This window comes from Durio zibethinus, chromosome 17 (assembly GCF_047325235.1).
Source record: "Durio zibethinus cultivar Kanyao isolate XHJ-2024 chromosome 17, ASM4732523v1, whole genome shotgun sequence".
NCBI classification, from domain to species: domain Eukaryota; kingdom Viridiplantae; phylum Streptophyta; class Magnoliopsida; order Malvales; family Malvaceae; genus Durio; species Durio zibethinus.
The window spans coordinates 18,268,407-18,329,354 of NC_143178.1; the positions used below are offsets into that span (position 1 = coordinate 18,268,407).

A 60,948-nucleotide genomic window follows, 5' to 3' on the forward strand; every position below is an offset into this window, starting at 1 on the left:
AGAATCTTAGTTTTGTTAATTTAAACTAGAACTAATTCTTTTTAGGGACCTTTAGCTTAGGTTTAGGATAACTTTAAAAATGATAGATTCACAAAGGTGACCAATCACACCTAGGAAAAAAAGATTGGTGGCAACTCCATATTTTGTGTATAATGGGTAGGTTCTCCCAACCTAAACGTTATGACAACTATCATTCCAACGATACAGTTCAATGCCATTCATCTTACAATGTTTAGGCTTTCAATTACTACACCATAAAGATAGTTCATCAGCAATCAAAATACATAATCAAAATCCCAAAGCAAAATACACAATAGTTTTCCCTTTGCCAAAGTCTTTGCATCTTAATAAGCATAGAACACTTTATAGTTTAATACCATTTGTCCTGTAATGTTTAGTCTTTCAATTACTACACTATCTACTTTATCAACAATCTCAATACACAACCAACATCACAAAGCAAAATAAGCAATATTTTCACCTTTCACAAATTTGATCTCATCGTAATATACTATAAAGATTGTTCATCAACAATCATAATACACAACCAAAATCACAAAGCAAAATACGCAATAGTTTACACTTTCACAATGTCATTGCATCTTAATAAGCATAAAACACTATATAGTTCAAAATCATTCATCTTGCAACGTTTAGTATTTCAATTACTACATTATCTACTTTATCAATAATCAAAATACATAACCAGAATCACAAAGCAAATACACAATAGTTTTCACCTTCACAAAAGTCATTGCATCTCAATAAGCACAAAATAATATATAGTTTAATATCATTTGTCCTGCAATATTTAATGATAGCACCCTAAAATATAGTGCTTTTACATGCTAAAATTGGAGCTAAATTTTAAAATTTCGATTGATTATTTAGTACTTTTCATGTTATTTTCATGATTTTAGGGTTTTAAGCTTGTGGACTTCATTTTCATACATGCAAGGAGCACATTCGACCTTATATTGGAAACTTATGGCTAAACCTTAATGCCTTTTATCATTCATCCGTGTAGCGAAACAAGATAATTTAAAGTGTTTCAATTACATTGGGACTTGACATGCACTTAAAGGAAGAAGTTGTGTTTATGAAAGACTCCAACATATTCGACCAAAGCAAAAATTCAAGGAGGTTGCAAGCAATTTCAAGCTTACTTGGACACTACCTTGTTTGGCCAAAGATATTTTATCCAAGAATGACTTTTTTGCTTAGCCATAAAGGAATTTAAATGGACAATGACTCATATCTCATATCTCCCATTTAGCTAAGACAAAACCTAAGAGGATCTCATGCAGCTTTAACCTAGCATGGAGATTATATACACTCGACTAAAGATGTTTGTAATGCATAAGAACTCTTTTGCTTTCTCTTTAAAGAGTCATGATAAAATGATGACTCTTGCCATTTGAAATGAAAAGGCTTGGATGAAATTCAAATGTAGTATCTTATAATCCAAGAGTTAGCCAAACCTACCTAGAAAAATAGATCAAGATGGAAGTTACAAAGATCAAAGGGCTAAGATTAAATCCTAAGAAACCACTCACCCAAAACCACTCCACCATGAAAAGTCTTATTTGACCATGATGATTTAGAGATCAAGATTGAGCTCTATCATATGGTATTTGAATTTAAACATAATTCTTATAATCCTATCCCCTTTGGCCGAACCTCTCACTATAAATAGGAAGCCCATTCACCTTATTTCATTATCCATCATCTTATTCTTCCTTTCTCTTCTCTCTTTTCTTAGTTCTTTTTTTAGTTTGTTGTTTAGCTTAGTTATTAGCTTGGGTGATAGATTTGCAAATAACAAAAGCTTTGTTCTTTAAATTATTTTCTTTCAATTAAAGAAGTATTTTTCCAAAATCTCTTTTTCATTACTTTTAATTTCAAATCTTGTTTTTACTCTCTTTTTTTTAGCATGCATTCTTTATTTCTCAAGTTAGATTCAAGAATTTCTTCTTTAGTTGTTTACAAGTTTTGGCCATTACTTTTTTGGGTGATTTACAACTTTATTTTTATACAAACATTGTTTCAAGTTCTTTTCAAGCATTCGGCCATCTCAAGTTCTCTTTATTTTTATTCTTATTCTTTTAGATCTAACTTTTGTCTACTTTCCTTTACTTCCTAAATGATAGTTGGTGAAGTTAAGATCTAAGCCTACAAACTTACTTTTCTTTATTTTGCAACCAAACCCAAGTTTTCATCTATTTAGATATGGGATTTTAAGATCTTGCCATTGGTACTTGAAGAGTAACCGAACATTTATAATTTATAATCCTTTGGGAGATAATACTGGAATACTTCTATTTTATTACTTCATCTGTGCACTTGTTGGCTATCTAAAAAGTTGTAATCAAGTTTTTGGCACCATTATTAGGGACTATAGCAGTGTTTTCAATATCAATAAGGATTTTTTAAACTTTTATAATCTAAACTTTTTTTAATTACTTTTATTTTTCTTTTCTTTGATTTTTTCTTGTTTGCATGCACAAATCCAAAAGTGTTAATTTAGTTCCAATTGATTAAAAAATTGAAAAAACATTCATAAAAAGAAGAAAAGAGCAACCAACATAACCTGCACCAACACCAATGGCTAATGCAAACAATAAGGCTAAAAAAACCTTAAAGGATTATATAGTTCTTAACTTTAATGGTTTTCAAGCATCCATTAGAAGGTTAACTATTCAAGCCAACAAATTTGAGATCAAACCTTCAATAATACAAATGGTCTAAACTTCTATGCAATTCGGAAGACTACCAAATGATGATCTTAACCTTCGTCTTTCTAATTTTCTTGAATTATGTGATACTTTTTACTATAATAGTGTTTTTGATAATGCAATTAGACTAAGACTTTTTTCCTTTTTCTCTTAGGGATAAGGCAAAAAATTGTTTGACAATCATTACCACTTGTTTTTATCACCACATAGGATAACTTGGTACAAAAGTTCTTGGTAAAGTTTTTTTCGCTAACAAAAATAGCTAAATTAAGAAATGAGATCACCATATTTATGCAAGTAGTTAGTGAAACATTATATGATACATGGGAAAGATTCAAAGATTTGCTAAGTGCCTACATCATGGTTTACCCTAATGGCTGCAAATCTAAATTTTTTACGATGGTCTCACACCACCCACGAAAACCATTTTAAACTTAGCTATTTGAGGGGCAATTATGAATAAGACTCTTAAGGAAGCCAATGAACTAATTGAATTAACAACTACCAATAAGGCATGAAAAAGAAGGTAAGTAAAACAATCTGTTGGTTTATTTAATATAGATGCTATTACCTCCATCAATTACTAGTAAGTCACCCTAACCAAAAAGATATAAGCCCTAGAAGCCTAATGCCAACATCCAAAGCCATGTTGCTTTAATTAAGAACCTTGAAAACCAAATAGGTCAACTAGCCCAAGCTATAACCAACCACCCTATAGGTACCTTACCTAGCAAATACTGAATGCAACCCCAAAAGACATGGTAAATAAAGATGTAATGCTATCTATTCTTTGGGAGATGTTGGAATAGAGGATTTTGAGGAAGAGGATGATTTTATAAATGAACCTATAATGGTAAACCTTTCATTTTCGTAAAATAACCTGAGGTAGATTTCATGGGAAAAAAATATATTAGAAGATGAAGAACTCTTAAGACTTGGAAGAAAAATTCTATAGGGTTTTGACCTTATGGCAATAGAGGCCCCTGAAAACATTAAACCTTATAAGGAAAACCCTAAAAAAGAAAATGCTGAGATGAAATATAAATATTTTAAAGAATACATTAAAAGGTTTATTGAAGAAAGGCAATTGCTATTAGAAGTAAGAAAAACACTATTGAAAACATTCAACCTGAACTTAAGGAAATAGTTCAAGATGGGGTAATCCAAAAAGTAAGTCAAAAGGAAGAAATAGAAGAGAAAGTGCAAACAAGGCCATGGATGACTGCAAAAATGTATATAAGTGTTGCAACATAGCACCATCTTCCCCAAGACCTATTCAAAAGTAGTTATTTCAGGAATTGAAAGAAGCCACATTTTTTAAATATTATAGCCCTGAACTTTAACAACTCTTACCCATAAAGTAAAAAGAACCAAGGTGTTTTACTCTTCTTTGCAAAGTTAGACATTTAAAATTTAATGATGTTATTTATGATCTTACCTCTAGCATAAACCTAATGCCTTTAATATTTTTGTGCAATTAAGGTGTGGAGAGTTGAAGGCTATAAAGTTCAACCATAAATTTGTTGACCAGTTTGCCAAGTTACCATAAGAGATGTTGAAAAATGCACATGTGAAAGTTAGTAAGTATGATTTCCCAGTGGATTTTGTTATTTTAGACATGGAGGATGACTAAGCTCCATTACTATTATAGAGATCATTTTTATTGATTGCCAAAGCATTAATTGATGTCTACAACTCTAGCTTTATCTTTAGATTTAAAAATAAGAAACTATAGTTTGTAATTAAAGGTAAAGTATGCTTAGAGATAAAAATGATATTAATATAGTCAAGGTAAAAGAAAACCTTAGGGATTCTAACCTAGTAGATAAACCTCTTAATCTTATGATTCAAAACCATTTGACAACCCCTAGCTCCAATAATGTCAACCCCATGAAGAAATGAAGCTCTGTGTATGTTATTCCTGCTAAGAGAACTAGTACACCTCCTAAGACTAATTCTATTTATGTCATTCCTCAGAAAAAGAGACAACAAGGTAAACTCCCTTCTAAAGGGATAAGATGATTCCATAGGTTAGGGGATGGTCAAGCTTGACCAAAACTGACACTGTTTGGGAGGTAACCTAAATTTTATTTTTTTGGTTTATGTTTTATTTATTTTTATTAGGACAGATATGTTTTAATGTTTTTGTTTGAATTGTTTTTATAGGGATGAAGTGAAAAGGATGCCTCATACCAATGAAGATTCAAGTTTAATTAAATTTAAGGAATATTTCTTTTTCATTTGATTTCTATTTCGATACATTATTCAATGTAAGTGTGGGGGAGAAAGAATGCTTTATAAATTTAAATGATTTTTAATAATTGTAATCCTATTTTTGCTTTCAAACTAAATGGACATACTAGAGCTCCTTGATATGCACACTTAGTTGAATTTATAAAATTTTTCTAAGATTGACTAAAGTATGATATGAAGTTTGATTATAAGTATGGTGGAACTTGAAAGGAATTCTTAAGCATGATTCTCTTTAGATATGATTTTTATACATATGCTTTGATTCTTTTTTAAAGAATTACTTTGATTCTTATGGAAATTTTGTGAAATATGGACTTACATGGAAATTTGAGGATATGAACAAGTACACTAAAATTCAACTACTTAACCCTTAAAGTGAAATCCTATATTGTATTTGACTCAAGAAGTGATCTAGACAATTCTTTGGACCATTTAAGCTTTTTTCAAACCACCCTATTATGATGCATCCCTAGCAACTTTATTTTGAGCATATTATATTATTCTCTTTTTTTTGTTTATTTAGCCACATAATAAGCCAATAAGCCAATAAGCCTATTCTTTTATTATTATCCCGTCTTTTATGTTATGATAGTTTTGGGACCGCTAGACATTTACAATTTTAAAATTGAGGAAAAATAGGACGGAGTCACCACCAATCTTTTTTAAGGTATAATTGGTCACCCAAAAATTTATATTTTAAATAACTATAAAAACAAGTTTAAAGTTTATTAAAAGACAAATTTTGGTCTACAAAAACAGATTTTGATTTCGAGAGTTGGTTACGTGTGGGAAAAGATTAACACCCTCACAGCGCCCATAAATAGGTATAAATTAATCATGCACTATTTTTGGTGTTGGATGAAATGGTTTTGATTTGAAATTTGATACCAACTACTTTCATTTTTTAATTTTTATTTTTTTTAAAAAGAAAGTAATTTTATTAAAGTTCTCTATTTAACAATATCGAAGAAATCTCTAAGTTAAAGAATTCACTTAAAATTCTCTAACATCTAGGCAGAACTTTAAATATAACTCTTTTGACTAATAATCACCACAATATTCCTTAAAAATGAAAATAACATTATTTAGAGAAGATAATTGTTGGTGGCTCTCCAACATCTAGGTAGAGTACCAAGGATTATTTCCTTTAAAATGTTATTTTTGTTTTTTATATGTTTTTAAATTAAACACATTTTTTTTTCAAAAATGCCAACGAAGGTATTATTAGATAACAAATGATAACCAAAGGCATAAGCATGCGAATTGAGTGCAATCAATAATAAAAAGATGCATTAATAAATGTTATGCGTAATGATGAAATGTAATTTTGAAATTGGGTTCTTAAATATAATGAGACTACCTTGACTCCCTACCATCTAGGTAGAGTTTAGGTGTGACTATTTATATTTAAGATCCCATTATATCTATTCCTTTGTTTGTTTAATCCATTTAGTAAAATGAATTAAGGACTCACTTGAAAAACTTAATGAAATAAAGTTTCTTAAATATCCCATCATCTAGGTGGCATTCGAGAACAAATTATTTCAAGTGTGATTTTCACACATATCCTTAGAATTTTAGAATGGTTTTAAGTACGAGTTTAGGTTGGAGCTTTAAGTGTTGGTGATGATTTGGGGTTGCTTATTAATTTTAAAGTTTAGGTTAGATTTAGGGCCTTGATGGATTTTTAGGGTTTTGAGGTTTTGAGGTTTCGGGGTTTTAATGTCTAGGTTTTTTTAGAAGTTTTGAGATTTTAGTGTTTGAATGATTTTTAGGTTTTGAATTTTAGGGTTTGGGATTTTGGATTTTAAGGTTTTGGATTTTAGGGTTTTTAGGGTCTATAATTTTAAGGTTAAGGTTTCAAGGTTTAGGGTTTCGATGTTTAGGGCTTCGATGTTTTAAGGCTTTGAAATTTAAGGTTTAGGTTGAATTTCAGTGTTTAAAGGGTTTAAGATTTCGAATTTTAGAGCTTTAAGAGTAGAACTTTTTAGAGTTTTGGATTTCAGGGTTTTAAGGGTTTAGAAATTTAGGGTTTCAAGTGGTTGGGGTTTTGATTTTAGAGTTTAGATGTTTAGGGTTTATATTTTTGAATTTTAAATGTGAACATTTCTACAAATTCTCAACATCTAAACAGACTTTTGAAGCAAGTTCGATTTTTATGATTTTTGAAAATTAATTTTTCATATATATATTTTTTATTAAAATTTATTATTATTATTGTTATTATTAATTATTATTTATTAGTTTTTTATTAACTTTTAATTTTACTATTATTACTATTTAATAATTCCTTAATATTGAAGCAGAATTTTTTTTAAAAAAAGTGATTTTTATTCCCTCCATCATCTAGGCAGAGAAAAAAATCTTTTTTATCGCTTTATTCTTACTATCATTTTTTAGCATTTTTTTGTTATTATTCTCTTTTATTTATTTATTATTTTTTAAAATTTTTTTTCAAAAGTTTGAACTCATTTTTATTTTTTATTATTATCAAAATTAACTTTAGTTATTTATATCATATTATTTTATAAGGTTTATCATAAATTTTAATAAAATTATAAAAAATATTAACTGTAATTTTCATTGTTTATTTTTATTTATTAGTTATTATAAATTTTATATCTATTATTTTTTTTGTCATTATTATATTTGCTTTACATATCCTAAATTAAAATATAAACAATAACACACCAAATAATAATAATAATAATAATATTAATAAATACCAATTTTGTGCTAGTCAATGGTAAGTCAATGACGGTCAACATTGGTTAGCGTCGGTCAATGGTGCTCAATGCCCAATGATCCAATAATGGTCCAAAACCTGTTCGATTGATTGCTCAGCAGAGGAGCTGGTTAACGAGTCAGACGCGAACCTCGGGTCGGATCCAGGTCAACGTGCGAATCCTTTTTCACTTGAAATGGTGTTATTTTGATTTTTTTGATTTTTATTTTTTTACTATATATATCAAAATTTTTTTATTTCATTTCAAACCCTTCTTTAAAACAAAAACTCTTCTTTTTAAAAAAAACCAAAACAACTCTCCCAACCACCCAATTTTTTGTGGGAAAACCGTCGTTTTGTCGCCAGTGTTGCCATTGACCAATCTCATTTCTAGCCTAAAATTTGCCCCAAACTTCTTTTCCACCTTTTCTTCACAGATCCAAGTTCATTTTTTTGACTAAAATGCCTCAAAAACACCAGATCTGAACAAAGCTAAAAATTTCAAATCACCAAAACTTCCTTCTCTACTATTGGATCTTTTTTATTTTTTAGTATGTTGTTCTACTATTTTTCTCTCTTTTTCCAACATCATGGATCGCCCAAAAAAAGTCACCAGTACTACCATTCCTTTTTTTTTCTTTTTTTTTTGTACAACCAAATTTGACTTTCTATTTTTGTAGGGTGTTGCGTGGCGTTGGGTTCCTCACCGATTCTGGTAAGGACTATGATGTTTTTGTATGGTTTTAATTTTTTTTGTTGTGACTGATTGAAATGGGAGATTTTACAACTTGGGGATAGGTTTTTGTTTTTTTTGTTAAGGGCTTTTGGTGTGGTGGTGCTGTTAGGTTAAAGGGCTATGGTGCATGGCTAGTTCAAGAGAGGATATGGGTGTGTGTGCTTAGTCGAGGGGGTCTCATGAGGTCCGTGGAGGCTAGGACTTTAAGGGTTGAAAGCATGCGAGGAGTCAGGTTGTTTAGGTTCGTCGAACATGGGTGTAAGTGATTGGTAAGGGCGAGAGTGTGGGTTGCATGCTAAATGTGTCGAGGGGCTCATGGTGTGTGAGAGGTATGTGCTAGGCTGGGAATGGGCAAGGGCCAATATAAGGCATGGAAGGGTTACGAGCAAAAGGGTTGAAGGCGTGTGAGGAGTTAGGTTGTTTAGGCATGGGAGCTTAGGTGTTGGTGTATGCTTGGATCTAGTTATGAGTGCAGAGGGCTTGGATGAGGTGATTGGTGAGAGATCCCGAGGGTCCTTTCGATTGGGAGTTCAAACTGGTTTTGTAAAGATATGTGATTGTCAAGGTATGGTGCTGGGGTAGTTAAAACTAGTTCTTTGGATGTGGAATTAACGGGTATGGTGCTTGGGGTAGTTGGGGCATGGGTTCAGTGGTGCCATGCACAGCACCATTATCTCCCTTTTTTTTTAATTTCAAATTAATGTACTTAATTATTAATTTTAATTGAACAAAATAAAAAAAAAGGGTTTCATTTGATAGACCCAAACAAAATTCGGTGTTTATTTTTTTTTTTTACCTAACTCAATTGTGCTTACTTGTGTATTGTAGACATTATTTTGTATTTGGAAGGAAGGGACACGCAAGGAATGAAAAGGAAAGAAAATGACAAAAACAAAAGCCAAGCCCAATAAAGCCAAAAATAGTCAAATTTTTCCAAAAGAAAAAAGATGTCATGAATAAAGAATAAAATAATGCCTTAAGAGTCAAAATTTCAAAAAAGCTTTCTATTTTTGAAAGTCCTAAAAAATTAAAAGAAAGTAAGCTTAGGGATTTAAGCCTAAATTTTCTTTTTCCTACTTTAGCCTAAGCCTTGCATTACAAGCTTAAAAGACTTTTTTGATCTTCAGTCAAGTACATAAGTCTAACATTAGTGGAGAGGGAAAGAGAAAGAGAACATATGAAGTCTATTCTATCTTTGAATTGAAATGCGATGAAATGTTTTGCATTCTTTTTACTTGAGGTATATGCATGAATTAAAGATTGAATAGATGTATACATCTAAAGAACATAAGGAATTGGGAGCTTGATTTTGAAGAAATTTCTTGTAACTATATGCTTATATTTAGCTTTGTATTATGCAATAGTGCATGATAGGAATTTTATGTAATTTTTGACTTTGTGAGTATGTATGATGATGTTTTGCTTTGTTGATTTGAAGATTTTTCTAGAAGACAAGCAAAGATTTAAACATGGAGAGTATGATAGCACCCAAAAATATAATGTTTTTACATGCTAAAATTGGTACTAAATTTTAAATTTTTTGTTGATTTTTGGTAATTTTCATGATTTTAAGGTTTCAAGCTTGTGGACTTCATTTTCATGCAACCCATACATACATGCATGCAATGAGCACATTCAGCCTTATCTTGGAAGCTTATAGCCAAACCCTAATGTTTCTCATCATTTATCAATGCAACAAAACAAGGCAAATTAAGGTGTTTAAATTTCATTGGTACTTGACATGCAGTTAAAGGAAGAAGTTGTGTTCATGAAGGACTTCAACATATTCAGCCAAAGCAAAAATTCAATAAGGTTCCAAGCATTTTTAAGCTCACTTGGACAACCTTATTAGGCCAAAGAGATTTTATACAAAAGTGACTCTTTTGCTTAGCCATGAAGAAATTTAAATGAATAAGGACTTTTATCTCCTATATCCCATTCAGCTAAGACACAACCTAAGAGGATCTCATACAACTTCAACCCAACATGAAGACTAGATACATTTGGCTAAAGATGTTTGCAATGCACAAAGACTCTTTTGCTTGCTCTTTGAAGAGTCACGATAAAAGGACTATTGCCATTTGAAATGAAAAAGTTTGGATGAAATTCAAATGCATTATCTTGTAATCCAAGAGTTATCCAAACCTACCTAGAAGAATAGATCAAGATGAAAGTTACAAAGATCAAAGGGCCAAGATTAATTCCTAAGAAATCATTTGGCCATGATTAAGCTTTATCATGTAGTATTTGAATTTAAACATAATTTTTGTAATCCTATCCCCCTTAATTGAACCTTTTTCTATAAATAGAGAGACCATTCTCCTCATTTCATCATTTTTCATTCTTTTCCTCTTTTCTCTCTTTTTTTAGTTCTTTTATCTAGCTTTTAGTTTAGTTTAGTTATTGGCTTAGGTGACAAATTTGCCAATAACAAAAGATTTGTTCTTTAGATTATTTTATTTCAATTAAAGAAGTATTTTTCCAAAATCTCTTTTTTATTACTTTTAATTTCAAATCTTGTTTTTACTCTCTTATTTTTAGCAAGCATTCTTTATTTCTCAAGTTAGATTCAAGAATTTTTACTTTAGTTCTTACAAGTTTCGGCCACTACTTTTTTGGATTATCTACAAGTTTATTTTTATGCAAACATTGTTTCAAGTTCTTTTCAAGCATTTGGCCATCTCAAGTTCTCTTTATTTTTATTCTTGTTTTTTAAGGTCTAACTTTTGGCTACTATCTTTTACTTCTCAAGTGACAATTGGTGAAGTTAAGATCTAAGCCTACAATCTTACTTTTCTTTATTTTGTAACCAAACCCAATTTTCCATCTATTTAGATATAGGATTTTAAGATCTCACCATTGATACTTGATTAACAACCCAACATTTACAATCTATAATCTCTTGGGAGACAATACGAGAATATTTCCATTTTCTTACTTGATTTGTACACTTGTAAGCTATCCAAAAAGCTACAATTATTTAGTCTTTCAATTACTACATTAACTACTTCATCAACAATCATAATATACAACCAGAATCACAAAATAAAGTAATATTTTCATCTTTCATAAATGTGATCTCATCGCAATATATTATAAAAATAGTTCATCAACAATCACAATACACAACCAGAATCACAAAGCTAATTACGTAATAGTTTTTACTTTTTACAAAGTTTTTGAATTTCAAAACACATAACATATTATGTATTTCAATAAAGCAATACAACAATTTAAAAGTATTCACAAAGTTATTGGAAAGTTACATACACTAACAACTTTGGATTTGTAGTCAACAAAACCACCACGTCCTCCCGAACGTATGTAAATACGATTGAAGACTTTTGTAAAGATAGGCTTTTGTTGCAATTCAATTGACTGCATTCGTTTAGATACATTGAATAAAATGTGCAACAATACAATTTATATAAAATTGACATTTGATGAATAAAATAACTCATAAAAAAAAATCATACCATTCTCTTTTTATGAATAAGAAATGGAATCGAGCCGTTAGTGTACTTCATAATACTTTTTTCTTTTTGTGTTAAATGATTTTGTTTGGCTTTGGCAAAGATTTTTTGTCATTTCGGAGTGCTCCATACATTCTCAATAAGAGTATCTCAAATCGGAGCTGTGATCCACCTTCACTCCATTCCTTTGCAGTGTATGATGTTATCAACTTCACACTTTCTCATTGCCATTTCCCTCTCGTTGGACAACAAGTCTTTGAAGCAATTCTTGAAAATATTGTTCTATGCCTGTTGAACTAAAGCACCATCTGACTTAGCCCACTGACATTTTTCCTAACATAAGTAATAGTGAAATACAATAAGTGGTTGATAAAATTTAATATTTTCATTCAAATCAAATCAAAATATATATAAAAAAATTCTAATTACTACCTTAAATTTATCAAATATCATAGACTTCATTAGCATAGGAACTTTACCCCAACTTAGCCAAGGACTAGTAAAATTAGCTTGAATTATTCTTAAAATTGTTAAGCTAACCATTGATTGCTCAAAACAACTACAAACATCCATTTTGTAGTAAGATTACATAAACTGTATGAATTTTTAAAAAAACAAATAATAATAAGGAAAAATTAATTGTAAAAAATATTTTATACCTTTCTTTTAACGAAGTGATCAATAACCATTTGTTTGGCTCTGATGGAGTCGATAATCCTTTGTTTGTTCCCCTAGTCCTCTGGCTTCTTGTTGTATTTTTTTCTTTTCTAAATGGTGGTTCATTAGTGAATGATGGATTTACATTATGTTCCAATGATGGATCATCCATTATCAGTGAGAAAGTTGACCCATATGGCATATCACGCTCTATCGATAGTGAAGAAGACCTGTATTGGGGATCATGCTTTATTGGTGCTGTTGATGACCTAACATGTGAATCATCTCTCATTAATCTTACTATTGAACCATATCGGTGAATCAAAGCTCTTTGCATGACATCCCATCATTTCTATCATATAAAACATAAAAATTTTGCAAGAATTTAAAAAGCACAAAAAATATATATAATATTAGTTTTACTATTAAAATATTAGATGAAATAAGCAAAATATACATAAATAAGCATATTAAAACATTATAATGAAAATAAGCCAAATCAACTAATATATTTAGCATTACATATATTGACCACATCGAATAAATATTATATATACCATTAAAAGTCATACTTAATACATCAATTGTTGCTAGAGTAAGCAAACTCGTGTTTTATTATCATTATCATCATCATCATCATTATCTTCTTCTTCTTCTTTTGCTTGACTCACTTATTCATAATCTATCTATTCATAATCACCAACAATAAAAATTGTAGGATTATCAAGTTCTTGTGATATAGTAACATTACATGGAATAAAAACTTTAACTTCTTAGTACACACCTTCAATTAAATTAGTTGTTTGTTTTTTATTTTCATCATTATTAATTACCCGATATCTACTCCTATCCTTTGTTTTGAAGATTGCCCACTAATCATTTTGATCCTTTTTTTTAAAAAGATAGCTTATATAAAAAACTTGATGTACTTGAGAAGTTAAGACAAATGGTTCATTGCTATCAAGCATTGAATTGTGTTTAACTTCAACAACACTATAATGGGGATCTACCGTTACTTCATTCTCTATGTCAAACTAATGACATTTAAAAAATACAACTTTATTCCCTGTTCCAAAATATTCTAACTCAAGGATATCTTCTAAGATATCATAAAAGTCATGCTCATAATCATTATAACAACTTTCTTTCACATATACCCCATAATTCATCGTCTTTCGACTTTGGCTATAGTTAATCATATGAAACTTAGAACATTTACTAAGTAATTGTTGAAACACCTAACCATGCATCTAGGGTCATAGGCTATCTCAACTAGACGATGATCAATTTCACCATTTTGCTCTTCAACCTATCCAATTGTAAAACATTCAAATTGATAATTGTTTTTAATTATACAAAAATATTATTTCTTTTCACATATGCTATTATGCTCTAAACTTACAAATTATCTTAACCATTGCGAAAAATTTGCATCACGTGCTTCCTCTAATTTTGCATCACTTATAGTCACAAATTCTATTTTCATTAAGTCATCAAATATCCTATCATTATAAATTATGAATTAGAAATATTTAAAAAACTAACTAAAAACACATGAGTTATCATATTGACATAGTACTTACTCAATGTAAGGATTTATCTCTTCACAATTTAATAAAACATAAAAGTGTGCCTTGGTGTGCTTATTCCCTGATAGCCATTGAGACTTATCTTGCAGACTCAATATTTGACCACAATGAGTAAAAGCCAAAAAAAGTCCTCCAGATTCTATGACTCCATCATCATTACGTAAAGCTTGATTCAATCTTGTTGATACATTAGGATCAAATATAATGAGAAAAAAGTGGATTTATCCTCAATAACATATACCTCATATATAGATACTTCAACAAATGCTCTATTGATGCATTTTTTTCATGAAATGATGAAGAAACCTCATCATCATCATAACATAACATAACATAAATGTTATTGACTAGAAATTAAATTAATAAATGTTAATGTCTAACAACTTAAATATATTACCTCTTAAACAAATACATCCATCAATAATGAAAAAGTCCACCAATTTTTGCCTTATTAAGCAAATGAATCAGTAAATGCTCCATAGAATCAAGCAAACCTAAAGGAAAAATCTTTTCTAATTTGTATATTATTTCTACAATTTTTTTCCAACACTTTCATACATGTTCTATGGATATTTGTGTTCTACAGAACATAAATATCAATATTTTGATTGAGACTACTCTTTCCTGGAATGACCATATTTAACAAGATATATTCTTGCTTCATATACATCCATGGTGGCAAATCATATACTAATACATTACTAGCCAACAAGAGTATGGTTTCATTCTTGGACCAAATGGACAAAAACCATCAACACATAATCCTAATCTAACATTTTGAACTTCAACTGCAAATGATTCATGGATGCGATTGAAATGTTCCTAAGTTTCACCATCAATAAGATAACAAAGTACATCATCATGACTTTGGTTATGGCATGCCATGTCATATATTTAATAGTTTTACTTGACATATAGAGTTTTTAAAGACTTGATATCAGTGGCATATAACATAAGATTTATAAAAAATGTGTTTTTTTTTTCACTACCAAACTTATTCCTTAAATATGGAGGATGACCACATACCAAACAATACGTTAAATTTGTTGCTTCCTTGTAAAACAACATGCAATTATTTTCACATGCATGAATTTTCTTATAACCAAATCCAAGTTTTGTCATCTTTTTTTTTCATTTTATAAAAGTTTTTTGGTAATTTATCATCCACCAACAACATATCATTCACTATATTCATCAGATGATCAAATCATGACTTACTCATGTTAAATTTTAATTTACAATTTAAAAGTTACAACATAATAGATAGGATTGTGTGCTTCATATAATCTAACCATAACAGTTCATTTGCATCATTCAATGAAGAAAAGAAGCTTGTCGCATCTACACTTGGATCTCTCTCCTCAACTTTTGCATCACTAGCATGATAAGCATTCACCCCAAAATCAGGATAGACAGCATCCATAACCATTTTAGTATATGAATTTTCTAGTCTTACTTCACTAATTTATTCAAATGTATTGCTACTACTTGATGGTTATTCTACTTCTAATTTGCATGTGAATCCTAACTCATATAACCAAGAGTAAACCTTTTACAATAAAGTGTTCTTGCAAAACATCCGCATTTAAAAATCATTTATTCTCATATTGGATATAAGGACACCTAATCTTCTCATTATTTACAAACGATGGTTGAGAATAAGCATATCCAATAAATTCCTCTACACCATTTAAGAAGTTTTGACTAATGTATCTATTTACATCTAAACGAGAATACATTCAAAAGCAATCTTTATCTATTTTTTAACCCTAATTGCATTATCATAAAGATCCAAAAAATATTACTCTTAGTATAGTAAACTGAAAATTAAGTAAATAAAGTCTTAAAGAGCAATTACGAAATTCATACACATGCACTCATGCACGTATGTTTTGAAGGTAATTTTAATCATTAAAATTAACAATTCAACATTTTATTAATTGATACTGTTGACAATTTAGAGCAAAGTTTATTTCTAACATAATATATACATATATATATATAGCTCTCTATTAATTTTGTTTATGTCAAATTTATGGAATAAGGTTCCTTTCATCCTCAAAAGTAGAAGATAAAAAAGTTGACTATTTCTTTCTCTTAATTAATTGTGAATGTCTTTTAAGAATATCAAATATCTACTTATTCATTGTTGAAAACAAATTTCTAACCAATTTGTACAACTTATTTCAACAAAGATATTTTTCAAGTTATTTCTTTCAAAGTTAAATGTCTTTCTCAAACACTATTTCTTAATGTTTTCTTATAAACTTATCCAATTTCAAAAAATGACTGCCTAATTATTGCAAATACCAAAAGTAAAGTTTTTGTTAAAAATCCCTTCAATAAAACACTTCTCTTTTCTAAGATCTTAATAGAAAATTGAAAGTTTCAACTTTATATATGATATTTTTACCTTATTAGTACATACCAATATCCATAAAATTTGTGTTTATCCTTTCAATGAAATTAATAGATGTAAGATAAGAATATTGAAGATCTATTTGGTATAGTTTTCATTGATAATTCTCATGAAACCAAATTCGTATAATCATTATTATTTGTATTTGTCACACATGTAATATATATGCAGAAAAAAATTATTAACCCTAATTACAAGTAATTTCTTTTTTCAGTTGAATGCCTCAACTATACCTTGTCTATGTCAAAATCAATAAGCCAAGTAATGAAATTATACCTTGGCAGAAGAGATAAGTTCCAAACTAGCTGATGCAGTCATGGGCAGGCACAAGTGATCATAGGCACAGTCATGGGCTCAAGGGCTTAAGGGCCAATAGTCACAGGCTTAAGAGCTCAAAGTCATGGGCCTAAGGGCCAATACAAAGGCAATGAGAGGGTGGCTCGAGTACGACCATGTGCTAGTGATAAGAAGCGAAAAGAGGAAAGAAGGATGGAAAAGAGAATAGAAAAGGGAGAAAAAAGCATGGGCTCACAGCGATGGCAGAAAAGGGCAGCACGAGCACGGGTTAACAGTGAGGATCGAACAAAGGAAATGAGAGAGAAAAAAAAAGGTAAGGAGATAGAAGAGGAGAGAGAAACCAAAGTTAAGGTTTCAATCGAGGAAGAAATGAAAGGGGGAAGTGGATTCTTAGATTCAACTTATATTTATCGATGGAAAATCCATAATAATTCAAAATTTTTTTTAACTTTTAGTGACATATTACTGATGGAACCCGTTGGTATTTTTTATTTTACCAATAGATTATCGACAGACTCTATTTCTAAATAAAAATTTTTCCTCTCAATTTAATTCCAATTCTTTTATTTTTTTAAACAAAAAATTTTTTACTAACCGAAAAAATCTATCGATAAATCGTCAGTATAGCTTTTAGTAATGGATTATCGATAGATTTTTTTTATTGATAAAAAAGTGTCAAATCATAATTTTTTTGTGACAACTTCACTTGTAGAACACCTATTAATTTTCATTGGTAAAATATTTTTTATTTTTATTTCTTGTCGATATTTCGTCAATAATTATTAACAAAAAATTTTTATCAGTGATACCATTATTTTTTATAGCGTCAATGGGATAAAAAATTATTATCAAAGAAGAATAATGACATTAAAAATAAAAAATATATGTATAAATAAAATATACAATATGAATATTAATAGATTTGTAAAAATATATAAATATTATTAATAATATAAAAATATATATAAAAAATAAATAAAAATAATATATTTTTTTAATATTGTATTTTATGACGAGTTATGTGCAGTAAAAAAATGGAAAATTTAGAGGAAAATATACCCTAAGTTTTCACTTGATCTTTCCTTTATTTTGTGTGTAATTATGTAGAATTAAATCATTATTTTTTAAAACATTAAAAATTTATACTAAAAGTATCTCAAACATTAAATTTTTTTTAGTTGCATCACTTAATTTTATTTGACTGTTGAGGCCGAAGAAAAAATGTATATATATTTTTTTTAACAAAATAAAACAGAACGGCCAAAAGCACACAAGCCGAATTGAACAGGGCCACGTCGTCATTTCTAAAACCAATTAGTATCCATTTTTTTCTGACCGCCACCAAATCTAAAAACCTAGACTCCAAAATCCTAAACAAGCCCAAAGCAAAACGAAGCTAATATCAGAATTCAATTTCCGGCAATGGGGACATCAATCGAAGCAGCCGTGGAATCGTTGTGCCAAATAAAGTCAAACGAGCCGCCGGTGTGGCTTGTGCCGAAACAAGAGCTCTCAAAAGCTGTTCGAGAGGCGTTGAAGCACCTCTTCTCGAGCCTGAAACCTCACAGTCCAAAGTCTCCGTTTGATCAACTTCTGATCGAAGGGTTTGACGCGGAGCAGATATGGCAACAGATTGACCTCCAATCACAGCCGCTATTATCCACCCTCCGACGCGAGGTCAAGAAGTTCGAGAAGCATCCAGAGGAGATTTCCAAGCTCAAGGAAGCTGTAGAAGGAGGAAAGAAGAAAAAGGTTCTAGAAGACAATGAGACTGATAATGTTGATGACGATGACGGCAAAGACAATGATGATATGGATATGGATATGGATATGGGTGAAGATGAAGATGAAGATGAAGATGATGATAATGAGGAGGAGGGGGAGGAGAGAGGAAGGGAAGAAGAAGATGAGAGTGAAGGAGAGGAAAAAGGAGGGATAGAGGATAAATTTTTAAAAATTAAGGAATTGCAAGAGTATTTAGAGGAGGATGAAGCTAGAGAATTTGGCTTGAAGCAGAAGAAGAAAACAAAGACAGAAGCTAAGAAGGATGAAGAAGACACCGAAAAAGATGATGATGATGATGAAGGAGAAGAAGAAGAAGAAAATGATGATGATAATAATGATGAGACAGAGGAGGAGGAGGACGTGGTAAGAACAATTCTACTCTTTCCATTTAGTTATTGTTTGACAATGTTGTTGATCACAATTTAATGTAACCTGTATTATGCAGCTTGAGCTCTTTGATGAGGATGATGAAGACAACTTGGAAAATGCCAGGTTCTAATTTTTGAATTTTATATATATAAATATATATATATATTTTAACTTTACTTTTTTTTTCCGTTCTTCCTTACTGTCAAAGTGAAATTTACTGTATTTAAGATGTGAATGTAGTTATTTCTTAATCTTGCGAACTATGGAAATGTATTACTGGTAATGCTGTCATTATAGCACCGATGTAAGGGCTACTAATGAGTCTCCGCTTTCTTTATGCTGCATGACTCGTGAGTTTTCTGAAATAAGGAAAACAATATTTGATGCAACCATACAGAACGTCTATTATGATGTTGGCATACACCATGAAAATATCTGTTGTTGGACATCACTACTTATTTTATCACTTCTGCCATTATAATTGACGATAATACCGCTTACCACTTCTTAGGGATCCTCTAGTCTATTTGGTAATGCATGTGTACTGTTTTAAGTTTTGCACCTCAGATTTTTAAGCAATCTAAAAGATGTATCAATCATACTTCTTCAGTTACTTCATGCACAGAGGAAAATTTCCTCTCTTTGGATTTTTCTCATTGCAAATGATTAACAGGAATCTAACCATCACCTCTCTTTTACCCTGCTGGGATATGATGCTTCCTTAATGCCGTTTGGATGCTTTCTATTTCTCAAGCATTATTTCTTGAAGTTTTTGTATGCAATAATTGCACCACATATTATTGGCACTAGTTTCTTTCTAAATTTTAACCTTCAGTTTGACCTTGTATTTCGCTTTCCTAAAGCTTATTTGTGCCCTTATGATATTCAGATATGAAGATTTTTTCAGCAGAAAAAAGAATAAGGGTCCCAAGGAGAAAGCCAAATCTAGAGACTGGTTAGAAGAAGATTCAGGAGCAGATGATGAACAAGATGCTTCTAAGGTAGTGGGAAATCAGGTTTTGTATTCTATTCATGTATAATTTACAAATAAATATTGAAAATTTACACACAGTACTGATAACTAGATTTGTCACGCCCACTATGAGGGTGTAAGAGGGAAAATAGGTAAAATGAAAAAAGAATTGAAAAAAGGAATTTACCTAACTGTGGGAATGGGTAACTTTTTTTCCAATTGCATGTGAAATGTAAAATGAAAATTAATTCAATAATGATGTAAATCCTCATTTATAGGAAGATTAAATGACATTTATATTCTCATTTTATATATTTACTATGACTTTTTTTTTTTTGGGGGGGGGGGGGGGGGTGTAATTTCAGCAATTGAGTTTGTCACTTGACTTGTTGCACTAAACTTGATCAATAGCTTTATATATATAATTTAGACGTATATGCAACTTCAGACAATAATACTGCATATATTGATTTTACCAGATTAAATTTTATATTTTTTTTCTTTTACAGAGAAAGGATGGCCTTTCTAGTCATGAAAAGGAACTTGAAAACCTTAGATCTAAAATAGAGCAGATGGAGAAAGCAAACATGGATCCAAAAGTTTGGACAATGCGTGGAGAGGTAACTTTGTCATTTTTTATTTGTATAAGCTGTCCTTGTATCATTTACTACATTTGTTATTGGAGAAGAATAAGATTATTTATTCTAAGATTTTTAATAACAGGTAACTGCTGCACAAAGGCAAAAGAATAGTGCATTAGAAGTTGATTTAGATTTTGAGCACAATGTCAGGCCTGCCCCCGTAATCACAGAGGAGGTTACTGCATCACTTGAAGATTTGATTAAGACTAGGATCAACGACGTAAATTTCTTCCCTAACAGTTAGAATTTGGAATTTTTTGTTTAGTAAATAAATTTATTAACCTTATTTCTGATGCTTATTCAAAATGTTTATTATGAATCATGCATTGTCTGTACTTTTCTCTAAAAACTGCAGCACTGCCTATCTTTCTGTTTCATATATCTGTTAAACCCAGTTAAGTTTATTGACTGCATAAAGAGCTCTAGATATAACTCGATTATAGACGACTGGGTATGTAATAAGTTTATGTAGCTAGAGATTTTTGTTATATTTCTAGATTTATGCAGTATTTTCCTAAAGTTTTGTGCCTGTTGTTGCCTGTCAGTTGATACATTTGAAATTCTTGATGATACTTCTGTTTTAAGATCTTGTTACGTCCCACACTCCCAGTGGAGGGTTGCTTAGTGATAACAAACTATAATGTTATGATTTTATTTAGGGGCGGTTTGATGATGTTCAAAAGGCTCCCACTTTATCATCTAAAGCACCAAGAGAGATCAAAGAGCTGGTAAGTTGTAATTCATCATTAGTAGTTTCTTTTAAGGTTTTTGTGGCTTTTTTACTTAATGATGGAAATTAATTATTTTAAGCTGCATCTTTGTTATATTGCAGGATGAGAATAAGAGCAAGAAGGGTCTTGCTGAAGTTTATGAGGTTTGTATGCTATTATCATATATTGTTAAACATTATATTAGATTAAAATATCCTGTCCAATCACTGTCCAGCACTTTTGTGTGTTTCATTTATAAACCAGCTTTTATATATTTTCAAGAATCTTGAGTAAAAATTACTCAGAATATTTTAATCTTTTTTTTTTTAATGCAAAAACTGAAATACAAAAACTGTATAATCCTTTGCAGGAAGAATTTGTCCAGAGGACAGATCCAGCCCCTGCCCCATTATCCTTCTCAGATGAACTAAAAAAAGAGGTAGATATTATATGGTTTTTTTGTCTTTTAGTACCCTTGCCCCATAGCATTCCAACCAAGAATTCACTTTTTACATTAGTTTTTATGTTTGATATTCAGGCATCTAAGGTGTTTTGTTCCTGTATTTTCTTTTACCAGGCCAGTATGCTGTTCAAGAAACTTTGCTTGAAGTTGGATGCTCTTTCTCATTTTCACTTTACTCCAAAACCTGTATGCTTCTCATTTGGTTTCCTGATTCCAAAATATGGTCATTATAAATCAGCATGCAAGAGTGTTTAGTATATATGTCTTGATTTCTGTAGGTTGTTGAGGACATGTCTATACAAACAAATGTCCCCGCACTTGCCATGGAAGAGGTAAAGAGGTTTACCAATTATTTTTTTAAGAATCTCGGTCTTGTCATAGTTTAACAATTACTAATATGCATATATGTGTATGTATATGGATACATACATACATACATATATATATATATATGCTTATTTATTAATTTTCGTTGGTTAGATTGCACCCATGGCCATCTCAGATGCAGCTATGCTGGCTCCAGAAGAAGTGTTTGCTGGTAAAGGTGATATTAAAGAAGAAGCAGAACTCACGAAGGCAGAGAGGAAGAGGAGGAGGGCTAATAAGAAAAGGAAATTTAAGGGTAAGCAAATTAAAAATTTTCAGCGACATTAAAATGAAAACTAATACCTTATACTCTGCTGTTGTAATGAAATTTAGGAACTTAGAGTCCCATTCCTTATTTTAGAAACCTGCTGAGACAAACTTCATGTAAGCTTTGGATCAGAACATTGTTGGCAAAGAAGCCTTTTCTGCTAATGATTTAATGCACAATCTCTCACAAGCATATCATTCTTCTCTTGCTAGTCCTGTTACTAAAACCTCCAATGATGGCATTTACTTAGTTTTGGTAATTGAATGATTATCCCATTCAAAGAATGCAATCTACTAGCTATGGTCTTAGTTTTGGTAATTGAATGATTATCCCATTCAAAGAATGCAATCTACTATCTATGGCATCAGGTGATCCAGTTAATTGGTTGCTGGCTTCCTAGCCCTTCAGTTTCTCTCATTAAGTTTTTTACTTTATGTTTCAACATTTGATTCATTTCAACTATCAACTTTTGCCACCGTGATTACAGCTGAAGCAGCAAAAAGGATGGCTAAAAAGCCACGACAGAACACATCACTTAACAGCGATGAAGGTGGCCATTCGATCTGCTATTCATCTTTGTAAATAGTAGCTCTAGAAATAAGTTAAATTTCTTTCATTTCTCAAACTCTTCGTGCTATTTGCAGGCAAGGAAGAATAGTGACTTACTTTCCTTGAGTATGGGGGATCTCCTGAATCCTTTTAACTTGTGTTTTGAAGTTTGGGACATGAGCACGTGTCTAAAAGAGGAAGTAAGTTAGTCAATGTTACTCTTATCTCTATCTAGGTTTTGTATGTGCAAGGGAAACAAAATACAAGGAGCTGGGAGGGAAGTCAGTTACCTGGATTTTACTCTTAAGAATAGGTATGGATACAAGTTTTGATAGATAATTTAGTGAGCTAATGTTTAATGTTTAATAGCACTTGTGCCAAATCAAGTCGATAATTGCCCTTTTTTTTTTTTTTTTGTTACGAATTCAGCTCATATAATTGTTTCTTTCATGTTTATTTAAAAATTAAATTGAACCTGTATGGTATCATGTTAAAGCAACAATGAAGGGTGAAAAAAGAGTCACGATTAGATCTAGTTGCAGTTTGTTGTTTCCTCTATCTATGGAAAAATTCCCTTGATATTTTTGGTTCTATTTGTTCAAGTTTTCTTCAAGCATGTCAGTGGCTTTTCCCCGTTATCCTGTTCCTTTCATTCGCTTTTTCTACAAGCTTCAGGTGGATCCAACCTGTCACAAATTATCTATGATATGTTCAGCCCCTATAAATCAACCCTTATGTCTTCTAGAGCTGTAACAGTGAAATTGGCTTCTATTCCTGTTTAATTCTAAAATTTTTAATGCTTAAGAGAGCATGATCATGTAAAATACCTCATGATTGATACAATGACGTAGCAGAAAATTTGCAAACACTATTTTATTAAATACTGATTTCTCAACCCATTCTGATACAACTAGCATTCTTATAATGGGTCCCAAGTTTTGAAATTGAGCAACCCATTTCAAAGCAAGTGTAATAAATGGTTAATGAGATATATATTATGATTGCCAGCCATTATTTGAATAAAAGGGATTTTTATTGATATAGAGTAATCATTTAATATAATTTTTTTTCATAATTGTCTAAAATATTAGCGCTAGCAAAGCTGTCCAAAATTCAAAATTTTGTCTAAACTGATTCATGATTGAACTCCAAGTAACTTGAATAAAAGTTTATCAAAATTAAAAAAAAATTCAATTCAAAAAGGCTCAAAATGGACAAAACTTAAATCTATCATGATCCAAATCCATAATGATTTAAATCCAAGACTTGAAGTATATGACTATTTAAAAATAAATAAATATAAACAAATGATAAACATTTTTCTTAAATAGAAATTTAAAAAATATTATTATTTATAATTATTAAATAATTATATCAATAATATATTATAAAAAATTAATATTAAATATTTAGATTTGATTATAAAATAAAGTTAATTTAAAAACACACTAAATATGAATATCAAATAATTTTTAATACTATCCTTATTATATTTACAACAATTATCAATACAAAATAAAAATAATATCATTAATTTAAAATTTGATTATATTATAAAAATAATAATTTACAATATATTACTGATTTATTTTAATATTAGATAAAATTTTTAATAAAATTTAATGTTTAATTGATTTATTAATATATATTAAAATTAAAATTAAGGTGAGGGTAGAATTAATTATTACTAATAGTAAATTAAAGCAAAATTTAAAAGTATACTACATTAGTAATAATTTTAATGCAATTAATTTTTATATTTTATTGATATTAAGATTAATTAATTATATTTAAGTAATCACATTTATTAAGTTTAGGATTATTAGCGTTATAGAATTAATTTAATAATATTTACTATTGAACATTCTAATTGGATATTTGATCATTTGGTGCGCACCCAATGTTAATTATATTTTCATGTTAATGTCAACATAATCAAGTTAATGCTCTTTTAATAATATTGACAATTCAATTTTGTGAAATTTGGTCCATTGGTGTAATGATTATACGAAAATAGGAAGCAAACCTCACTTCACTTTGGGACAAAATAATTTTATATTAAATTGATGTTGAATAAATAAAATAAATAGATTTATATATTTTTGTAGTTAAAGAGATTACTTAGACATATTTTACTATTACCATAGCATTAATGCAAGTATCAATATGTTTTCTAAAACCTTTGTTTTGAAGGATGATTAAAACTAACAAAGAAAAGGAAAGCAAATTGGTATGAACTCAACAATACCTCATAATTGAACTTGTGTTTGTGAATAGGCTTAAACTTTTGAACATCCAATATTGTTAATTCATCATCCTACAATAAAATAAAACAGAATAAGATCAATGATAAAAATAATTTATTAGCATGATGAAAAATGCAACAAAAAACTGCTCTTTTGCTACTTAGAATCCAGCACACATAAAAACTTCCAAGTCACAAATGTGTTGAAGTGCTCCAAGTGACATAAGATAGTAAGACATACCGTATTACCAATAACTATGTGTGTCCTATCAAGTTTATAGATGATAAGGCACACAAAGGTACTAATACCATAGAAACTGAGAAAAGTGTTGAATAGGCCAAAAGTAGAGAACAACTGACCAGATAAAATTTATACCTTAAGCAGCTCGTTTTTAAATTTTTATTAACCAAAATTTTATGTCAACTGATAGAAAATATTTTACCTTATCCTTTTTCTCATTTATTAGTACAATTATTTTTATCAAGTTCATTAGTACAATTCTAAAATTGAATATTCTAGCAATAAATTACCATGTGATATTCACATGTGAATCTAAAAAATCCTTATATGTAACTTATTTGATTACTACTACTGTTTAGGCTAACCAATTTTTTATTGCATTAGCAATTAAACGAAAAGCACTTTTATGATCAAACCATTCCACCTATATGTATAATAGAGTTAAAGCATACTTTACCTTAATTGTGACATTGAGGATGGAACATGGAAACAAGACTCTCCCAATCATGAACCCACTTCACATTGTTCTCAAAGTTGCCAATCTTGGTTAAGTTTACAGGAGCAAATGGACCAAATTAATTGCTTTTTGAACCTTGTTTTGAATCCTCCAAACTACTTTTATGAGTCACAGTCACCAAATTTTCAACTTTTATTTGCTTTTACATCTTCTTGCGTTGTTTAAGATTTTGATCATTTGAAGAATCAACCTTATTCCTCTTGAAACTAATGTTTGTAACATCAGTTCCAAACACCTTTTTCTTAGATTCATGAAGAACCAAAGCATAAAAAAATCCTTTTTCTAATTTCCCTCTGAGCCTTAATCACCTAAATGTAGGCTTCCTTGTATTTACAATATGGGTTTACACAATATTCATTTATCTTTGAGCACTTAAAAACACCATATCTTAAGTCTGTAAGAATAATAAAGATGTTGAGATTGAAGTCAAAGAAGTTCTAATTTCTCATCGATTTTCTCAATCTATTTACCCTCTTAATAAGATTCATAGAAGACAACACGTTTGTAATGCCATATAGCCATTTTACTTTTACTGTTGAATCGTCAAATGAACAACAAATAAGTTAATTAGTTGATCTCTTTGTAGTTATTTCTCAATTCAAAATGAGTTGGGAAAAGTTAGGTCTTATTATTTTTCATTATTGAGGTACTGTGAGCATTACCAAGCAACAACCTCATTGCTTAATCAAAGGAGATCTCGACCTAGAAAACCAAATCAATATATACAAACTCACACTTAATAAAAAAGAAATACAAAAATAGAATCATATAACTTCAAACTTAAAAAACTTACTATCTCCAACTATACCTTTAAAACAAATATCACAAAAATCTAACCAAAATAGAGAATTAAACTTTTCGCTCACCTCAAACCTAATTAGCAAACAACCTCAAACAACTCTTATAGAAAACAATTATATCCATCATTTATAAAATCAAATCTTAAACAAAACAACCTTTAAACTAAAAAAAAAAGGCAAAGGTTTCCAACTATACTAATATATTAATAAATTAGCATGTGATATTCACGTGTGAATTTAAAAAATCTATATATATAACTTATTTGGTTAATACTACTATTTAGGCTGACAAATTTTCCATTGCATTAACAGTTAAACAAAAAGCACTTCTATGATCAAACCATTTCGCTTATATGTATAATAGAGCATTAAAGTATACCTTACCTTGATTGTGATATTGAGGATGGAATGCTAATATTATAGTTGAATATCATTTTCTAAATGGTTTTACAACCTGAGTTTACATTGATTTTAGCCTCTTTTTCTATTCTCTTCCACTATTTTGGTTTTGTTTTTATTGTTTCTAATCCCATAATGCAACACATCTCATAATGCCAAAAACATTCTATTTGTGCTCTTGTTTGATTTTTGACATATTAACAACTTAAGTAGAAAATAACTCAAGTAAAAGCAACTTTGTTCTGATTGACTCGATTAGGTATAACAAAAGTACCTTCACATTTGGCTTTCATTGTTGCTTGTAATAAGGCAATATATGTCTTGTTTTAGATGATAAAAAATCATATTATAGAGAAAATACTTGAGATACAAGGAAAGTTTACTGATAAGATTATAACCATTAAAAGTGAAAACCATACATCAAAGTCATGAGCATTTGTCTAAAGAATGTCATTCATTTTCCACAAGATTCTTGTATGTTTGCACCTAAGTTGCTTACAATCCCTTATAATCAGGACAAAACTCTCATCCAAACACATGACATTTATTAACTCTTCCTCTTCTACTTACAGCACCTATACTGAAACAAACCTGATCTTTAAAATGTCAAAGATCAATAAATTTGATCCAAAAGCAGTTAACATTCATCTAGAAGTAGTTTTTTAGACATTCTAATATTTCAAGGAACAAAAGAATATAATTTTTTGCTTGATTAAATCATTTAACAATTGATGTTGACAAACTAAGCATGAGCACACAGCCTTGAATTAAGGAGATATTTTTTTATAACACCAACTTTCTTTACCATTGTATATTTTGTTTAAAATCTCCCACTCATGAATAAACACAAACTTAAACTCTGTTCGTGCAATCTCCTTCAACTAACAACCAAATCCTTCTTTCAAATTCCAATAAAAAATGTAATCATTATCAACTTAATAAAAATAGGTTATGAGCAAAGCGAGAAAGCATCCAAGACTAGATGTCAGTAAAATATCTAACTTAAGCCCAAACATTCAATCTTATTTAAACAATAATTAAGCTAAAATCTCAATTTAAAAGAAAAAAATTAATTCACCATTTGCTTTTGTTTTATAGCATCTTTATAGGAAACTAAAAACAATAACCAATAACAGCAACAATGAAACCAAGCATTAAATCACCAAGAACAAGCAATTATGAAAAGTTGTAAAAAACAATTAAATTAAAAAGATTAGGTTTGATTTCGTTAATACCAACTTTATCTTTGATGGTAGAGGTGTTGTTGGTCTTATTGAAGTCTTGTTGTCGATTTTCTTTAACATCACCATTAAGGGCAGCAACACAAACAGCTCTACCAAAACCTTTCTTGCTTCGCAAAGTAGCTAATTCTAACCTACATCTCTTTGAATGGCTGAAATTAAGAGAATTGAGCTTAAGCTGAGTCTTGGCTAACATTACAAATCAATATATACAAAATCACACACAATCAAAAAGTCATTTCCACCCTGTATTTCCTTAAATGTCAATCATTTCCAACTTGCGTTATTTCTACTATTGTTGAATCATCAAATGAACAACAAAAAAGTTATTTCCAATTGCATCTCTAATCTATTTTCCTTCTCAATAAGATTCATGGAAGACAACACGTTTGCAATGTCATATAGCCACCTTACTTTTGCTATTGAATCATCAAACAAACAATAAATAATTCAATTAGTTGATCTCTTTATAGTTATTTCTCAATTTGGAATGAGGTGGGAAAAGCTAAAGACTTATTACTTCTTATTATTGAGGTATTATGAGCATTACCAAGCAACAACCTTGTTGCTTTATTGGAAGAGATTAACTCAACCTAAAAAGCAAAATCAATATACACAAAATCACATATAGTAAAAAAGAAATACAAAAATAGTGGTAGGAATGTTAATTTACTTATATTATGAAAAAGACACCCTATGTCCCTAATCATTGTGAACCATTATATTTAGAATTAATAAATGAGGTACAAAAATAATTCCTACCAAAATCATTTAACTGTTCAACTCTTGACATCTAGATTCTTGATTCATCATTTAGAAAGAATATTTTGTTTGATGGATTTAAACTCTGTTTATGCAATTTCTACATGCATTGAGAAATATAGAAAAGAAACATTGAAAAGCCTATAAACTCAAAAAAGAAAACACTTGAAAGAAAGCTAAACCCAAAGATCTGAATAGCAAGATCATCCAATGGAGTCCTACTTTCTTTCATATTACCAACATATTAATGGTTGAACTTACTATTAAAGATTGCACAAAATCAATAGTGGCCTCAAAGCTTATAGTAGTATTAACATGCTACACAAATATTTTTTTACTCTTTAACTCCTCCAATACAAAACAACATGATTGTGTCAATTTAAGAATTTCCAAACTATAGTGCATGCAAATTAAGAATGACTCTTGAATTTAACTGAAAGGAAGCTACAATAGCAAATCTTAAATTTAAAAGGAAAAAAAAAAAGAGAAACCCTTTTAGGACGATTCAGATATCGATAGCTGCTGAAAATTAAAAAAAAAATGGGCGCTTCAAAGGACTAATTGATTTCCAACCTTGCAACCCAAAACACAAATATCTTCTAATTTTTCAAAATTTATCACTCAAAGCTTCAAAGAGAGAGAAAATTGGTAATATGAAAGAAATTAGGCCTAAGAGCTTCCAAGAGAGATAAAGCAATAGAATAAAGCTTGGAGGTTGTGAAAAAAAGGTGGAAGCTTCAAAGACATAAAAGAATAATTTAAAATAAAATTGCAAAACCCCAAAAAAAAAAAAGACAACTATCGAGTATAGGATCCTTAAGGGATTTTTTTTTTATCTATAATAGTATGGATATGATTTTGTGAAAATATCAAATTAACTCAATTTATATCCAATGTTATTATGTTAATGTCAATTGGTGTATATAAGTTTTTCTAATTCAACATTTTGATGAAACATTTGATTAATTATTGTATATGATCATATTTAATATAGTAATGCTAGTATTATAATTTACAAAACAAAAAAAATAGATAAAGGATCAGCTAATTAATTAGCCTATTATTTATGTTAAATATTTTTTGTAATTAATAATTGATACTTTTTTAATAATGTCTACTATTCGACATTATAGTTGGATGATTGGTAATTGATGTATGTACTTATATCTAATGTTAATATTAAAATGGTCAAATATTAAACTTTAAATCAGTACTATTGTAGAAGGAGAAAATTTTCATCCATTCATGAAGTGCCACATTTCCAATAAATTTTCTTTAATTAATTAATTAAAGAATTTTTAAGTGACATATTGGTTACCGCTATATGGATTAATGATATTATTTAATTTAATGATATAATTAATTAATTAATTTTATGATTAGTTAAATACATCACTTGTCAATTGAAGATAAAACACTTGGTTTGACTAATCAAAGTTCATCAATGAATCATCAATTTTTATCTCTTATTAAACTACAGTTGTTTAGAGATAAAATAAAAAAGGTTGGTTTCTTTTAAAACTCTCTCACTCGGCAGGTTGGCATTATAAATATAGAGCCTCCCTTGGTCATAATTCATAATTCACAATTCTAAAGAGAAGAAAAGATTTTAAAGACCCAAAACCTCTCTAAAGTCACAAGAAGCAAGCTTTAAAGAATTGAAAAAATTTTAAAGCATTTGGGTTCTTAATTGTCAAGATACTACTCTTCAATCTTATTCCCTATAAAAGAAGTAGATCGATTCCATTTGTTCAAGGTCAAGTCAACAAGACCCTTGACGCATTCAAAAATAAGTCTCGATGACCCTTGAAGCATTCAATATCAAGTTTGCCTAACCTTTGAAGTGGATTTTTGTTGAAGAAAAGAATCAGAGGATTTTCTTTGTAATAAGAATTCTTAAATATTGTAATTTTACAAGTTTGATAAACAAATTTATTATTTGTCTCCAATTTTCCTTGTTATATTTTCAATATGAAATTCATGTGTACAAATTTTTTGTGTGCCTAGTGGGAAATCTCGACCTTTCATCTCTTTTTTTCAAACTTCAAGTGTTTAAGCTGCAATGGCTTCCTAAAAAAACCTCTGTCAACAAGCTAACTCTTAAGCCTACTCAAACAAATCCTGCAGTCTTCCCTAACTCATCACTAAACATTGATGTTGTTACCCACTTATATGGCACTAGAAGTAAAAAAAAAAAAAAAAAAAACTCTTGAAGAAATCTATGCTTAAACTCTTTTAGTGCTCAACCAAAACCAATTCTATGACACTCATTTTCAAGGATTAAAGGAATCTTTCATTGGAAAGCCTAGTTCACCTCATGGATCAAGTGTAAGTAATAGCTCTATTTTATCATCTCCTTCATAAATATATTTTGGAGTAATGAATGTCATGACAAATGGCACCACATCATTAAAAGAACAAGTTGCATTTTTTTTTAAAATTATGGAAACTTTTGCTACAAAAATTAAAGAAAAAGATAACTAGATTGCTACCATGATAAAGAATATTAGCAATCTTATTAGAAAGCAATCGGTAACTTTAAACCAAAATCATAAATCAATCTTTCAAGAGGATGGTAAGAATTCCAACATAGAAGTTGCCAAGGATTCTTAACAAATGCTTGATGAAATTGTCACTGCTAGTCAACTCATAGATCTTATCAAATAAGCAATCAAAGATCAAGTTAAGAATGTCACACAACCTTCATTCACATATGCTAAGCCATATTCTCAAAGAATTGATCGTTTGAGGATGCTTGAAAATTACTAGCCCTCAAAGTCTCAACAATTTGATGTCAAAAGAAACCCAATCCAACATGTTGCTCACTTATGGAAACTTGCAATAATGCTGGCACTGATAGTGATATTTTAGTCAACAAATTTGTTTGCTCTTTAAAAAGAAATTCCTTTGATTGGTATACCAATCTTAAGCTGGCACAATTGATAGTTAGGAATAGCTTGAACGTGAATTTCTCAATCGATTTTATAACACTCGTCGCATACTTAAATGATTGAGCTCATATGTTCACACCAATGGAAAGATGAACCGATGATTGATTACATTCATAGATGGAAAAATTTAAACCTTAATTGCAAAAATGATTGCTTGAGTCTGCTGCTTTTGACATGTGCATACAAGGTATGAATTGGGAATTACATTATATTCTCTAAGGTTTTAAGCCTAAAACCTTCGAAGAACTGGCTACACACACACATGATATGGAGTTAAGTATGACAATTGTTGGAAACTAAGGACCTCCTATTTACAAGCCAAAGAAAGGCAAAGAAAAGCAAGATACTTACAAAGAGGGTAAAATTTTAATTGATAAGGGAGAAAACAAACAGTCCATAACTATAAATGCTAAGTCCTTGAAGATAACCTTTAAATCAAAGAAATCTCAAGAGGTAAAATCAACTCATTCTGAAGATAAAGGTAAAAACAGAATCCCATTGAGGGAAAGACTAGAGAAAAAGTATCATTTTCTTAATTTAGATGTTTCAAACATACTTGATGAACTTTTAAAGTCCAAGCTGATCTAGTTACTAAAATTAAAGTGACTTATGAAAGTTAATAAAGTGGATGACCCTAATTACTGCAAGTATCACCATATGATTAGTCATCCATTAGAGCAATGTTTTTGTTTTAAAAGATAAAATCATGCAACTTCATGATGATGGAAAAATTGAATTTGAAGAATAAGTTGTGATATCAAACTTAGCATCAATATATATAGCTTCTCAATCCAACTTTTTGGGCAAAACCATTAAATTTGGTTCTTTTGACCTAGTCTTACTAAATTCAAGTACAACCATCAAATTTGGTTCGTCTAACCCTATCATACTAGCTCTAAAAATAATTGACCTTTAAAAGAATTGGGGCAATGCTCATCTTTAAATCAAAGATCAAAATAATGATGGTTGAACCTTAGTCACAAGTCGAAAAGGTCAAAAGGAAAATCTACAAAAACTTGTTTAAGTAATGATAAAAGCTAAAATGGTTAAGCAAATAGTTAGGAAGCCAACACTAAATGTGATCTAAACAAAAGTAAATCCATCCAAGCGTGAAAACTTAGGACCAATGAAGTCAAGAAAGCCAATCATTTTGAATGAATATATGCCAATTCAATTTAGAAAAGAAAATTTGGTGACTTGCTACCATATTGATGAAGACTTGGAAAATGATGACAACAATATTAATAAGATAGCATTTGAAGTTGGCCATGGTTGTGCTACAAAGATTGATTTTTTTGATGAAGATTTGTTGTAAGGATTTACTCCTTACAATCAATCACTATTTATTGATGGATATGTTCATGAGAAAGGATCAATAGAATCCTAATAGATGATGGATCTGTTGTCAACATCATCCCTTTAAAGATAATGAAAGAACTTGGAATCCCTCTGGATGAATTGTCATAAAATCGCTTGATGATTCAAGGATTCAATTAAGGAAAAAGGCTTTTAGAAAGTGCAAACTTTAAACTTTTATTGGTGATATGGAATTAAATCTACTATTCCATGTGATTAATGCTAAGACAACATAAAATATGTTGTTAGGGCGACTGTGGATACAACAAAATAGTATAGTTTCTTTAACTCTTCACCTATGTTTGAAGTATTATAGAAATGGTCATATAAAGATAGTTGCCGCAGATTCCAAGCCAGGTTCTACTATGAAGGCTCATTTCATTAATGCTAAGTTTTATTTGGAAAATGCTTTCATAGAAAAATTATTTCTAGATAAATAGAATATCAATGTGAAAAAGTTAAAAAAAAAAAAGAAAAAAAAATTACAGGTCTCTTTACCAGCTATGGAGATGCTGAAATTACTCAAGGTTTAAAGAATTTGACTCTCCCTCTTACAGGATTGAAAGAATCAAAGGTTTCTAAACCACTATTTAAAGGATTTCTAGCGCCATTAGAAGGACCTTTTATTGAATATGATGAATTACCTTCACATTACACTAAAGGTTTTGGTCCTAATGCTTACAAACTTCTTGTTAAAGCTAGATATAGGTAAAAAGATATTTCAAAATTGATTCACGAAACAAACTAGCCAATTGAAGAACTTTCTCAAAGTTTAATAAAGATCAGACAAGATTGGCAAAAAAAGATTGATTATGCTGGTACCTTGAAAGCTGAGCTTGGATCTTCATCATTAAAATTGAAGATTCATAAAAAAACTTCAAGATACATAAATGTGGAAAATTTTTTTAATAAGTAAGGAAATTCAATTAAGATACCAAGGTCATCAGTTTTTGATCGGTTAGGTATACAGTTAACACGAGATTCAATCTTTGATCATCTAAGAACACATTCATCTCACAAGTTAATTTTTGAGTGAATGGGGAAAAAGGATACTGAAGCTTTTGTGAGTAAGCATGTTCTTATTCATCCAAGACTTGGACATCTAAACTTCAAAAAGATGGTGCACAAATCAAGAAGTAAAGCTCTCATATTGGATTAATCTAAGGATTTTTCATAGTAAGATCCATTCCTAAATGAAAAGATAAAATAAATAGGTAGTAACTGTTGGTGACTCATTGAAAGTGAGAAAGCACAAAGTGGTAACAACCAAGCAAATTCCATCTCCAAATAAGGAAGAGTCTAAAGATATGGAAATCCTTACTTTAATCATGTGTCTATAAAAAAAATTGATGAAAAATCTGAAAAAAAAAATGCTTAAAAAACTCCTCCAAGATTTGAAAAAGGAAATCAAGCTACAATTAATGAGCTAAAAGAAATCAACATTGGCACTAACAAATGTCTTCATACAATCTTTATGTTTTTTGAAGATGAGGAAGCTTACCTTGATCTTTTGATGAAATATCGAGATGTCTTTACTTGAACTTACAATGAGATACCTATATTTGATCTAAAAGTTACTATGCATCATCTAACTATTAACAATGGTGTTTGATCTATCAAATGAGCTCTACAATGCTTGGAATGTTATCAGGCTAAGTTATCCAAAGCTTTTGTAAGATAGTTAAGCCACGTTCATTTTAGGTTTGTGACCTAATCCTTGCTGTAAAAAGACTAATAAATATTTCACATTGCATTGGCAACAAGTTTCTTTCAAAATGGGATGAACCATATGTTATTCGAGAAGTTTACAATTATGGTGCACATAAGATTTTTGATCAAGATGGAATAAAAGTTGGGTCAATTAATGGCAAGTTTTTAAAATATTACTATGCTTGAACAAAAAAAAAACTGCTTCCAAGCAAGAGGCTGAACTGCATATGTTGTTCCTAAGCATTAGCCTAAACTGCTTATATTGCTCCTAACCATGAGCCTAAATTGCTCATACTTCTCCCAAGCATAAATCTTAATTGTTCATATTGCTCTTAAGCATGAGTTTAAACTACACAAAAAAATATATATATATATATATATTGCTCCTAAGCATGAGCCTAAATTGCTCATATTGCTTCTAAGCATGAGCTTAAACTACAAAAAAAAAAGTAGTGTTCCTAAGCACGAGCCTAAACTACTCATATTGCTCATAAGCACAAGCTTAAACTTCACAAAAAAAAAATGTTGCTCCTAGACAAAAGACTAAACTATTTTTTTTTTTAAAGTTCCACTAAGTTAAAAATCCCTACAAAGGACAACTTAGGCAAAGGTTAGGACACCAAAAAAAAAAAAAAAGCCTTATGAGTTGAAAATCTTACAAAGTACAATTTAGGCAAAAGTTAAGGTACAAAAAGAAAAAAAAACTGCAAGATTACTTGATTCTTCTGTTTTGAAAGTATGTTGGTAGCTTGGTTTTAATTCCAAGTTCAATCAAAACAAATAAAAAAATTCTTGAATTGATTTAAGTATCTTTCGTTTACTTGAAACCACAAAGTATTATTAAGTTTGAATTCTTTTTTCAAACATCATGATTCAAATTTGAATTTTCAAGTAAAGCAAATCTTTTACAAGTTAAAACTTCTTTGGAATTTAATTTGTAATCAACATAAAGCATGGATGAAAGATATCTTGGAAGTTTCATGAGATCATTTTATTCCAAACTTAAAGGGCATTACACTATGATAAATAGAGTTTTCCTAAAAATTAAAGAGAAATGAGTTACACTTCTTAAGGGAAAATATAACTTAAGGCTTCCATTTAAAGTTCTCTAAATCTTTTTGGGAGGATTCTAACATATTTTGCAATAAATTTAAAGATTTGACTTCATTTTCATTATGAGTATTAGAAGACTCAACAGATCTCATCTCCTCACAGATTTAGGAAACATTAATTCTCCGTTGCTTCATTTCATCTTTAATCTCTTTAAGTGATGATTCAAGTTTATTCTTCTTGTATTGCAACACATAAATCTCTTTTTTTATCTCAGCCAAGTCAAATTACAAGTTGTTGATTTGTACAATAGTTGCAAGTTCAAGGGACATTGAATCTTTAAGACAAATTTGGAATACTTGAATCTTCTCAATTTGATCTTTGAATGACATGTTAGAAGAAATGAAAGATTCAAGGTCATTAAACTTCCTAACTTGTAGGAAGTAGTCTTCCACCATGGTTTCAAATGAAGAAGAGTCAACGATTTTGATTTCTTCTATTGCACTAAAAATCTTATGAACATTATTAGTAAAATAAAGATCTCAATCAAAAGAAGCTCGAACAATCCTTGACTAAATGCTTTCCCATAGAGCCATTGTAAACTTTAACTAATAACCAGAGATTACTTTGACAGCATTAAATTTAGATTCTGGAGATGTAAAATGGTTGACTTCAACAAGAGATTTTATGGAGTTTTTCACAATGTTGGAAACATTATTTATCTTTTCAATGATCGTGTTAGGACAAATGTCTTCTTGACTAACAATCTTGTTTCAAACTTGTTAAGAAGCATGGTTTTCTACTTGAGATGTAACTTTATAAAATTTATGGTCATTAGAAATTGAAGCTTGAGCAAATACGAACAATCAATGAGAACTATAAGGCTCAATTATAATGGCTTTGTTATATCAAACAGGCAAGTAACTTGAGCGAATACTAACAAGATAACTATATTGAGTTGCACTAAAGGTCCCATTGTCTACAATTACTTTTTTCTTTATTCATGGGGAACAAGTTAGCATCCCATATTATGCCAATATTAATCAAATTTTGTGCTTCATTTTCATTAAAATACTTAGCACTGCCTTCTTTTAAAAACTTGGCCATCATAGGTACACAAACATCATTTGGATTTTTATAGTGAGTTGGGAAATAATAACTCAATCATCCATAAACATAGTGAATTGGAAAGCATGCCTCTGAAAATCTCACTTGGATGGAAAAGGCTATTTTGTTTACCACATTATAAATAATAGTTACTAATGGAATAGCCATATTAACAATTTTCCCAATAGCCACTGAGCTAGCAATTTTGAATGTCTCAGGCCAAATAGATTCATAATCCCGACTTGAAAGATGAAGGCACAAATCTAGCAAAAGATGAAAGTAACTAAGTAAGTGTCTTGCTTTGAATTTTCTATGACCTCAAGTTTTGCACATCTTCCATTTGCTACAACTTCGAAATCTTGATGCCTGCAAAGGATCCCATTTGGGTTATGAGTGACTTTTGGATGGGTCGATTTCTTTAACCTTCGAGTAGGAGGCTTCGTGTAGCGTAGTTTCCCTTGAAACCAAAAACCAATCAATCCTTAAGGAAGACTTTGTTGCCCTTTCTTTTTCAAGTGGCGAAAGGCTGTAAATAAGTATTTATAGCATCTTGGAATAAATCTTCCTTGATCATTAGCTCCAGTTAATTCTGCAACACATGGGATGGCCTCACTATAAAAAATTAAACCATGAATGGGTAAACCATCCAATTTGTGCAAATCCATAATAAGATGGAAGCTTTTCAGGTAGCAATATGAAAAGTATTTGTAATTGGACACCAAGTTTCATAGAATGCTCAAATAACATCCTTGTTTTGATCATAAGTGTATAAAGATGCTTAAACCCCATCATATATAATAGAAACCATCAAGGATTTTTCAAAGTGATAAAGTATATCAATATTTTAGTATATAACTAAATTCCCTAATAATCTTGAAAGAAGATCCCCAATAAGCTTTGTCAAAAACAATTCGACTTCCTAATATATCAAACTTTTCATGATTTGAAGTTTTGTCATGAAGGCTAGATTGAAGGCATCTAGTTGAAGAAGAAGATTGTGAAGCTTGAGAGAGTTTCGTAGACCATTCTTTCAAAGTGGTAGGAAATTGGAAGGATACCTAACTAGAATCATATCGATTAAATAAGGACTTGTTGATAGGAAGAAATATTACTTTTCTAATATCTTCATCTTTCTTAGAAAGAATGACAGGATGATTTTTGTGATTTTTAAAATACACCATTTTTAGAGACTAAAAAAAAAGTGCTATGAATTAGATTCCAGCATGGCATTTTTTATTTTATGACCAATGGGTGGCATCAAAAATAATGGTAAAAGATCATGAATAGATTTAAGACACAATGAGTTAATTATCAAGATTTCGATGGCAATGAAAGAAATAAGAAAGTCCACAAATTTAAAGTGTATGGCATGCACACTATGACTACGAAAAGTATACAAATGTCAATATGCATGAGTTGGCTTCTAAGGTGGCAAAGATTTTACATGCACAAGACAATAAATTATTGCCAAAATATAATGCTTAATTGCATGAGTTGCCGAAACATAATGCATGAAGCATGAAAGGATATTCCAATTTAAGTGTCAATATGCATGGCTTGTTAAAGAAACAAGTGCCAATATGCATGAATTATGGGAGGGCATATGGTGTGGGGTATATATATATACACACACACATATATATACGTATATATGTATATATATATATGCCATTACATGCATATTGACACCTTGCACTTGCATTGACACCTTGCACTTACATTGACACTTTGCATCAATTAAATATGCATACATGTTAAAAACCCTAAGCCTACATATATATGTGTACATATCACTACAGGGGTTTAGGTTTTCAGTGGCATTTTTTTAATGTTTAGCGGTGTTTATAAACGCTACTAAAAAATTTACGACGTTTACGAAAAACGCCATTCAAAGTGTTGGCTACACACGCGTCACGAAAAATAGTGGTGTTTTTGAAAAAATGCCTCAACATTAGTGGTGTCTATATCTAAAACACCTCTATTTTAGCGGCATTTCTATCTTTGAGATGTCACTAAATCAATGACGTTTTTATGAGAAAAATGTTATTGCTTTGGTAGTGTTTGTAATTGAAAATGCCGCTACTTTAGAGGCGTTTGTATATGAAAATGCTTCTATATTAGTGACATTTTTATCTTTGAGACGCCGATAATTTAGTGGCATTTTTATGAGAAAAACACCATTTCTTTGATGGCATTTGTATTAAAAAATGCCCTTAACTAGCGGCATTTGCTGGTAAAAGTGTTGCTACTTTTAGTGATGTTTTATGATATAAACGCCACTAAATTATTCATTTAGTAACATTGTTGAATGCAAATGTTGCCATTATGTATCTTTGAGACGCCGATAATTTAGTGGCATTTTTATGAGAAAAACACCATTTCTTTGATGGCGTTTGTATTAAAAAATGCCACTTAACTAGCGGCATTTGCTGGTAAAAGTGTCGCTACTTTTAGTGGTGTTTTATGATATAAACGCCACTAAATTATTCATTTAGCGACATTGTTGAATGCAAATGTTGCCATTATGTAAAAATGTATTTTTTTAATTTATTTTAATAAATTTTATTTTCATTAAAGAGCTTAAATTCAAAAACTAAAATTAATATAAACTTAATTCACGTTTAAATATGAATATAATTAATACAAAGTTTAATAATTAGTATAATAACATTCAAATATTTTTAATACATTAACAAAATAAAAATTAAAATGTATGAAATTGATGACTGCATACATTTTGCTGGCTGCCAATTGGTGAAGAAACTTTTTCACCTTAGTAACTAGCATGCTCACAAACCTACTGAATAATACCATACAATTTTTAACACTTCATTGTAAGCTTTTTTTTTATATTTAAAAATTTAAATATTTACTAAATATAATACCTAATTTTCTGGAGCACCAAGATCATTTCTTGAAAATTGTTGTTGCATAAAATTCATAAGATGATCGAATCGATCATGCAACTGTTGAAATTTTGCATGCTCTTACTCCATTTTAGCATGTTCTTCCTCAATTTTGGCACGTTTCTGTTCTCTTTCTGCTTCCATTTGCTAAAAACATTGTTGCATTGTTTGCAACTCCCTTCTCAATATTGAACTGTCTTGCGAAAACTGACTTGTTGAAAATGTAAATTGTTGAAAGCTATGTCCATAGTAGGCAGATGGTGTTGGACCCAATCGAAGGCCTCGAACCCGTCCATGCCTTTCTTTTCCAGTAACTTCTATGAATATCCAATTTTTCATTTCTTGCATGTTGAAAGAACCATAAGATGTTACTTTAATCTCAACAGCCATTTTTTCTTTCGCTTTCTCCTGTAAATTTGTCATATACAACTATCAAGTTTAATGATTAATTGATAATATGTTAAAAAGAGTAAATATTTACTTTTTGTTAAAATAGATGATACAAATTACCATAATTTCTTGTGTTTTGACATTCATGTAAGATCTATCTTTTTTTCAGTGTGTTATGTGAAAAAGTTCAACGCGTCCAATTGTACCACCCATCTTATTCTCCTATACAAAAATATATGTTATTTGATAGGATACATATCAACCGTAACTTATTTATGCATATCAAGCCTGTCAATCAAGCATTAAAATTTCAAATAATTTTAATCTCATATATTTATATTTTGGCCCTGTAACAACACTATAGTCTTAAATATATGCAAACAATAAAAGCATTTTGGGCTTTCACACATATCGATCATGGAAACCAAATTCAATTATTTTCTACCAGTTTAATATCAAGGATTGAAGCCATTCAATATGTTGAAAGCCATCCAAAAGTTTAATTTGTATATTTGCCTTTTATATGTAAAAATAGTCCCAAATAGACATAAACAACAACTTTTTCTCCCATATCAATTGTAGAAACCAAGTTCAATCAATCGGACGAGTTTAATATCAAGTATTGAAGCTATCCAAACTGTTAAAATACAACAATAATAACAAATTTATATTTTTACCTAAATATACGTAAACAATAACTTTTTTATACATATCATCCATGTCAACTAAGTTGAAAACTTTCGATAAGTTTAATATCATGTATTGAAATTATCAAAACTATTAAAATGGAACAATAACTGTTAATTTGCATATTTACCTTTGAACAACAGAAAAAGTTCATTCATAAGTTTATTATCATAAACTTACTATTTCTTTTTTGCTTTCTTGCAAAACTTTTTGATCCACTTGTGTGGCTATATTTTTGTTGCTTTCTGCTACCAATCCTAATATGTTCTCTTTCCTATCATAAAAAACAATTACGGATATGATAGAAATACAAATATTACTAATTTAAACCATAAAACACTTTCATCACTTCATTCTACTGTACAAAGTTATAAACTAGTACCTCTCATTTTCTTAAGAACCAAAATCTAACTACTTGTTCATATTGCCACCTAATCACATTATGAGGTAAATTTTCCATCATCGTCCTTACATTAGTATTTCGATCGAAATACTTATCCTTCAAACTATGCTTAAAATCTTTCCATTTCTTTCCCAATGACTTAAGCACAAATAAAGTTGGTATTTCAAGTACAAATCTTGATATTTATAATACAATAAGAAAATCTTGAATAAAAAACAAAATGTAAAATAAAAAAATTTTTATACCTATTTAATTATACTAATGCCTTAATAAAGTTTAAAGCATCAGCCTTAACTTCTTCTGGAACTTTATGCCATGTTTCGTAATGAATAGGCAATTTCATTCCATTACGGGCTAGCATGCCTAGAAATCCAGCCAACAGTTGAGCCTCTTCACCAATTGGTTGCCTATCAGAGTTTGCAGACACTACAATACGCTCATTAGGAGGTAGTGCAAATAATTCATTCAAAGTTGTTCGACCTCTGGTCCTTCGTTGACCATTATTATCAACTGCAACAAATAAAAAATAAATTTGTAAAATCGTAATACTTTTATCATTATACTCAAATTCTAAAATTGGGGTATATCATAACTGCATCCAAATTTAAAGCATAATCAATTGATGGGGTACTATCTAAACCTAGACCTTCATATTGTCAGATCCAATATCAGTTAAAGGGTTAGAAGTGACAGAGTTAGATCTGATAGTACGTTTATTTTCCTTCAAAGGATTCAGTCCATAGCAAATATCCATAGGTGCTGCCGATGGTTTAGAACTAATATATCTGATATGTTTTCCTTTCAACCTATTCCTTTTTATTGTAGCTTGCTTACATCATAAAAGCGAATATAGAAAAGATATTAGTTTAGAACATATATAAAGACATTGAGAAGTTAAGAAATCAAAACCTACAATATATAAAGAACATATCAATTTAATTAAATCAAAAGATAATGTATGATTTAGAATACAATAATTATACAATAGCGAATGTGACATTAATTATATACAATCATTTACTACATTATGTCTTAAATACTCAAATTACAAATTATAGATGCACCATTTCATGGTTCATAAATGTCTTCAGTAACATCTTCATGGACCTACTGAACATAGGTACTGATGATATTTTCATCCAAGTTTTGTTCAGCAAAAAGATAACATTTAGTTCCATGTTCAACATCATCTCCGGTGTCTAACCCTATATCAAATAAATCTCTAGATGTATTTCGAATAACAACAAACTAACCCAATTCTTTGCGATCTTCAAAGTAAAATACTTGTTTGACTTGAGATGAAAAAACATAAGGTTCATCGATGAGTTGTTATTCAGTGTGAATTAATCGAGAAAAATTCACAAGTGTAAATCTATATTAATCTTTCTTAATATCCCTCGCACTATTCACATCAGCCTAATCACACCAAAATAAGACAACTTTTCAATTGCCATAATAATCCAACTCAATGATGTCATTAATCATGCCATAATATTCAACATTTTTCTCTAAAGGATTTGTGTTCTTAGCACTAGCATAGCTAGTAGTTGATAAAGTCACAATAACTCTTAAATTTTGTGTATTTTTAAATCTCTCATGGGATTTAGTGTGAAATCTAAATCTATTGATGATGAAACCTTTGTATCGTTTCACAATCCAGTTAGGACCGTGTGAAAGATACTTCACCTCTTTACTAATAAGCCTTCCACTCTAAACCTATAAAAGTGGAATAAATATATATATGTTATTAATGTTAGTTATACCATAAGCATTCTATGTAGATTTTTCATAATGGGAAGTATTGCATTACTTACAGTTGCTCCTAACCATTCATGAAAGTTTTCAACAAACAACTTATCAAGCTCTCGAGGGTTTAATTGTCAATAATGTGTAGGATCTCTCAAATTATTTCTATACTCACTATAAAGCATCATGATAAAGTATTAACATTAAAAAAAAGACAATAAATTATGCTTAATGTAATGAATAATTTCCTTGCTAAAAAACTTATGTGCAAAACGATTCAATTGAGTCATGATGAAAAAGAATATATCGATGTGCTTGTGCCCAATATTTATCATCTAACTCCACCAATTCAGCTTTGCATATTGGTTGTCCAAAACTTTGAAAAAGATAATTGTAGGCAGAGTCTGTATGCTACATATCAACATTTCTTGATAGTCTATTAAATCTCGTTTCAACATCTTCCAAATAACGAGAACAAAATGTCATGCACTTTTCTACTAAATATCCTTCAGCAATAGAACCTTATGGATAGTGTTTGTTGCGACAATAAGACTTTAACCTCTCCAAATACCGATAGCATAAAACATTAGTCATATGTTATTTTAAGTAGAATGGCTTGATCATAAATAAAAACATAATCAATCTATTAACAAATAATACCTTTCAATAGGATACATCCATCGATAATAAACTAACCCAATGACTTTTGCTTCATCTTGAAGGTGGATAACCAAATGCATCATAATAGTGAAGAAGTTTGAAGGGAAAATCTTCTCTAAATGGCATAAAGTAATCGTAGTTTGATCTTAAAGTTTGTCAAGCTCTTCCACATTCATACATTTTTGACATACAGATTTAAATATGTTACTCAATTTAATTATCACAGAAGTGACTTGCTTTGACATTGACAAACGTAAAACAATTGAAAGTAAGTCTTGCATCAAAATGTGATTATCATGTGACTTCAATGAAGAAAGTTTTCACTCCATTAGATTCATACATCTCGAGATATTTGACACACAGCCATCCAAAACTTTAATATTTTTCAAAACGTTGCAAAACACATCTTTTTAAGCTTTAGAAATCCCAAAACAAGCAGCAGGGAATTGATATTTGCCATTAGAAAGCAACTTCGAATGAAGGTCTGGGTGAATCCCCATATCAACTGGGTCAAGCCGACTCTTTAAGTCATCCTTAGATCTTTTATTCACATTAAGAATTATTCTGATAAAATTTTTGCAAACATTTTTCTCTATGTACATCAAATCAAGGTTATGGTGCAATAAATTATATTCCTAATAAGGTAACTCAAAAAAGATACTTCTTTTTTTCCATAACTCAAACCCATTGTGGTCATTTGCTTCATCATCATCTTCATCTCTTTGAACATCAAGATCACCAACTTTAGTATGAGTATCATCAACTCATGTAATACGAGGCCAGACACCTTCAAAGATGTTCCTTATTCTTTTCCTTAATTGAGTCATTTTTCTATAAGTGAAATTGATATCTTTTAACTTTGACAAGATATTAGACCCACTAATGGGTAAAGGTGATCTCCTCAACTTTTTAGTTTCATCAAATAAATGTTTTTGGAATCTAAATTGATGATTATCATCTAACCATCGATGATGTCCCATATAACAAAACTTCTTACCATTAGATAACCATGTTGAACATGTCTATGTAGCATAACATGAACAAGCATAACAACATTTTATACTCTAACCAGATAAATTCACATAAGCAGGAAAATCATCATGCATATTGAAGTTCTTTTCTTTTGATGCGTCATAGGTCTTAACTCTTTCTCATAATTGCTTTAACTCTTTAATAAGAGGTTGTAAATAGATGTCTATACCATTACTCAGACCTTTTTTCCCAAGAATTATCATAGACAATATAAATGACTATTGCTTCATAGCAATCCATGGTGGCAAATTGTAAAAAATCAATAAAACTGGCCAAGCACTATAAGAAGTGCGCATTATTTTAAATGGGTTGAATCCATCAAATGCTAGTCTAAGTATAACATTTCAAGGATTAAATAAAAAGTTTGGAAACCTAGAATGAAATGATTTTAATGCCAAAGAATCTATAAGATGCCTCAATGATCCATCATCCGTCCATTTCTCATGATGCCACCTTATTGAATCTGTAGTTTTGAAAGACATGAAGAGTCGTCGAAGTCTTACTATTAATGGAAAATAGCGTAAAACCTTAATAGGATTTTTTTTTACACATACCTCATCACCATCCTTATTCAACCTTTGATCGGGGTCTTTGTCTACCCAACGAGAAATACCATGCAAATGACAAGATTCTTGAATTTTTTTATCCCCCCAATACAACATGCAATCATTGGGACAATTATGAATTTTTTCATTTTCAAGACCTAAATCCTTGATCATCTTCTTTGATTCCTTATAAGATTCAAAGATTTTTACAAAAGGAAACATTTTTTTCATAAACTCTAATAATAAAGTCAAAGAGTTTCCCGTCCATCCACATAAGCATTTCAAGTGAAAAAGATGAACACTGAATGCTTCGATCCCTTAAAAAGTTCTTCATTCATATCCTCAAGCAATCTATAAAAATTTGATGTTTCTCTTCTAGGTTGTTGGTCATGTATACCTATCCCAAGTTCACCAAATTCATGCATTTCAACATTGGACTGATTAAATCTTTCATTTTGGGGAGAAAGATTATGAAAATGTTGGTTATGAATGTTAAAAGTATCTCACAACATGTCTTCAATGTCATCTGCTATAAAAAGAACATGTTGGTGTTGGGGAGCCCTTGAAGTTAAAAGAACTCTAGTGGAAGACCTTGACGAAACAGACTCTCCATGAAAATACCAATTAACATATCCCGAAAAAAATCCAATACAAATTAAATGTTCAAAAATAACTTGATGCATTTGCCACTCGATATTAGCACACTTTACACATGGGCATAATATCATGTTATCTTCACTTGTATTCTCAAATGCAAAATTAAGAAAATTTTTCACTCCATCTCTGTACTCTTGACTTAATCCTGACTTTTGCATTCAACTCTTATCCATTTAGTACTTGCTACATTATCAGACCAAACGTATAAAAATAATTTATATGAAAATGAACATGTACAATACTTAAGTTTACTATGTTTTAAACAAAAGATAATAACAAGACCAGTACTTACACAAAACAAGAACTCCTTGTAGTGAAGTAATTTATCAGCTACTAGATATTATGAATGTTAAAACTCTACTACTAACGTAGACAATACCCAAGTGTATTTGTAGTTGGGGTTGAAATTAGGTGAAATAAGGTGGGGTTTAGAGAAAATTGTTTACAATAAAAAGAAAATCATGAATTGCAAAAGTTGAAGGAATAGTCGAATGAAGTAAAAGCTAAAGTAAATAAGTAATGAATAGTCGAAATAAGGTTCTAAAAGACAATGCTCGAATATTAAAAGCTGAAGGAAAGGAAAAGTAAATTGTACTCGGTCTGAAAAGAGAAATAGTATAATAATGAAGACAAAGCTTGAAGTTGGTGATTGGATGCACTAAGTTTGGGAAGATTTTTATTAGACCGGATTATGGAAGGCATTTACTAAGAAAAATGCCTACAATAATTCCCTCTTAAATATTTTTTGAATATATTATAGGCGCCTTTAACAAAGTCGTGGTAGAATTATTTGGGATTATTAAAGGTATTTATGCCATAAAAATACCTTCACTAATTTCATCTAAATTTTTTTTTTATTTATTGAAGGCATTTTTTACATAATATGCCTTCAATAACTCTCTCATTTTTATCTTACAATATCAATGAAGATGATTTTCTATAAAAAATAACTTCAATAATCTCATACTAAATATTGTTTAGGATTATTAAAGGCATCTTCTGTTGAAAATGCCTTTAATATTACACAACTTACATTTTAAGGTGTTATTGAAGCCTTTTATTCCAAAAAAATGCCTTGACTAATTCGTTTTATTTTTTGAAGCAATTTATTGAAGGTGTCTTATAATGTAAAAAGCCTTCAATATTCAACTGCTCAAATTTTAAGATAGATAGTAAAGGCGTTTATTATAGAAAAATGCCTTGACTAAATGCTTTTATTTTATTTTAAGTACAAATGCATTGAATAATTTCCAATTAAAATTATTGGTATTATTAATGGCATCTTTCAGTGAAAAACGCTTTCAATAATCGAGAACTTAAAATTTTTTATGATTAGTGAAGGCATTTATTCTAGAAAAACACCTTCATTGAATATATTTCATTATGTACAAAATTATTAAAGGCATTTTTTATAACAACTAGCTTTAATAATTTTCTTTTAAAAATTGTGGGATTATTAAAGGTGTCTTCTACTGAAAAATACCTTCAATATTCCACTACAGTCATAGAAGGTGTTTATTCTAAACAAATGCCTTCAATAATTTTCCTATAATATTTTTTTTTATTATTAAAGGTGTCTTCTACTGAAAAACGCATTCAATAATTTCTTTTAAATTATATACATAAATATTGAAGGTAATTCTTGATAATAAATGCCTTCAATAATTTTTTTCTAAAATTTGTTGAGATTATTAAAGGCGTTTTCTACAGTAAAACACCTTCAATATACCACTACACAAATTTTAAAATGGTTATTGAAGGCGTATATTCAAAAAAAATGCCTTTAATAATTCCTTTTAAATTTTGTAGATAATTAGTGAAGGCATTTGTAGATAACAACTGCTTTCAATAATTTATTTAAAAAAATTTTTGAGATTATTAAAGGCGTCTTCTACTAGAAAACGCCTTCAATATACCACACAATTATAAAAGGTATTTATTCTAGAAAAATACCTTTAATAATTCCTTTAAACTTAGTACATAATTACCGAAGGCGTTTGTTAATAACAAACGCCTTCAATAATTTCCCTTCAAAAAATTTTGGAATTATTAAAAGTGTTTTCTACTGAAAAATACCTTCAATAATTCCTTTTAAATTATCTTCATAAATATTAAAGGCGTTTATTGATAATAAACACCTTCAATAATTTCCTTCTAAAATTTGTTAGGATTATTAAAGGCATCTTCTACTGTAAAACATTTTCAATAAACCACCACACAAATTTCAACATGGTTATTGAAGGCGTATATTCAAGAAAAATACCTTTAATAATTCATTTTAAATTTTATAGATAATTAGTGAATGCATTTGCAAATAACAATCGCCTTTAATAATTTCCTTTGAAAAAATTTTAGGATTATTAAAGGCGTTTTTTATTATAAAATGCCTTCAATAATTTGTTATAAACTTTTGAAGTCCATAATTGTTGAAGGCATTTTCTATATAATACGCCATCAATAATTCCCTCCATCCTTATCACGGGGATATAAATGAAGGTAATTTTTTACTCAAAATGCCTTTAATAATTTTTAAGAATTATCATAGGCATTTTTTGAGGATAAACGCCTTTAATAATTTTATTGAAAAATTATTTTTTGGATTACTAAAGGCATCTTTTTGTAAAAAATGCCTTAAATAATCTCCAATAAAATTTTAAGGGGATTATTGAAGGCGTTGTTTTCAAAAAAATGCCTTTAATAATAATTTTTATATTCATTTCTCTACCTTAAACATCATAATCACAAACTGCTAGTATGTAAAATGATTAAAAGCTGTGTTATTCAACCAAATCAAACCAAACCCTTAAACACATTTCTATCAGACCATTGGTTTCTTTATCCTTATCGTCACCACCGACCTTTAACAAATCAACGTTGTGCACCTCTCTTTTTACCAATAAGTATTTTTTTTTTTTAGTTTACTGTATTATTTATAATATTTGATAAAGGTTTTTTTTTTGCTTCTTTAATATTTACATATGCGTTTATATATTTTCATTAACTTCACCATAAGCATAGTCGTCTAAGCACCTTTCATTGCATGTATACTGTTTCTATGTAGTACGCCTTAAATATTATGGTTTGCTGAACCTTGTTGTCTGATATTATTTTGCTAAATGGTATTGTATGATATTGGGGGGCTGAATCATATGCTGAATGGTTTGTTGAACCTTGTTATTTGATATTGTTTTGCCGAATAGTATTGTATGATATTGAAGGGCTAAATCATATGCTGAATGGTTTGCTGAACCTTATTATCTGATATTGTTTTGTTGAATGATTTTGTATGATATTGGGGGCTGAGTTGTATGCTGAATGGTTTGTAGAATGGTGTTTCTGAGTGGTTTGCTAAAAGGTGTGTCTGAGCACGTTGCTGATTGGTATGTTGAATGGTGTGGTATTGGTTGTATTTAATTACGTACAGTATTAAATTTAAATGATCATATTGTGTAATTCGTATAATTATGATCAAGATTGTAGGTATATGGACTCCTAACAACATCCTTCCCCTTCTAATGAACATGCATAAGACACACCTATAGGCCAAAAAAAGGGAAGGGGCCTAAATAAACAAATTAAAGTGAGTGATATAAAAATTCATGTTGACTTCATTCAAAGTAGGCAACTTATGTCTGAAGGAGCAACCAAGATGGCTACTCATATTGGAGCCGTCATCTGTCATAGGATTTCAATTACGTACATCGATTAGCGATGAGTTCCTGATGATTTAAAGGATGATATATGGTAGTTGGTTATGGTATGTTTATCCAACTATTTCATAAAATTTGTTAAATTATCATTTAATTGAAATTCAATGTGTTCATACTAATTGTGTCAACTTATTTAGGAATGGTTTGACGTCCCAATTGATTGTAAAAAGATTGTGTTGTAATTTGTTGGGAAACATTCAAAGACTTTAAAAGCTGATTGACAACCCAATATATTTTACCGTTGGCTAGTGAAGGTGATGTATTGGTTGTTCCACCTACGGCATATACATATGTCATAAGTGTTGAAGATTGAAAAAATTTTGTTCCATATCGATTTTCAGAAGATTTCTCAGTATGTAAACCCATTACCAAAAAAATTGTTTATAAGTCTTTATGCAATATAGCCTTTAATCTTCATATATGATTGACGTAATTTCTTTCTTTAGTAGAAAATCAAAGAATACCAATGGGACATTCGAGTCAAACAACAATATCACCATCAGACCACAAGAAAGGGATATGCAAATATGAAGTATAAGCTTGTATGTATTTGCACACTTGTTTTATACTCATTAATGAATATTTATGAACATTCATTTCATACGTTCTAAATCTTTTATTATATTAATTTAATAGGAATTAGTGAGCTTTGGCACAGAAGTTTTCAAATGGAATGTCTAGAAACAAGGACATCTACAGAAGGATAGATCCTCTGCAAATGAAGCAACCGAAGAAATGGCAAAAAAGATTGTATGTATAACTATTTTTTTAATATAATGTATGATTGGCATTGTGGTTGTATGCATGAGTGTATACTAGCTTGTATAGATTTATCGTTACAGCGCATTTTATTATTGTCTTTCAAGATGATTATGCTACCAAAGTCAAATCTGGTGAATTGGAAACCCAGTATGGCAAAGATCATTTGTCTTTAGCATTAGGCGCTAAAGAAAAGCTTGGTCGGGTTCGTGGGGTTGGTAAATTTGTCTTGCCATCAAAGTTTTTTGGTAATCAACAAAAAGTCCCATGAATGAGAAATGCACAATATGAAGCAATCATTGAGCAACAACAAGAATGAATTGATGACCAGAAGCAATGCCTCAATGAGCAACAACAAAGACTCACTGCTTTGGAGTCCATGTTGGCAGCAATGCAGCATAACATGCTAGTAGGCCGATCTGATAATATCATCCCTGTAGGAGAAGCTTCTGTTGCAAGTAAGAAAGTGAACCCATCCTCCGCTACCACCCAAGAAGTATGATATTGTTTATAATTTTAATATTAATTTATTTATTATATTGATTGATTTAGTTTTAATACTTATATTTCATTAAATATTGTAGTAGGATGTTCAGACTCATACTATGACCCTTGCTCAGGCTTCCATGGATGAGTTATTCAAATATTCGTTAGAGCATTTATCCAGAGAAAACTTTATAACCATTGAGTTTGAAGAAGGGCTATTTGATAAACCATCATTTTCTTTCATTGGTGTAGAGGAGGTTAAAGAATTTTGTGAACTGGATGAATTATCAGCTATTGATATCATCACTTATATAAGGTTAGCCTATAAATACAAATATGCACATTCAATATGCAATAATCTATATTAGGGTGTAATACTAACTAGTAGTGTTGATTACTATCATGCAGCTTCCTATATAGAGAGAGCTCAAGGGGAGACAGTTGACCAACAAATTTAGATTCATTAATCCTAACTTCATTAGTGAACAGAGTGGCACAGTCGTTTATTGTGCTAATCATGTGATCCAATGCATGAAAAGATTGACTAATTATTATTTGCTCATGTATAATGCATAATAAGTTATATTCCAACCTTACCCAAATCTAATCTGATGCGTAATCTGAGTATATCATTATTATTATTTTGTAGTATTGACACTAAATCCTTAACGCCATACTTAATTCAGTTAATCTAATGGCAATGCTTAACCCGAATATTAAAACTTTTATAAAGAGGTATTATATTTTATTATATTATATATCTTTTGTTTCTTCATAAGTAATTTAATTTATGTATTAAGTAATTTTTTCCTTTTCAATTTAAGGTAATATCTTCGTTCGATAAGAAGATAAAGAAATCGAAATGGGTGTCATTATCGGTAAATGTGAAATATATTCCTTTATATTGAGTTTGTGTAGATAAATATTTCCTAAACCCACTCAATTTAATTTTTAAGTACCTCATCAATCCGGTAATACTGAATGTGGATATTATGTCCTTCATTTTATACAGGAGATAATGTTAGATGATTTTATGACTACACCATTCAAGGTTAGTATAAATTTCATAAATTTGTTATATCTTCAAAAAAATAAAAAGGTACATTATGTTCTCATTTCTTAACATTTACTTCTGATTTTTTTTTAGTGGGAAAGTAAAGAAAGCTTCATGGAAGAGGAACTAAATAAAGTCCATAAGACTGGTGTGATTATGTATTATCATTTATCAATGTTGATGAACCTTCAGCTTAGACATTGTTGGTTAAATGTAAATATATAATGAATAAATTGTTATAATGTTTTTAACATGCCATGTTGAATGGAAACTTTAAGTTTGTATATTAGGGTATTGGTTTAATATATATTATTGTTATACTTAATATGAATACACTATGTATGCTTAATAAATTATTGAATACGATTATTTCATAAAAGTATATTAATATGGGAGCTTATCAGTTTTAATTTTGGATGTGTGGTCAATTTATTGAAATACAACAATGTTCATTATGTAAATTCCAAAATGTAATTTGTAGCATCACATATATAAACCAAATGTTTTTTGGGTATAAATATACAACTAACAATAAATATTTTTTGGGCTAAACTTACAACTGACTTGACATGTACAATATCAAATATGGTTTTTTTATGGGATTAATGAAGGCATTTTTTGTAAGAAAATACCTTGAATCATCCCTAATAAAAAATTTTGAAGGCGTTTTTTACCAAAACTGCCTTCAATAATCCTCCAAAAAAATTATTGTGTGGAATATTAAAGGTATTTTTGGAAATAACTGCCTTTAATAATTCGACCATTCAAATTTATCATCTGAAATATTAACGGCATTTTGAGCTAAAAATGCCTTTAAGCATCCGTTCCAACTTTTATCTATGGATTATTGAAGGCAATTTTGACAAAAAATAATCACAATAAAAATTTATTGATTGGACTATAGAAGGCAAGTTCAGCCAAAAATACCTTCAAGAATCGACTTTATATTTTTCCTATGGATTATTAAAGACGTTTCTCTATGAAAAACGCCTTCAATATTCTCTGCAAAATTTTTTAAAGCAATTACTGAAGGCATTTTTGCTAAGAAAATATCTACAATAATCAATTATAAATAATCTCTGCAAAAACCCAAGAAAAGCTAAAGGGAGGGATTAAACCTACCACTTTATGGTTAACATCCGTACGATCCAAAAACTTTGATATGATATTTATTAAAGGCATTTTAGAACAAAAATAATTTTAATAAGCTTGTGGAATTTTTGGGTCCAAATATTAAAGGCCTTTCTTGTAGAAAACGCCTGTAATAATCTCATACAATTTTTTATGAGGTGATTATTGAAGGTGTTGTCTGCCAAAAACATACCTTTAGTAATTGCCTATCAATTTTTTAACTGAATCTGGATTATTCAAGGCATTTTTTGCCAAAAATGTCTTTAGTATTCACTAAAATTTTTAAGGCATGATTATTCAAGGTGTTTTAGTTGAGAAATGCCACTGATATCAAGCCTTAGGTGGTGTTTATAAGTAACAATACCGCTACTTGAATATTTAGTGGTATTTTGATAATAAACGCCTTAAGTTTTATAAAAACATGGAAGCTAGCAGCGTTTGTAAGTGAAAGGCTGCTACAAAACTACCACTAATATGTCATTTTCTTGTAGTATATATATATACAGATGCATGGCTTGTTAAAGAAACAAGTGCCAATATGCATGAATTGTGGGACGGCATATGGCTTGGCATATATATACATACATATATATATGCCACTATGTGCATATTGATACCTTGCACTTGCATTGACACCTTGCATCAATTATATATATATATATATACATATATATATGTTGAACATGTATAGTATTTGATGCCAAGATTAAAAAATTTCAAGCATGCATTGATATGAAAAAAAAAAATGTGTTTAATATGCATGGTACTAATTTTTTTTATGATAAGCATGATATTGATTGTTTGATGAAAAAAAAGCTTGGAAGAAAATACTGAAGAAAAATCAAGCAAGAAATCTTGGTGGATGAAATTGATTGAAGTTGCAATCTGAAGGAAAAATTCAAAGTCAGAATTTTTTTTTTTTTTTTTGGCACCTGAAATAAAAGAATGAAGGTAACAGACTTTGTTGTTAACAACGCAAGAAAGGGCAAGAAAAAAAAAGAAAGGCAAAACCAGATTTCAACGTGCATAAAACTTGCAGCCACTACCAGATTTTCATTCAAACAACAACAAGAAACAGTCCAAAGGAAAAGTTGAGAAGAACAGAGAAGGTAGAGAGTCGAAATTCCTCTCTCGAAATATACTGGACTGGCCCAAGGCTCAGATAGAACTATGCTAATGGCCATGAAGTTGTATTTTCAAGTGTCACTATGCATGCACATGGTATAATTCTTGCTGAAATATAAAGTGGGGAGAATAGAAGACTTTGTTCTTCCACCTTATAAACGCAGGATGAACTTGAATACAAAGAAAAAAGAAGTAGCAATATGCATGAATATATCTTGGGATTTCAACGTCTGGTATGATTTTTTTTGTATAAGAATGAATACGTGACAATGGGAACTAGAAGATTAGGTGTCAATTGCATGCTTGGCGAGAATTTTTGGTGATCAAGAACTTACCTGGTGAATTAATCAAAAAGAACCTTGGCAATCTTGCATAAAACCCTTAAGAAGATATCCTTGAGATGATGAAGAAATAATCAAAAGGAGCCTCGGCAATCTTGCATAAGACCCTTGAGAAGATTTTGATATTGATGAAGGAAATTAACAAGAGAAGCCTTGCTTTTATAGGGGTACAATCCTATTCCTAAGTGGTTTTGGAGTATATACCTTAGAGAATCTGTTTTGGACTAGAAGTTGGAGTCCGGTTCTTCTTTAAATAAGGATACATTACTTTCCAAGAGAGTTTTTGAAAAGTTCTTATTGTAATCTTTCATAAAAGTCCAAGTCATATACTGGCAGCTTTAAAATTCACTCGACAGGCTCGATTGCTTTCCTTGCCTCTGCAGGAGGCGTTAAGAATATGTCATGGAGCTGTTGTGCTAAAGTTATTGCTGGGATGTGGCGCAAGAATGGGGATGCTGTCCTAGTATCTCGCGAGTGGTACAGCTATGTTCGCTGGTCTGAACGAGATTTGAAGCTTGATTTATTTATGCTACAGTGCTGTGCTGTGCTGCACTAACTCCTCTTGGTCTCTATGTTAAGAGAATTGTAGAGCGCTTTGCGCTATTAAACTTCCTTTCTCTAGGTCTTGAAAGATCAAACGAGTACAAGACATTTCTCGTTCAGAAAATGCTCACTCTAATCATGCAAATTTTACATGAAAGGCGGTTCTGTGGTGTCTCTGCAATGACTACACAGCTGCCTAGGTGGACAAAATATATATATATATATATCCTCCTCTTGAGGGAGTCGCTAGAATTGCTACATGAAGAGTGACACTACAAATTATTTGCGGTAGAATGGGTCTAGTGGTGTGGAACGTCATTCTATGCCATCATTTGTTGATGAAGAAAGTATTGAATCATTAAAATATGCTACTGGCAAACAAAGTTTGTTATCATCTGTTGTTGCATTAATGAGAATGCATTAGGAACAGAGTCGAAACGCAATATGGGACCCAGCAACTACAATTTTTCTTCTCTGATTGGAAGGTTAATGAAGAAATTTGCTAAAGTTTTACGTTGGATAAGGAATATGCACACCAATCAAGATTACAAATCAATTTTTTAAAATTGATATTTGGAGTGCAATTCTTCTAAGATTAAGGCACATTGAAAAAGAAGGATAGTGGCCGATTAAGAATTTACTTCAAATAAAAGGTGATGCTAAAGTAGATTAAATTTCAAGACTTGCTCACTTGTTGAAAGCAAAATCGCGTCTCACTAAGTCTTGAGGGGATATTTGCAGAATGAGAAAATTTTTGTCCAATCATGAAGTGCCATGCATCCAATAAATTTTCTTTAATTAATTAATTAATTAAAAAAGTTTTAAGTGACAAATATATTATTATCGTGTGGATTAATGATATTATTTAATCTAATCATATAATTAATTAATTTAACATATCATTTGTCAATTAAAAATAAAAAAACTTGGTTTGACCAATTAAACTTCATCAATGAGTCATGAGTTTTTATCTATAATTAAACTACAATTGTTTAGAGATAAAATCAAAGAAATTAAATTCTCTTGAAACTCTTTCACCTGGCAGGTTAGCACTATAAATACAGTGCCTCCCTTGGTCAAAATTCATAATTTTGAAGAGAAGAAGAGGATTTTGAAGACTTAAAGCCTTTCCAAAGACTCAAGAAGCAAGCTCTGAAGAATTGAAAAAATTTTGAAGAATTCGAAGAATAAATCATTTGGGTTTTTAATTGTCAAGATACTAATCTCAATCTTATTACCTATAAAAGAAGTAGATTAATTTCATTTGTTTAAGATCAAGTCAACAAAAACCTTTAAGCATTCAAAAACATTTCTCGATGACCTTTGAAGCATTCAAGATCAAGTACGCCTGACCCTTGAAGTGAATTTTTGCTGAAAAAAAAAAGAATAAGAGGATTTTCTTTGTAATAAGAATTCTTATAGATTGTTATTTCTACAAGTCTAATAAATAAATTTATTATTTATCTTCAATTTTCCTTGTCATATTTTTGATACGAAATTTGTATGTATAACTCCATCAATTAATTTTTGAATTAAAATTTTTAAATATTGATTATTAATATTAAACAAATTAATTGATAATCTTTTATTGTCTACTATTCAACATTCTAATTAAACATTTAGTTAACCAGTGTATACAATTAGATTTGATATAATTATGTTGGTATTTTATTTATTTCTCAAAAAAAATAAATATTAGAAAAATTCTAGAAAATTTAAAATACTTGTTAAAAATTAAAATATAATGACAAAAAAAGCTAATAAAATAAAAAAATGAAAATAAAAATTTGTTGGACTAAGAGGCTAAGTTTTAGTGTTGAATGGGTTATTGGATTAAGATTTAATGGTGAAAAATAAATATATTTAGTGGTCTATTTATAATTTTTTGAGTCCTTGAAATGATTTTTTGTTTATTTAGCCAATGGTTTTGACCGTTACTTTTGTAAATTAGATTTATATATTTATTTAGTTATTTGAACTTATAAAATACAAAAAAATAATGAATATTATTAAAGTATAAATTATTATATAATAAATATTTATATAAATATTTATTTATCTATTAACTTTTTAACTTTTGCATGTCTATCATATTTTTATTTAATTATATAAAAAATAAAATTAATTATTACATTCAAAATTATAAAAAAAGTCTATAATTTAAAAAATTTCAAAATGATTTGATTTGTTTAGGCTGCCTAACTCCAACTGAATTGAATTCAGAATAATTTGAACCCAAAATAATTCATATCCGAGATAATTCGAACCCAAAAAAATCTTAATTCAAAATTGTTTGAACCCAAAATGATTCGAACTCGACAAGAACTATAATATGAATGATCCGAATTCAAAGACAGCTTGATCCAAGCTTCTTTGACCTTTGCCTGTTTACCACCCCTATAAAAAAACTTGTTGAATTTGTACTCTATCATTTGATACGATTTAATTAAACGAATTTTATATATCTTACATATATTAAATGTGTACTTATTTGATGAGTTTTAATTAAATGCATTTTTCATATCTTACACTATTAAACATGTCAAACACACTTAAGTTATGAATAATATTGTGTCAAAATTTATATCGACATAATTTAATTAAATATATATATATAATGTTTTTATCATATTATCATATTGTATCATACCTAAAAGTAATAAATTTAGATTTAAGACTATAATAACTCATTCAAAGTATATTTCGCTTGCATGATAGGTGATACTTAAGCTTAACCGCCTCAAGTTGAGGCTCCTATAAAAACTTCTCAAATGTTACTATAGTATTTTATTTTCTTTTAATAATATCAATGGGAGCAATTTTGTATGGAACAATTATCAATATATGTATTTTTGAATCAAATTATGTTATTTAATTACATATTTTTTAAAAAAAATCATAAATTATTACAAAAATCATTAATGGGTTTGCTGAAATAAATATTCATCATTTAATTATCATGTAATATTTAATAAATAATTATTTTTTAAATAAAATTATATGACATGATTTGAAAAAAAGATACATTAGTTGAATGAAGTAATTATTTCATAAAATTCTCTTGCACGAGTGTTTAATTTAGAGCTTCAGTTTAAGCAATTATTTTTTTACACTTCACCTAACTCTCTTGTCCTATTCTCAAATGTTAAGTCTGATCAGGAAGGATCTTTCGCGTTTTAGTTGCTTGATTTCCTTTACAAAAAAAAAAAAAAAAAGAAAGGAAAAAAGAGCTCAAGAAATTATTAGTAACAAACAAAAAGGATCTTCTGCTCATCCATATAAACTTTTTTATGAGCATTTTAATATCCCGTCATCTACAATTAGCGTCCATCTGGCAATGCATCGCAAAATTTTTCATTTTAAAATCTCTTTTTTATATTTTATCTTTGATTTAAACTGCTTTTTCCACTTCCAAATCTCAAACAAGCAAAATATTTCTTGATTATAAAGCAAACCTATCAACAACTATTTTATGCAGTTTTTCTGTCAACTAAAAAGGCAAACTAAAGTTAGAAAAACATAAAAAAAAAAAAAAAAAAAAGAAAAGCCAGCCGAATCATTTAAAAAACCCACATCATTCCTCATAAAAGTGAAATGAAATCCCATAAAAATATGTATATAATTAGTAAGTAGATTCTTCAACACTACATGTGAATAAAGTTCTGCTAGCATAATATATTCACACAAAACGCAAACATTTCCTCTACTCTCCGAGCAAAGTATCATTGCTTCCCCCACTATACAAAACTTTCTTTTTATTCAACTAAACACAATTTCCTCTCTCACTCACTGCCATGACTTCGCTCTTCTATTTCTTTCAATTTTCTTGCATTATTAGCTACACTAAGTTTTGCCACCATTCGAGCTAACTCATGCCGATCGTATTGTGGAAATATTACCATAGATTATCCATTGCGCTTGATTATGGCTGCCGTCATCCAGGTTTCAAATGCCTTTTGTTCTGCTTGAACGATGTTATAATGTTTCACATTAGTTTAGGGTCATACAGGGTCCTAGATATAGACTTTATAGACTATGCTTATCAAGCACTGACATTACATGACCCCCACACGTGTACTTGTGACACCATCGTGGTAGGCGGTATAGGCAACGGCTTCGACGTCGAGCATTGGCGGGAGCGTATTTCAATCCGACGGCTGATAACGTGTTCATGCTCATTGGTTGCTCAGCTCAATCACCTCCCTTCTTGGGGAAAGCACCTGCCTTGTAGGAATGTATCCGGGATGGGGTGTAAGTGTCATGGGTCGAGACTTAAGCTCCGAACCCGCGCGGCTTCGGGACTCGGGCATTCACCATTCCGGCATCCTGGATCAGCTTTCCTGCCACGGTTCACACCCTTGTGAGGGATTGTCCGCTCTGGCTCCCCTAGCCTCACGGTTTTGTCCTACAAAAGGCGCCTCACAAGGCGGAGATGGTGTGAACCCTTTTATACTCCAGGGACCCTCCTATTATGTTCGATGTGGGATTCAAGACTCCCCTTAGGTCCGTGACATAAGGACTACTACAATTGCCCAGCATAGAGCCCGGTGGATCATAAAGAGGTAGGCTCAGTTTATGGGTCAGGCCCACCAGAGTGTTGTGCTGTGGCATTTGAGGCTATCAAGGCTATAAATTTGAGCAAGCTTGAGTGTGAAGGGTATAGCAGTGCTTATAGTCTTGCACTATTGAGAGTTAATGGCCCTAGTAGGTGGTCTTATGGGATACGAGGGAAGCATTCGGTTCAAGGAAATGAAGAGTTTTGTAGAGCTTGTGAGGCCATCAGTGGAGCATGTGGATTTGGAACCGATGGGGTTAAGCAGTTGTGCATGTGCGAAAGCTTCAATTCCACCACCAATTGTGATTCAGATAAGAAATTTGTTATGTTTTTGTTTGTTTCTTGGTTTTACCAATCAATGCTATATATAAAAGGCATCAATCCAGTTTAAGGACCACTCTAAGCCTCGTTTTGTATGTTTCCTATCAATTGTAAAATTTAACAACCAAATCAGTTATATAAGGTGACGGTAACAACAATTTAACGTTTTAAGGGAGACGGGCATTTCCATTTAAGGATATGTTTGTTTAGAAAGATATGAAAAGTAGTACTTTCCTATTGAGATGATAAATGGTCACACAAAATAAAAAAAATAAAACTAATACAGTTTTAAATTAATAAAAATTAATATAAATTTAATAAAATTAAAAAATCTATTTTGTATTTGACGTATAAATATAAATTATGACATAATAATTTCTGTATTTTATTTAAAAAATGTAATAGTTAATTTCATTTTCCTTTCATATATGTCATATTTGTTATAATTTTTCATAAGCGAGCTACTATTAATTGATAATTTTAATGTTTAATAAAACATGGTGATAAATT

General features: G+C 30.0%; 2 protein-coding genes, 1 non-coding gene and 2 pseudogenes across 3 annotated transcripts; 2 read left to right on the forward strand and 3 right to left on the reverse strand.

The window, feature by feature from the left end:
* Positions 1-2,999: 2,999 nt before the first annotated feature.
* On the reverse strand, positions 3,000-3,102 carry LOC149514070 (small nucleolar RNA R71). The gene has a single exon (XR_016329457.1). It is a non-coding gene; the product is annotated as a small nucleolar RNA R71 (small nucleolar RNA).
* Positions 3,103-18,137: 15,035 nt separating this feature from the next.
* On the forward strand, positions 18,138-23,601 carry LOC111282615 (M phase phosphoprotein 10-like). The gene is made up of 13 exons (XM_089746525.1): positions 18,138-19,032; positions 19,115-19,161; positions 19,928-20,039; positions 20,521-20,631; positions 20,735-20,872; positions 21,312-21,380; positions 21,485-21,526; positions 21,733-21,801; positions 21,940-22,011; positions 22,104-22,157; positions 22,306-22,447; positions 22,947-23,009; positions 23,104-23,601. Exons 1-13 carry the CDS (start codon positions 18,307-18,309, stop codon positions 23,115-23,117), a joined length of 1,659 nt encoding a protein of 552 aa, XP_089602651.1. The 5' UTR covers positions 18,138-18,306; the 3' UTR covers positions 23,118-23,601.
* A 2,303-nt stretch (positions 23,602-25,904) lies between these two features.
* On the reverse strand, positions 25,905-42,527 carry LOC149514071 (E2F transcription factor-like E2FE; annotated as a pseudogene).
* Positions 42,528-43,930: 1,403 nt separating this feature from the next.
* On the reverse strand, positions 43,931-45,776 carry LOC149514072 (uncharacterized; annotated as a pseudogene).
* Positions 45,777-59,434: 13,658 nt separating this feature from the next.
* Positions 59,435-60,508, forward strand: LOC111274784 (uncharacterized). The gene is made up of 2 exons (XM_089745748.1): positions 59,435-59,797; positions 60,104-60,508. Exons 1-2 carry the CDS (start codon positions 59,435-59,437, stop codon positions 60,506-60,508), a joined length of 768 nt encoding a protein of 255 aa, XP_089601874.1.
* Positions 60,509-60,948: the final 440 nt, after the last annotated feature.

Excerpts from the sequence above, each read along its gene's own strand:
- LOC111282615 (XM_089746525.1), top strand. The coding sequence starts at position 18,307 with ATGGGGACATCAATCGAAGCAGCCGTGGAATCGTTGTGCCAAATAAAG. Across the intron at positions 19,033-19,114 it reads CAGAGGAGGAGGAGGACGTG|CTTGAGCTCTTTGATGAGGA; the intron begins GTAAGAACAATT and ends TGTATTATGCAG. Across the intron at positions 21,802-21,939 it reads CAGATGAACTAAAAAAAGAG|GCCAGTATGCTGTTCAAGAA; the intron begins GTAGATATTATA and ends TTCTTTTACCAG.
- LOC111274784 (XM_089745748.1), top strand. The coding sequence starts at position 59,435 with ATGCCGATCGTATTGTGGAAATATTACCATAGATTATCCATTGCGCTT. Across the intron at positions 59,798-60,103 it reads AGCACCTGCCTTGTAGGAAT|AGCCCGGTGGATCATAAAGA; the intron begins GTATCCGGGATG and ends TGCCCAGCATAG.